General features: G+C 36.1%; 4 protein-coding genes and 2 long non-coding RNA genes across 17 annotated transcripts in view; 3 read left to right on the top strand and 3 right to left on the bottom strand.

The window, feature by feature from the left end:
- The first annotated feature begins 33,840 nt into the window (after nucleotides 1-33,840).
- FER (tyrosine-protein kinase Fer) lies at nucleotides 33,841-37,896 on the top strand. 2 transcript variants are annotated; one of them, XM_090163233.1, is made up of 13 exons: nucleotides 33,841-33,955; nucleotides 34,204-34,434; nucleotides 34,496-34,669; nucleotides 34,829-34,925; nucleotides 34,988-35,564; nucleotides 35,629-35,893; nucleotides 35,954-36,079; nucleotides 36,136-36,510; nucleotides 36,564-36,777; nucleotides 36,839-36,962; nucleotides 37,032-37,183; nucleotides 37,248-37,370; nucleotides 37,461-37,896. In XM_090163233.1, the coding sequence occupies exons 2-13, from the start codon at nucleotides 34,213-34,215 to the stop codon at nucleotides 37,619-37,621; spliced, it is 2,610 nt and encodes an 869-aa protein (XP_090019359.1). In that variant the 5' UTR covers nucleotides 33,841-33,955; nucleotides 34,204-34,212; the 3' UTR covers nucleotides 37,622-37,896. The 2 variants fall into 2 exon arrangements, with proteins under 2 accessions (XP_090019359.1, XP_090019360.1); XM_090163234.1 differs by lacking the exon at nucleotides 33,841-33,955 and adding an exon at nucleotides 33,998-34,031.
- Nucleotides 37,897-38,985: 1,089 nt separating this feature from the next.
- Oda (Ornithine decarboxylase antizyme) lies at nucleotides 38,986-41,237 on the top strand. Of its 3 annotated transcripts, none has more exons than XM_090163523.1 (4): nucleotides 39,108-39,260; nucleotides 40,083-40,234; nucleotides 40,304-40,547; nucleotides 40,618-41,237. In XM_090163523.1, exons 3-4 carry the CDS (start codon nucleotides 40,412-40,414, stop codon nucleotides 40,731-40,733), a joined length of 252 nt encoding a protein of 83 aa, XP_090019649.1. In that variant the 5' UTR covers nucleotides 39,108-39,260; nucleotides 40,083-40,234; nucleotides 40,304-40,411; the 3' UTR covers nucleotides 40,734-41,237. The 3 variants fall into 3 exon arrangements, with proteins under 3 accessions (XP_090019648.1, XP_090019649.1, XP_090019650.1); XM_090163524.1 differs by lacking the exon at nucleotides 39,108-39,260 and adding an exon at nucleotides 39,891-40,015; XM_090163522.1 differs by lacking the exons at nucleotides 40,304-40,547; nucleotides 40,618-41,237 and having other exon boundaries at nucleotides 38,986-39,260.
- Nucleotides 41,238-41,397: 160 nt separating this feature from the next.
- Nucleotides 41,398-60,120, top strand: LOC149921910 (uncharacterized). Its single transcript, XR_016477240.1, has 3 exons — nucleotides 41,398-41,474; nucleotides 41,594-41,665; nucleotides 59,948-60,120. It is a non-coding gene; the product is annotated as an uncharacterized LOC149921910 (long non-coding RNA).
- On the bottom strand, nucleotides 53,489-61,677 carry Rbcn-3B (WD repeat-containing protein Rbcn-3B). 9 transcript variants are annotated; one of them, XM_090163225.1, is made up of 29 exons: nucleotides 61,451-61,677; nucleotides 61,128-61,309; nucleotides 60,948-61,054; nucleotides 60,803-60,881; nucleotides 60,575-60,743; nucleotides 60,338-60,429; nucleotides 60,159-60,278; nucleotides 59,941-60,086; nucleotides 59,802-59,825; nucleotides 59,316-59,406; nucleotides 59,082-59,253; nucleotides 58,946-59,028; nucleotides 58,731-58,890; nucleotides 58,442-58,662; nucleotides 58,181-58,376; nucleotides 57,799-58,119; nucleotides 57,610-57,741; nucleotides 57,435-57,547; nucleotides 57,094-57,377; nucleotides 56,807-57,031; nucleotides 56,526-56,748; nucleotides 56,131-56,470; nucleotides 55,879-56,076; nucleotides 55,627-55,813; nucleotides 55,259-55,565; nucleotides 55,115-55,197; nucleotides 54,950-55,049; nucleotides 54,787-54,891; nucleotides 53,489-54,058 (listed from the first exon to the last, which is right to left on the bottom strand). In XM_090163225.1, exons 2-29 carry the CDS (start codon nucleotides 61,287-61,289, stop codon nucleotides 53,873-53,875), a joined length of 4,626 nt encoding a protein of 1,541 aa, XP_090019351.1. In that variant the 5' UTR covers nucleotides 61,290-61,309; nucleotides 61,451-61,677; the 3' UTR covers nucleotides 53,489-53,872. The 9 variants fall into 9 exon arrangements, with proteins under 9 accessions (XP_090019351.1, XP_090019350.1, XP_090019357.1 ...); XM_090163224.1 differs by having other exon boundaries at nucleotides 58,731-58,893; nucleotides 61,451-61,676; XM_090163231.1 differs by having other exon boundaries at nucleotides 55,259-55,529; nucleotides 58,731-58,893; nucleotides 60,338-60,408; nucleotides 61,451-61,676.
- A 168-nt stretch (nucleotides 61,678-61,845) lies between these two features.
- Vha14-1 (V-type proton ATPase subunit Vha14-1) lies at nucleotides 61,846-62,851 on the bottom strand. The gene is made up of 5 exons (XM_090163062.1): nucleotides 62,721-62,851; nucleotides 62,471-62,552; nucleotides 62,326-62,408; nucleotides 62,150-62,272; nucleotides 61,846-62,012 (listed from the first exon to the last, which is right to left on the bottom strand). The coding sequence occupies exons 1-5, from the start codon at nucleotides 62,769-62,771 to the stop codon at nucleotides 61,983-61,985; spliced, it is 369 nt and encodes a 122-aa protein (XP_090019188.1). The 5' UTR covers nucleotides 62,772-62,851; the 3' UTR covers nucleotides 61,846-61,982.
- A 4,174-nt stretch (nucleotides 62,852-67,025) lies between these two features.
- LOC149921907 (uncharacterized) overlaps nucleotides 67,026-71,202 on the bottom strand; it is a 19,464-nt gene continuing 15,287 nt past the window's right edge. Inside the window, exon 6 of the long non-coding RNA XR_016477238.1 lies at nucleotides 67,026-67,048. This is a non-coding gene — a long non-coding RNA (uncharacterized LOC149921907). The remainder of the gene's footprint in view (nucleotides 67,049-71,202) is intronic.

Below are 71,202 nucleotides of genomic sequence, written 5' to 3'. Positions count from 1 at the left end.
TAAATAAAAAACCTTTAAACCTTTGACAGTCGTTTTGGGGTACGACTAAAACAAGGAAAACGAGGAAAGCGCGGATAACGAGGAAAACGAGGAAAATGAAGGAAAGCTACCAAATAGTAGTATGACGGCTTTGTCACACTGCGCACAGCAAGTAAACCGCCGTAACCGCGGAAAATAATCAACGAGGAATTTTTGCCGTGCGATAACAATAGACGGAAAAATTAAATTACGATAATTTTCGTGTAATATATATATATATATATATATATATATGAAAATTTTACGTTCTCGTATCTACAATAATTTAAATATAAAATCAGAAATTTGTAATTATAACATTTGGTTGCTAAATCGAGGAATATGTTAAACGAGGATTTTTGCAAGCGAGTAAAACGAGGATTTTTTTAAATCATATACAATCGCCGTCACGTCGTGCGATAGATGCCGCTAGTTGTCCGGCGGCTGAATATTTCATTCGAAGTGTGTTCCTTCAAATGGACAAACCACGGAAAAATTAAATTACGATAATTTTCGTGTAATATATATATATATATATATATATATATATATATATATATATATATATATATATATATATATATATATATATATATATATATATATATATATATATATATATATATATATATATATATATATATATATATATATATATATATATATATATATATATATATATATATATATATATATATATATATATATATGAAAATTTTACGTTCTCGTATCTACAATAATTTAAATATAAAATCAGAAATTTGTAATTATAACATTTGGTTGCTAAATCGAGGAATATGTTAAAACGAGGATTTTTGCAAGCGAGTAAAACGAGGATTTTTTTAAATCATACACAATCGCCGTCACGTCATGCGATAGATGCCGCTAGTTGTCCGGCGGCTGAATATTTCATTCGAAGTGTGTTCCTTCAAATGGACAAACCACGGAAAAATTAAATTACGATAATTTTCGTGTAATTAAGGGTGTTTATGAAGCAGCTAAATGCTAATATTACGATACTTTAAATATAAAATCTGAAATTCGTAATTATAACATTTGGTTTCGAAATCGTGGAAAATATTAAAACTAGGAAAAATTAAATTATTCGAATTTAAGAGTAATTAAAGCTATTTATTAACCATTTAAATGTTAATTCTTTCTTTAAAATAAGCAACGCTTGATGAATTTGTTTTATGTAGCTCCTTCGCGACGAATTACGCAGAAGCTCAGCTCAGTTTATACTTAAAAACCAAATTGCTTGTCGAATTTACCCTTATGTCGAGTGATTTTCGTAGTGAAACGACACCCGTGACATATAGGCAACATCAAAATAAGTAGGATAATGTTTAATTTACTTTATATAAAGGTCTATTGACTTTATAACAATAAATAAAAATAAATTTTGTTTCGTTTGGTTAAGAAACCCCGTAGCTTGTCAACAGTGGAAATTTAACCCTGAAATTTGAAACCCGAAAGAGAAATATACTTTAGTGAAACGAAAGTTGCAAGCAAGAGCTAATCAAAGGAAGAAAACGGTGAACACCGCCCGTGCAGTATACGTCATACATTTGACCAGGGATAACTTAACACGAAAGTGATAATCAACGGCGGAAAAGGGAACGAAAGTAACGTTCGGTTGACGTATTATCGACTGCCAAGACTACGGAGAAGGAACAATCAGCGCTCGGAAGTTAGGTCGTTTCTATGGCTTAGAATTTTATTATAGAGAAAACTATAACCTTTAAAATACAGCGTGTTTCGCCGGGTGTTTTTTAAATAGAAACTCTTATAGGTACCTCAAAAGCGCTTAAATAGTTATTATGAAAAATGTAATGATTTAGAAAATTTAAACACCCTGTGTGCCATCCAACTAGTCTCCAAAAACCATTTTCAAGATAAGGAAAACCGAAGGCGATATGAGATCGAAGTTCAGGAAGTAATTATTTGGTGAAAAGAGGTGCGTTGTAGCCCAGTTCACACCAATTTGATGATAGAAAACTTTACCCTATACTCAACTCATCACTGGTTTTTAGCAGAATTTGTAAGCGAAAAACCTCCAACCATGTCTTTCAAGAAGGAATGGACAAAATTGTATTAGATACATTTTCTCTCGCGTCGAAAAGCCAGTTCACATTTAGCTTTTTGTATCTCCAAATTCTCTTTACTATCTTCCAAATTCCAAATCCCACCAGTTGGCGTCCATTGGGAGAGATTATTCATTTGTTCACTCAAACCTGGTCCGCGATTTCGTTCTTCAATTCTCTTTGAGTTTTGAAATAAGTAGGGTGTATTTGGATTTTGTTTTCCTAAAAATGTCAAAATCGCGAAAAGAGGCTAGCAGCTCGCGGTTTGAGCCCTACGCACAGCGAAATAAACATGGTAATTCTTTTCAATTTTATTTATATAACGTAGATGTTGAATAGGGTATTCAATTTTTATTGCTTATAATTAAACTGAACTACTTGCGATTACCATAGACATATTTTACTCCTATAATACTTTTGTAAATCATTACACGAAACTAAAAGTTATTGGAAATTTTACAGACATTCGTAAAATATATATAGATAAATAACAATAATTTTATTTAATAAAATTATATAACGAGTTTAAAATTGTGGGTGTTTAGAGAATAGGGGCACTCCGTACCTTTAGCCTTAGTTGCCATTTTTGACATAATTGTTTTATCTATAAATAGGAGTCACGTACACTGCCATTACTCTATAGAAAATTATATTAATAAAACCAAGGTTGTTCCACTATAAGGTTGGATTACCACCAAATACCCGCTTTTAATTAATTAATTAATTAATAGCGGGTATTTGGTATAAAAATATACCATGAAATGTTAAATTCCTAGCTAAATCGCCCAAAATACTTCACAAAGACAATATAGCTCTAAAATCGTGGAACGTCCGTTAGCACCTTGAAATTTTTAACTCACCCCCCCCTCCCCCCTCCCCCTGAAATGAAACCCTGGATACACCATCGTTGCAGGTTTGCCAGAGTAGTGGGATTACTTATCTGAACTTCCCTAGTTCGAGTTAAATCTGGCCAGACTCTCGTCTTTTTAAGATTTTATGCTTAAAACGGCTAGAGTACCCACAGCGGAATTTATACAAATTCAATTTATTTCCATTTTAATTATAGTTTTTAACCACGCAAAGAAATTGCAATATGGCATTTATATTTTTAAGGTCTTTGTTAGTAGCAAAATGATTTTCTTAGCTAGTTAGTATTTAGTTGAATCATAGGTTTATAATAAAATAAATAAAATCTGCGATTTAACTATTTAGCCGATATATTAAGATCAATAAATTTTTAATAAGAAATTTTTTTTTAGAATCCTACAAAAGAGCCAGGATTGACCCGAAATATGTTTCAGGTATTTTTTGAAATAAAAATTATTGATTGAGAAATGCAAAGAGTCGCGTAAGAACGTTTTTTATTCCTTTAAGATACCGAAGCTTTTGGCGCACTTTACGCTCAAATTTGGTGCCCTCAGGGTCGTATTTAGGCATGTGGGCCCCCGTCTTCGAAAAGAAATGTTTGTTCGAGTTTATTCGTAAAATTTGTCGCAGATTAAAAACAGCCATACAGCAACAAAGAGCAAAATATACGATATCAAAATTTAACATAGAACTCTATGGGGAGACTATATAGAGTAGGGGCATAGAATTGAAAAACATACGTATAGCCAGATAGCGTATAAGAATAATAGACGTGTTCAATTAATGGGAAATATGTAAAATGGATACCCTTTATTAGGCGTATCATATATCCCACACATTGGCGTTAATAGAGTCAAAAATTAAGGTGATAATTTTTTAGGGGCCCCAATTTCTACTTTGCACAAGTCCCCCAATAGTTTGTACCCCTGTACTACCCCGTTCCTACGCCTCTGAATTAAAAGCACGTGTCTTGAATGACAAAAAAAACATGCATTGTATTTGTAGCTTTATTTTCTCAACTGCGAAAGGAGGCCTACGAGATAGATTAAGACTAAGATTTAGATAATAATTAGCTTAGATTTTATACGCCGCACGAGACCGCCCGAGAAACACTGGCGCTGTCTCGTGGTTTATAAAGACAGGTTCAATGAGGTAGAATAAATAGAGATCCAAGTCCGCCTTCCAGGACCTACCGCTTCGCGGGACACTATTTGTTAAGTTCGAGAGTTAAGGCTAGTAAATGAACTTAAACAAATCGTGTGGGCGCCATCTATCGTGTTATTGGAAAACTACACCTTAATATATAATTATTTTTTTCTATTAGGCTCTTTCCATGAGCGCACCCAGAGCGACCTTTCGGTGTCTCGGCATCTGAACGGTCATGAAAATTACGCGACGCGATATCGCCGCCTGTTTCCATTGTCGAATCGAACCCCCACTGATGAGTAAATCGCTCCATTTGTAGTGCTACTAACTTTGAAGCATTTATCCTAATATCTTCTTTCTAGCCCAATGCGGTGGATTAAGTCAAACTCGACTTTCACCCAAACTAATTTGACTTACGCTTACGCCACAAATTTATACGTTCATATAAATGTAAATTTGACGGTGAAATTAGTGAAGCAGTTTGGATATATAATTCAGATTGTACCTGATCATGTGAGAAAAAGATAACGGATTGATATGTTCAGATAGAAATTAGAAGCACTAGATTTTCCAGTTGTTTTTCAATTCGGAAATTGACTAAGAGGCACTCCGTGTATAGAACGAATAAGGAGAGAAACACCCAAAATGTAGTGAGAACGATGCGATGACCGTTTCCAAGAAACAAAAAGGAGCGATATTTTCTCCCCGGAACACCTCTTTTGTCGTGCCAAGAAGGTCGACCACTTTTATCGCACTAACGCGTTTCCATGACCGTTCAGATGCCGAGACACCGAAAGGTCGCTCTGGGTGCGCTCATGGAAAGAGCCTCAATGTTCCGTAACGAAATTTTGTTAACGCACCCCAAAAAACATACAGAATCGAAGAAATCAAAACTACCCGAAAATGTTTCCCCTAGGGAGCCTTTTGAGCACAAATTGACTGGACTAAAATAAAATATTAGGCAAATAATATAAAACTTATCAATAATATTTTTTACTGGGTTTATCAATAAAATATTAGGCAAATAATACCTAGCGTCAATGGTGTATTTTTCTCGACGGACATTGCCCTAGCGTTGCGCGCGCCCTCTTTTATTTAAAAACATTTCAAGATCCTGATTAAAACAACAATACAGCTGTTAACTAAAGGTACACTTCTTTTAATAGGATCCTCTGAAACATCGATCGTGCCTAAATATATTCCAGGTAATTGGTTTTTAATATTTAAATAAGAAAATCTATTAGTTCCCAAACGTTATAAAATTAGGCTAGGCCTTTCTATAAATAATGTCTTTATTTATATCTTTACAAGTGTATTGCCCTTTTGTCGGGAGGAGTTTCGAATCTCATATCGAGCGTTTTTATTACGCTCGCTAGTGGAAACCAAGCTGTAGAATATTTCAACGTCTTACATGTACGTGCATTTGATACGAGGGGCTAACCACTTCAGAAAATTCTGTACACCGAGTACAGCCTTTGGTAGTACAGAGTATGCGTACTTTTTTACTACAGTTAAAGCTACAGGCTTGTACAGCGATCACGTGTAGTGATGAGCCCTTCGACTTGATATAATATATACTTTAATGAGCCTACAATTAAATTAGCAAAATTCACGTAACTTAATTTACGTGGTTTTTAGTTTAAAATAATTTGATATATTCCTTGTGCTATTGAAAATGTTACCATGGAAACAAATCTCGCAATTGCGACATACAAGTTTACTGTTAAAGTTAAAAACTCACGAGGAATTCTGCTCTATAAAGTTGGTGACGTGCTTTAAGTCACGCATTGAAAGTAAACTAATTTACGTCATATACCATGAAAAAAGTTTTGAAGAAAGTACCTTTACTTATGAGTGATAATGTTACATATGGTGATGTTTAACGTCGTACTAAAATTGTTTTCAGTAAAATGGTTAATTCACCATTTCATTGGCGATAATAATTTGATGGAAGTAGCCGGTCTGTACGAAAACTTCAAAATTCCTGGTAAGATACCTGAAACGTTTATAAAATATCTCTTAGTTTTTCAATTCGGTTTGTTAGTACTGATAAGCCACAAAAGGGGTGAAACCAGTCTAACTACTGTTGAAAATGCCAACATATTTCTTAATTTTTATATCCTTCATTGACTCGACTGCCTTTTTGGTTCAAGTTCCGTTTATTTAATTTATTCTCGAAGACCTATCGGTCCGAGATTCAGATTTTATTTATTTTTCAACTTTTACGTCTTGTATGGGTTAACCTCCCCCCCCCCCCCCTGTAATGGACTCCTTAAAATTAAAAAAATATTAATAACGTTAAAACCAAGTTACATGTTACGGCAGCCGTTTTCAAACTCAACAAAAAGTCATTAATCCTTGTAACGCTTTTGCTTAACATCTTATTATAAACTAGTATGGTATTGTCGTTACATCTTTTATTTTTTTTGCGTTTTTAATATAATCATTAGTAACATAAGTATGACACTGATCGATTTCTGTTAATGATAGTTTGTCGTAGAGCGGTTGCGTAATCGGAAGTTTCCGAACAGAAAACACGCCCTTACTTATTCTCTTCGTCGGCAAAATAACTGGGATAGTTTGATGGTTATCACTATGAGGGAAAATACGTTTTGTTTCAAATTCGAAAACCGCTACCTTGTGAAATTTAGAGTTGTTTATAATATTTATTTTTATCTTTACTTTCTCAAAATAGGCGTTATTTACACGTTTGAAAACATTTCCCACCGTGGTTGCTCCGTCAAAAAGAATAGTGCCGGTATTTTCTGGGCATTAATTGTTACCTGGCAGTTTCAATTGATTAAGATCAATTCGAGGTACAATTGTACTATTTGGTAGCCGCCACAATTTTGTCATTTATTTTAATTTTTGCTAAACAGTCACCGGATAATAGAATTTTATTGAAAATAAACCCCCGCTTTTCGAGAATATGTGATAATTTACGATATATTTCCAATTTCAAAAATTCCATTACATTCGCCAATTTAAGAAGAATATACAGTGATATTTGGTGGTATTAATACATTTTGACCTAACGTAGGGTACACAACGGTAGTAGTAATAGATTTAGACTAACCACAGAGTTTTCGTGGCAGATACTACAAAATTTGCCCCTTTTTTAAATATTGCTGTTTAAATAAAGTGCCTGCCAGCAAAATAACCCCTTTTCCAAAATAATTCGGTTTAAAATTAGATCCTGCCACTAAAAATTACCCCTTTTCCAAAATAATGCTGTTTAAAATTAGATCCTGCCACTAAAAATTACCCCTTTTCCAAAATAATTTTAAATAGCATTATTTTCGAAAAGTTAAATTTTCAGTGGCAGGCGCTTTATTTAAATAGAAATATTTCGAAAAGGTGTTATTTTTGGTGGTAGACAATTAATAACAGAATTTTAAAAAAGGGGCAATTTTGTAGTATCTGCCACGAAAACTCAAATTGTAGATACGTCTAAAACTATTACTACTACCGTCGTGTACCCTACGTTAGGTAAAATGTATTAATACCACCAAATATCACTTTATATTCTTCTTTAGAGTAGTATCGCTCCGTAGATTTGGGCTATGGCTGCCATTTTGAGGGCAATTTTTTATCTATAGGAAAAAGCATGGGTGACGTCGGCATACGTCACACCGATATTACTCTTATAGAGTAATGGAGAATGTAATGGAATTTTAGAAATTGGAAAAATATCGTAAATTCTCATATATTCTCGAAAAGTGGGGGTTAATTTTCAATAAAATTCTATTATCCGGTGACTGTTTAGCAAAAATTAAAATAAATAACAAATTTTTGGCGGATACCCAATAGTACAATTGTACCCAATTCGATGGAACTTGTTAGTCCTTAGCCACGTAATGATTGATGTTGCCATTGACAAAACAGTCTATCATTAAAGCTTTAGCATTGAATGAATAGGAAGTATCATACTTATGTTTCATTTGTTACTTGTGGTATAATACATCTTAGGAGAGAAAGATTAATCGAGCAGTTATCAGTTTTCGAAATAACCGCAAATGTGTATCAGTGTCGTAGCAAGGGGGGGGGGGCGCAGGGAGCACGTGCTCCCCGAAAGGCATATTTGTATGAATAAAGAACTGTGTGCTCCCTCCGAAAAAAACTAATGAGTACCTGAGTACTTTCACTCTGTAGCTTTGATAATGGCCGCCATTTTGTGCGGGATTTTATCTTTATGGGAAAAAGCGTGGGTGACGAAGTGTCACTGGATACGACGCACCACAGCTTAATATTAGCGGTATCTAAAATTATATACTTCTGGTTACATATATAAATTAAATACATGAGGTAATGATAATTTAATGTTTCATTTTCAACTATCAATTTTACAGTTATATTTAACGAACACTTAAACCTTAACACGGTGGCATAAATAGATTCCCCGTATGTGGGAGGCGTCATTAAATTTCTACCAAATAAGAGGATAGAAACCAGCTAAAAGATACAAAACGTTTCGAGGAGGAAGGGAGCCATGAGTTTCTTGAGGAGCACCATGATTCCGCGGTACATCCTTTGGTGACCACTGCTCTAGACTAACAGAAGTTTTAAAAGAACACTGTTATTTGGTCATTTGGCGGTTCGTGTTATCTTAATAACGGTCATTTTCGTCATTTCTACCCTAACAAACATACAATATTTTTGTCCCGTGCGTGACGTCATTTAGTCCATTATTTTTAAAATATAACTCTTATAATTCATTTATATTTCAAAGGAGCTCCCCTATGAGAAGGCAAGGTATTGTTAAGATAAAATGTTTCTATAAGATTTATATTCCTGTAACCAGATTCAAGAAAGGATAGGTTTTTCGGCCTTATGAAGTCATCGGGTACAATTCGAAGCACTACAAACTTTTTAAATTCAATGGTTGAAAAAGGGGACAAGAGGTTTGTCTTTTCGTATTTATGTTTTAATTAACTTTTCATAAATTTAAAAATATATCTTTAATTCCATTAATAGTTTCGATTGTAAAGGCCGAGAACATAGATTCCATTTTCTCGTGCGTTAATTTTGACCCCCACATATCTAAACTTGTTGATTTCTTCAGCGTGGACAGCTTGACTGACCTCTTTGACTGTTTTTGAATTGTTCAATATCCAGAAATGTCCAAGTGGTCACTCAAGCTCTCAGAGCTGTCAATCAATTTGCCATAGATGTCAGTTAAGCTGTCACTCGTCGAAACATCGAGTACAGGGGTAGAAATTCGCCCTATTCTCGGTCTTTAATGAGAGATTATATAATTATTGAATGACTCAAAGCTTTATTTATATAAAGATATTTATTTGAATGTATAGAATAAAAGAAGGCGATGACATAATAATATGGACGGGAACAAATGATATTTTCAAAATTGTAAGTAAAATCAATTGCTAAACCCATTAAATAGGGATAAAATATTAAAGTGTATACACTGAATTTAATGATAATATTAAAAATTTTGTTTGAAGTTTAACGATGGAAACGAAACCAAGAAAAGGGTAGTTGACAAGCTTTTGAGAGACATCAAGGAATTAAAAAACGCCATCAACAACCTACATATTAAAGGAAGAGTTCGCTCAGAGTAATTTTTATTTTATAAATTCTCATAAATAAAAAATAGACAATGAGGTTGATATAGATGTTTTTTTTCCTCAGAGACGAGCAAGAAGCGAGAATCATCGGCAAAATAATTGTCATCACACCTTTGCCAACGAAACAAGCGCAAAAGCATGAGCTGATCGCTACCGTAGAAGACTTTTTTGAAACGTTTTTCGAGAACTATGGTAACGTTCTATTTTAAACGGGTAAATATAATAAATTTAAAAATTGCGTTATTATTTGTAGATTTCGTGCAAATTATAAAAATATCAGAATTTATATATGAGGAAAACAACTACAAAGAACAATCTTTGAAATCGTAAGTATAACTTCGGTATTTCTATAGATTTTGTCTATTAACGTATTTTTATAATTTATTGCAGAATCCCCTTCATTCTCCCAAATTGTTCAACGAAAACAATAATGGAGAGTGTGTGGAATAGTATTAAAAAAAAAATTGTGCAAATCATAGCCAAAAGAATCGGTTCGTTTCGTGAAAAAAAGTTGTCAGATGAAGAAGAAATTGAATTGGAAATCCAAAATATGAAAATAAGTACAGAAGATGATGAGGTTGATGATGAAGAAAAGAAAGCATTGGAAGAAACATCGCGAAAGAAAAAATTAAAAAGGGAGAAGAAAGAAAAACTAAAGAAAAAGAGGAGTACGATTCTCTAGCTCGCAATATACAAACATGTTTGTACATTCATCGAATTGCTTCGAAGAGACACCCTGGAGTAAGTACTGAAATTGTCATAAGTGTATTCTTGTTATTAAACGCCATTTGCGTTAGTTGCTTAAAATCAACGTCTATAAAGTGCAAATAAAAATAAAAATGTACTAGCTACATATATATATAAGTGGATAATTACATCTAAGTAGACCAAACGCTATGCTACCTATGACTAAAGTCTTTGTCGGGGTCGGTTTTGCAGTCCTTTACAACCACCCTATACTGTGTATCACCTTAACTTCACTCTGTTATACAGCCGAATCTAACCCAAACTAAGATACCCGACCGAGACCCGGAATTTGTATACTTAGAATGATCCACTTTTGATATATGTTTATGAGAATGACTATTTTGATACGATCCGCGGACAGTGTTGTGAAGCAGCCAGTGGCGTAACTATACCATCTGAGGCCCGTGGCAAATTCTTTGGATGGGGCCCTCTCAGTAAAATTCGTCACAGGTACAATATTTTGTTAAAAAAGTAAGGCTATTTCTGAACTCGCGGCCGCTTGGGCCGGGGCCCTCTCGGGTCGGGGGCCCGTGGCATTTGGCCAGCCATGCCGCCCTATAGTTACGCCACTGGAAGCAGCTCAGATGGGGGTTTGAGGGGGAGAGCCATTTACTTTTTAGATTTTTTGCAAAGACGGCCCGGCGTGAAAAAAGGGGGTTAAATCTCTCTTTATTTTACAGTTATTTAAATCACTGAACGAGAGATTTTCAAAAGTCACCGTAGATGATATCCCATATATGATCTAGCATAGATGTAAGTATATTAGAGATCGAATTAGTTAAGAAAGATACAATTTTATTAAATAATTTTAATATTTTTACAGATAAAAGTTTTCAAAAGTTACACACCTATATTAGCACTGTCGATTTGACATAAAATAAAGCATAGTTTCAAACCATTTTATTTGCGTTCTTTCCTTGCTTTTTGGTAAGTTACTGAAATAAACAGGTCTTTATAAGCAGGGACGTCATTTCCTGATATTTCAGGACGGGGTAGAACCTAGAACCATAACCCCTGGACCCGGTACTCAATGTTATAACGCCGTTTTAGTTTTCTCCACGTGGCAGCACCACCCCCCCCCCCCCCTTTTCTTGGCTGCGAGCGTTTCGTGCTCCTCGCAAATCGTTGCCGCGCTCTCTCTTCGTCAAGTTCGTCGCTTTCGCGCCATGACCGCCGAATGCCGACGAGCTTAGCGGTAAAACGCCGCACGATAGGAGAGGGAAGTGAATACGTTTCGTCAGTTCTCGTTTTTACTGAGGACCAATATTTCCGCTTATTGCCAGTGGCGGCGTTGGAGTAGCGGCGGCTAAGTAAGAGCCGCGTCGCCTATCTAGTACCGGGTCCAGGGGATAATGGCTCTAGGTAGAACTTGAGTGTTCGGGGTCTGGGAGGCTATTCTATAAAAATCAAATTTGACAAAAACAATCCTGACCCGTCAAATATGGAAATGCGTATGCGCTAACGAAATATGAACCAATCAATAGATTAGTATTCGAGAGCACCCAAATGAGGTCCTTGTATATAATGAAATACAAGTAGATAAAGTGTATTACGATTTCTTACATTCGGTACATTCTGATAATTAAATGAAACAATATATACCTTATTCTCTGGTATTCAAAGGCATTTCGGCGGTATTTTATGGCATACTCGAAAAATACCAAATAAAGTGGCGGAGCTAGAGGTAAGTTACATAGGCTATAGCACACTTTTCATTTTAATTGGGGGGGGGGGGGGGCACAAAAATAGTTTTGAATGGACCTTCGAATGGGCGGAGTGGTTAGCACTTTCGCCTCTCAGCAAGAGGAGCCGGGTTCAATCCCAGCTTGTGGCACTGGGTGAAAACTCGGAACAACTCCTTCCGCGTTGAGTTTGCAAGTTCTCTCCCCACTGGTTTAAGGGGTTTTCCCATGAGATCTTCGGTTTCCCCTTCCATAAAAACTTGTTGAGGTTAACGGTAATAGTTAGTGTAGGGAGCTGTTGCTTGCAGGGCTTGCCACCACCCTCCATCGCATTGTAACCCGGCCACCTGAATTAAAAGGCTTTAAAAGTCGCTCGATGACTTAGGCCTAAGATGGTGCCTTCGTATTAGCCTAGCTGATTATTATTATTACCTCTTAAAGTTAATTTATGGGGTCCAAAACAGACCTTTACATTTTATAAAATTTCTGAAGGTTTAATACGGGGTCCACTTCTGAAAAAGAATTTTAGGCTTCACCTATTAGAAAATACAAATAGCCTTATGTATTCAAGTAGGCGAATTCGTAAAACACAAATAACAATCCTTTTGAAGATATTCCGTTAGATACCGATGAATTTCAAAGAATTTCAGCTGTATTTCATGGTGAAATCGCAAATTTTAGGGATTAGAAAACACAAAAATAACGCCAATTCCATGATCTGCATAGAAAGTATATATTTATAAAAAAGATAATTCTTATTTCTATATTATCGTATGTCAAAGATTTTCCCTGGTATTTTACGTAACACGCGAAATAATCGAGTTTATTAAAATCGCCCATACAGGGTGTTAACTCAAAAACGATACAAATCCAATTACTCAATATGTGTTTTAGGTAAGAATTTGAAATTTTCAGGTTACATAGAGCGTGTTGGGGGAAAACTGTCAATGAAAATGACCTTGAAACGGGTCTTCAAGGTCATTCAAAATTTATCTCTAGGACCATTAGGATTAGAAGAATGGTTCCAATTAGTAAAATGCGCACCAAGTTTTTATTATTTGTTTATTTACCTCGGGTAAAAGGTAATTAGACTTAAAAAACCTTGGCGCGCATATTTATATTTGGAACCATTCTTCTAATCTTAATGGTTCTCGAGATAAATTTTTAATTACCTTGAAGACCTGGTTCAAGGTCATTGACATTTTTCTCCCTGCACGCTCTATGTATCCTGAAAATTTCAAATTCTTACCTAAAACATATTTTGAGTAATTGGTTCTGTATCGTTTTTCAGTTTACACCCTGTATAGGGAAGTTGGCAATTTACCGATAAATCGTTGTTTACCGGCACTGCATATTTGGTATGTTCTGGTATGGTATAACCTTTCCCTGGTATTCCATGGTACACGTGAAATAGAGTTTTTGTAAAATATCAAAATCGCCTAATGTATTTATATTGAGAATATATCTTGGGAAGATGGTAATTTTCAAAACAATCACCCTGTGCATTTTATATCAGGAAATGCAAATTTAGTATAGGCATTTCATTTTGTATAATTATACTGTTGAATACTTATGGTAATACATACAGCAGAGGCCTAGAGGTCGGGGATGGTTAACTTTTATCCAATAGATAAAGCTCTCAAAATTATTCGTAAAACTTTTTGATCAAGTAATTTATATTTCTGTATTACCCGATTAATTTTTTGATAAATTTGTAAAATTAATCGGAAAAACGACGTTTTTTTTCGATAAAAAGCTCAAATTTTACGAATAATACATGTTTTTTAATTATTTTCCATAATATTAACCGGTAAATTTCTTTGTTTACATTTTCCCCCCGAAAAAATCTATTTAAATATGGATAATGATTAACCATCCCCGACCTCTAAGCAGAGCGAAAACATTGAAATTGTTAATATAATACTTCAATTTCGATATATTACTTATAATAATACACACAACAGAGCAAAAAAGGAATTGATAATACCATAAGTGGATTATTCTCTATAAGTATCAAATTCCGGGTATTTTAGTCTGGGTTTCGTGACGTCAGAGCTTGTATAGAGAGCAAACTCCAGAGAGAAAACTTTTGAAAATATTTCTGCGGAGGCGCCACCGAGTGGTCAAGACGGCAACTAAAGGGGCGTTTATTTAACAAAACTCTACCTTGAACAAATATGGTATAGGTTTTTGGGGGGGAGCCAACCCCCAAAATGTATCTCGAGACACGTTTCAGACGTGAAACGAACCATAAGAGATGTAAGAAACGTTAGATTCGGCAGTATCAATTCAAAGTGAAGTTGAGGTGATACACAGTATAGGGCGGTTTTAAAGGGCTGCCAGACCGACCCCGACAAAGACTCTAGTCATAGGTAGCATAGCGTTTTGTCTACTTAGAGAGAATGATCCACTTATGATAATACATATTGTAGAAAGAAAATTCGAGGTTGGTAGTAAAAATTGTTTATTTAATATTACTTACGATATTACATTCTGGAAAGTGCAAAAATTATTACATTAAATATAGCATACTGCTTAACGATTAAATTAAATTTCATAAAAATATTATATTACTTATGATAATACACACCTTAGCATTAGCAGTGCTTATTATGAAACTCAATTTTCAGAGCAGTTTGCATTTTAGGATATTATGGGGAGGGAAAGCATTTGAAGATTTGCCGTTATAGTCGATTGCGCGACGGCGAAACGCGAGTTGGTAAAGTATTTTTCTGTATGATCTTGCAAGTTAGGTTCGTCCAAGTGCTTATGTCATATTATGACACTAGCCGCCTCGTTCTCTTCGCTCGTTCTTTCATTCAGATAGACAGACAGACAAAACGATTCCGATGATGATTTTTGCATGACCCGCTTTGAATACCTCGTTTTGTATAACTCCATTTTAAAGGGAATATAACCTCTGGTATTTCTGTAGCCCTCCAAGAGTTCCAATATTGTCCGCTGCCTCCCATGGCTTTTCACACCTGTGGCGCTGATAATCGCTGATTGTGAAGGGAATAAAGGAAATTGATGGGGTCTTCCATAAAGAACGCGTTGGAGGTTCTATTCCCTTTAAAAGACTTTATGGGATGCGCATTCTGTAGAACTTTTGCCAATTCCGACGTCGTGATTCAAAAGTTGTAGCGAATTTAATGTTTTGATACGTACAATTTAAATGACCTAAGCCAAACCAAGAATTGATCTATTTATATATAGAGAGAATGTTTAAATTCCGCCAGTCGCGACTCGTCATGAACCAGGGGAATCAACTAAAGGGGGAAGGAAATGGAAAAGGGGGCGTTCCTATTTAACGCGTCTCTCACGCGAATGTCAATCGCGTCAAGAGGACGTCATATTTAGGGAGCCAATAATGCGCCGCCTGGAATTGATTGAATTTTAAGGGAAAGGGCCAGGTTCTTATCCTTTCTATATATAAATAGATCAATTCTTGGCCAAACTGAATAAAACGCGTAATTTTCTTACCATCACCCGGTGCGACGAATCAAAAATAAACATCTACTGTATAACTTTAAAAATCGAATTTTAGATAGTTCAGCCTTCGGTTACGTCACTCGATCAGGCTCCAAAACACGTGATACTATGTGACATTGGCCCAATGCCTGACCTTCAAAATTAAAACGTTAAAAGGAATATAACCTACAAAGCAATCTTTTTGTAAGACCCCTTCAATTCTTCAAATTTCCCTGTACAGTGGCGCCAAAAATTTCTAAAGCCAAATACTTGAGGTTATATTACATATAAAAGATTACCGTCATAATAATTATTCTATCACCTAGTTATATAGACTGAAATAGCGAAAACCACGTTGAAAAATAATAAGTGGTTAATTTTTAATGATTTTTATAAAAATGTTTTTTGAGCTCTTAAAACTAAGAAACTTCGATCGACTGTAAAGGAGCCTTACCGTTCTCGTCAGTTATTATGGCAATCGAGCGCGCCAGTAGCTTTAAATTATGTATTTGCCTTTAGCCTCTTCCGCGAGAGGTACGATGAATTATGCTGTTTTTAAAAACGTGAGATTTACACCTAAATCGATATTAATTTTTTGGCGCATTTAAACGTATTTGCTAGTTGTATGTGTTTTCCTTGTTAAAGGGAATATAACCTCAAGTCTTTTTTAAGTTTTTTTTATGTTTTTTATGTTAACAATTTTGGCGGGAAATCACTAACCAGCGTCCAAAATATCTGAAGCCATAGGAGGGCGCGGGAAATGGTCGAAGTGTTGGTGTTCCACACCAAAAAACCTGAGGTTATATTCCCATCAATTAAAATCTTTTAAAACACAAATAAGCCAAAAGTTGGTTTCACTTGACGGTGGTCCTTTAAACACTATAGAAATTGAGATAGCACTATTTTTGGACAACCAAAGGCAAATTCTCTCACAATCCCTTTCTTTTGATGTAAGAATAAACAGTTTATAAAACTCAGAAAGGCTAGGACCAACGGGTTTCTTATAAGTGGCGACTACTGTATATTAATTGGCAATTTAATTCCTTTGCAAACACTATTTGCATTTTTTGCAAATATAATACGTTTTTAGAAGTTTCTTTTCTTCTAAGCCTTCACATTTTAAGTGAAGCCACCGACGACAAGAAACGCAGAAAACTTGACGATTGTGCCTGCTACTAACACATGTCGCCTCCGATTCGCAGGTATTCCAAGCCTGTTGGTTTAAGCCCTTGATCCACTCGCTCATTTCGAGATCCGTATCACTTCTTTCTATCGGGCATAAACTCTTACATAATTCGATAATTGCCTGGGGATCGCGCAGGCACGCGTTTCTTGATAAGCTTTTTCTCCCGTAGTCTTTTTTTCGGTCGTATTCCTTGGCCAACAAATACAACCATTTGCGACCTCGCAAGCTACTTACTTCTAGTTTTTTAGTTCGTTTTCCCGTTACGATACTATAAAGGTAAAGTTGGCCGAATAAAGCGCAATCGTAATAATTTGGTTGCTTCTTGCAATCCGTGCTCTTAACGCACTTCCATTCTTCAGGCTTAAATGGTACGTTCGCAGTTTGATGGCACATGTGTACTATCGTACGAAGGGTTTTGAAATGTAAATCTGTTGGTGAGCAATCGCCCAACGGATCTAGTATGCAAATCTTCTTGGTCATGAAATGTACGATACCAAAGAGCATATGGACTTTCTCTTCGAATGGCTTATCTGGAATTACAGCAGCGATTATATCTTTGTTAAACGCTTCGTTAACGCGAAGGTAAGTGGCTACTCGCTGGAGGTTAGCCGAAGAATTCGTCGCTATGAAAAGATCGCTGTAAACGTATTCGTAATGGTACGAAAATAGCGGCATGATATTAATTTTTTTAATCAAGACAGCCATTGCTTCATTTATAACACTCGAGGAGATCCATTCGCCAGCTTTCAAAGTCTTGAAGTTTTCATCATCAAAATCGCTTCTTAAAACATTTCTAACGAGAATATTATCTAAACGACCATCGAAGGGCTCCCTTACGTCTAGTGTCTCATCGTTACATACGAGTGCTTCGGTTTTGTCATTTGACGTTATTAGAGGTCATTTTAGTTTCACCCTCGAACGACTTTTTTATTTGCGTCGACATTTTGTTGCTTTTATTTCCGACAGTTTCTACATGGGATGCTTTGAGAATAAGCTTTTCGTTTTTCTCCGTTGCTTCGATTGCTCCATTTTCGTCGAACGCCTTTTGAACTCCTGATCGGTCATAGATCGTTAATTTGGTATCTTCAGTTAAGGCATAGCCTTGATCGTTTACCGGGCTGGGCAATCTTTCACTTAATTCTTCTTCATATTCTAATCGTCTTCGACATGGCGAGAGACCCCTAACTTTAGGAACGTCTTCAACGGTAACCTCGTAAAGGGCTATGGCCCTTAGCATATTCTCCGGTATATCTAACAATGCATAAGCTTCTCTGCGTGATAATTGTGGGTTTTGTCTCTGTTCGCATTTAATCCAAACTTCTAAATGGTTTCTTAAGCGGATATGCTCTTTAAGAAAATGAAAGTCGGCTTTTAACCCGTGCCTTCCGTAAGCAACCCATCTTTCATCAGCAGTTTGAATTGGGCTTTTCAGTACCCGTAGGGCTAGACACTTCGGGCCATCGACTTCCAGTATTACACCAATCGTTGTATTGATCTTTGGCCCACCTGTAATTTGCGTATCGGTCTTCTTTGTCTTTGTCTTTGGGCCCCAAAACATTTGGGTCAGCAGGATTTCCCAATATGTCTAATAAATCTACGGGTAAATAGTGCTTTCCCAGAGAGTTGAAGGCGTCCCTAACGTCCGATTCGAAAAGTAGCACCTCATCTCTATCAGAGCAGTCATAATAGCTATCAATCTCCATCAATCGTTTTAATATTTCTTTCAAATCTAACCCAGCCGCACTAATCATTTTTAAAACAATATTTTTCCTTTCCTCGGTTTCGAGTGAATCGTTTGCAAATACAACCAGTTTTATTGGTTTACTGAAAACTTTTTTAAGATATTCCGGGTCAATGGGTTCTTTGGTTTCCTCAATGACATTGCCTGGATCTTTTTCGGCTTCAGATGGAAGCATTTTTGGCGTATTTACACTCGTCAATTTTATTATGTGATGTAGCCAATTGCGTCCCTTTTCGCTATCGATGTAGTCGTACCTCGGACATAACGTGTCTGCGTACACCAAATTATTCAAAACGCAATAAAGATTGGCGACGACGTACAGTCCACAATCGAAACCGTTTGTTTGGGTAGGGACGTTGTCGGGATAAACGTGTTTCCAATTACCCGTCTTATCGTTAAAAGCAGCTACGGCTATTTTCTCCAGAACGATGAAACAAGTCGACAATATTTCATGTTTCACGTCGTCCCCTTCCGATAATTTCACCGAAAGCGAGTCCAAAATAACTATTTCATTCCTGCCTTTAGAAATAAGTCCTAATAGCCAATGCGAGCCGCGATCAATGTTTGTTGTAACTAAAACAACGATGTTTTCTTTGCTACTTAAATTTTCTTTCAGAAAATTTTGTACTTGCTCAAAAGATTCCACTTCGAAATCTTTGGTCGCGGCTAACGCGTACAAATTTGAGCTGATAAACAGAGTCGTATCACTGCGTTCGCTGTTTCCTATTAAGTTTTCCATACACTGGTTAAGGATGACGTCTTCTATGTACTCTGTCGGTTTCAGACTAAAAAACTGTTTATTTTCAAGAAGATCTCGTTGACATTCTGGAGAACAATCCCAAGGATCGTGAAAGATCAACTCCCCAAAATCGTCGAGGCTTGGTCCAGCGGTTCCTCTTTTCGTAATCTTTGGGCTTAAGGTTGCACCATCATCGGCGGTCTTTCTCTTCGGAACGCGTACATTTAATCCTTCGGTCACCGTACTCCATTTGTCCGTTTCAATAGTTTTCACCACTTTAGTTTTCTTTGTCTTTTTAATCGGTGTCGACGTCTTTCTTTTAGCTGGCGTCTTAAAAGTTACCGTTTTCTTTGGGGTACTAGAAATGGAATTTGGCGTCGGTAAACCGTCGCTCTCATCGTTGAAATCCAGCCTTGACGTATTTAAAGGCGTCAATTCACTTTTCCTACTTACGATAGAATCATTCGACGGTATGTACGAATCTAATTTCTCGAACCTTTCTTTACCGTCCGGTTTGGGGTTTCTAAAATTCTTTTTCCCAGAACCTTTCCTTCTCATTATCGCTGTCAGTGTTGGAACATTCGGAATCTGATCGGAAATTTCCTTTCTCCGAATCATTTCTACCGCCAACACGTGAAAGCAGCGGCTGCTTCCAAATCTGCAGCTACAAGGCTTTTTCTTGTTATTAGGATTTACATTGTGCCACTCCTCTGTACACGGATTTCTCACAAGGTACAAAAGCGGATTAGTAACGAGTGTTACTAAATTATCTCTGACGCAAAGCTTCGCTAATATTTTCTGAGACCATCTACCCGTTTCTTTCTCTTTGTCGGCTTCGGAGTCAACTGGAATGATACCCTTCCGAGCTGCTTCTATTATGTCGAATTTAGTGGTCAGGGCTACGTTGAGTTGTAACGTCAAATTATCAAGGCCTTGGTATTCGGGTTTCAGTTCGTAATGACCTTCTCCGTGAAAACCGCGATTGGCTTCATTCAAAAGATTGTTTTGGTGCAAAGAAACGCACATAACTGCTGTGTCGAAAGCGGCCTGTTTTCCTTCGAAGGCCCGTTTGTAATCTCGGTTCAAACTCTCGGCGGCATTAGTGGTCGGGCCTTCGTTTACATTTTGAAACGCCGCGTATTTCAGGAATCGTTCCGCGATACTTCGCTCTTTCAAATCCTCGTCTAAGTTATCATTGAAGTAATCAACAAATTCGGATGGCCACGTAGGTCGATATAGACGCCAAAAGAAATTATTCGCTCCAAAATAAAAACCGTCAAAAGGAAGGGTTTTTAAATTAAAAACGCGTGAATCTCGATGATATCGCCCATTTTTTCGTCGCACGTGTAATTATTTATTCTGATAATAAAATAGAATCACGTGGGCTTAGCAATATTTATCTGCATTTGTCTTAGCCAATAAGATTATCCCTTCCGAGCAAGCACGCGCCAATTTACACAATGAACCGATGAAGATTTTCAAATCAATTTCTTTTAAGATCTATTCGGATAATTTAGCTCCGTATTCTTCTCTAGTTCGGCATTTAAGTAACACGCGAAAATGACTTTTCAAAATTATCATATTATCTTTCGTGGTTTTTGCTTTTTCGAGCCAGCGCTTAACGTTCTGTTTCAAATGGTTATGACAAAATAGTAGGTTTTGGCCACCCATTTCGCAACTTCCCTTTATAGCCTCGGAAATCGCCGTTTCTCGGTCGGTAATAATGGGGCAATTTTCACCCAGTTCGTCCAATTCTAGTTCTTTAGCGACGTAATCGCGCCAAAAACGAGCGTGAACCTCTTTCGATTTAGTTTGGTGAATGAGATGTAATATCGGAACAATGGGATTGTCAATGAAATAGGTATTTCGCATCAGGACCCTGGTCAAAAAGAAATTTCCCAGCTTGAAAGTAGTGTCGCAATGAATGGATTGTTTTAGATTCCAATCATCCTTTGAAGCTAGCAATAGCCGCTTAGCGAGTGAAATGGCTTCCGGTTGTCCAAACACTATACATAAACCATCAGTTAAGTCAATTTGACGAATAACATCTTTAAAAACCGTTTCCTTCAAAGCAAGTACGGACGAGACCGAATCGGTGCAAATCCTGTTCTTCAAGCCGATGAAATATTTCAAGTTTCGAGCTTGTTTGGGATTTCTCGGTAGAACCATTGGCTTTAACGAGTTTACATCTTCCGGGATTTCAGATTCCCTTATTTCGTCTAGCTCTTTATTTCCATCAATTTGGGCGTTAATATACGCCGATTGCGGAGTTTCCTTGTTAGTCCTTATCATATTCTTCATACTTCCCAATCTAGAGGGTATAGTACGGACAAATGGTCGTCGAGGTCTATCGGTCTTGCAATTTCCGTGTGCTCTAGGCACCCAAAGCGATAAGTCACCCTTGTAGAACTTGATTACTGGGAAAACTGTTCCGTCCGAATTTGTAAACGTTATGATTTCTCTTTGAATATTTTTGGCAATTTCAATATCACCGTCCTTTCCAAGGTTTATGTAGTAATATCGCTTGGTCAAATTGAAAGGCTTGACTTGTCTCGTACCATTTGATACCCACATCATTTTGTCACAAAACAAGTCGGTTATTTTCGACTTTTTGTTAGTGGAAAGCACGTATACATTGCCTCCTTTGATGTTGGAACACTGCAGAGACAACACATTTCCGTCAAATGATCCGTCCACCACAGCGGATAAAATATCGCGAGCTTGGGTGTTACTCAGCTTAGACACGTCAGTCATATATGGCAAACCGTCTTCAGATTACTATCGTTAGCGTTTATCAAAGAGGAAGATTCAACGATTGAATGGTTTTCACTAGCGGCCGACGAAGAAAGCTCGGATTGAAACTCCAAGCTGCCATAATGGGGTGACTCTCCATATTGACGGAAAATATCGGAATTATTATCAAAATTTGATGATTCTCTTCCGGATTCACCGTTTTCTCCGGATTCAGTCGACTCATTTAAATTAGAATTATTATCGGTTAATTCTTTATCCATGGTGCTCATATAGCCTATGTTAAGAGACTAATGGCAACGATCAACTTTAATTTAGATCTAGTTGTATGTTACGAAAGTTGTAACTCAACTTTGATTCAGATCTATATAATACAGTTTAAGTTATAAAACTAGTAATTGTAACGATCAACTTTAATTCATTTTGGAAATTGAAGGCCCTTTTTGTAAATGTTTACGTTCTTTTTGATATTTATACTTCCTTTGTCAGTGTTTTTACGTCCTTTTGAAATATTTTACTTCCTTTTTGGATATTTTTACTTCCTTTTGGAATGTGTTTACGTCCTTTTGGAATATTTTACTTCCTTTTTTGATATTTATACTTCCTTTTGGAATGTGTTTACGTCCTTTTGGAATATTTTACTTCCTTTTTTGATATTTATACTTCCTTTTTTGATATTTATACTTCCTTTTGGAATGTGTTTACGTCCTTTTGGAATATTTTTAATTCCTTTTGGAATATTTATACTTCCTTTTCGGATATTTAAAGTCCTTTTATTAGATTTTTACGTCCTTAGGCCCAAGGTGGTGCCTTGGGTATTAGCCTAGCTGATTATTATTATTATTATTATTATTATTATATTTGAGGTCCGCTTTTTGAATATTTTGAGGTCCCTTTAAGAGGAGTTTTAATACCCTTCAAAATCTCAACATAGGCTAAAGCCTATGTCAGCCTACCTGTATCGGCGCAATTGAGATCTAGTTGTATGTTACGAAACTTGTAACACAACTTTGATTCAGTTCTATATAATACAGCTTAGGTTAGGAAAATGGTAACGATAAAATTTAAATTAGTTCAAGAGTTTATATTACGTAACTTGTAACGCTCAATTTTATTCGTTTTGACCTAAGCCCTAAGTGAGTGCAAAATTTGCAAAATACGCGAAAGTAAAACTAGAGCGTTAATTGCTCCGTTTCTATTTCAAACCACAAATATAAATCTTAAAATCTGTAACAGTCAAAATCTGTGCAGAAACTTAATAACCTGTAAGATATCTTACCACAATGGCAAAGCACAGCAAATAATTAAAATCGATGTGATTATAATCTAACAATTGGATTAAAATCGGTCAACAAAGAACGTAGCACTGTACCAGAGAGTGTAAAGTCGCTTCGCTACAGAGAGGCGCCTCTTCCTATCCCCGTAATGTTAAAATTTCGTGGTACGTTTTTTCCCCATGAGAGCGTTGAAGAAACAGACGACGGTGTTTGCAATTCCCGGACACACGATGGCACTGTAAAATTGCTTATCAAAGAAAAATAAATTTTGCTCTCAATAGGTTAAAGTTGAATTCAGCTCAGTCAGCTGTGATGTTGAATTATTTTAACTATTTAAGTAAAACAGTTGATTTCGTAAGAAATATAAAAGTAAGTTTATTATCAACTGTACTTTTTTAATATATCAAAAGAAATTCGTGGAATCTAAAGTGGAATATTTTATGGGCTGGCCAAGTCTTAATTAAATATACCAAAACCATGGTAGAACATGTGTTTTGAATAGCAGCGGTGAATTAAATATTCTGAAATATAATTAAGAACATTTTCTTTTAGAAGGTTTGGACTTTCAATGGCTTTGCAAATTTCTAAATCTTCGTCAGTGAATTGTCCTTTACCTTGCAAAACCCAATGGTTATCATATTTGGACAATTCTTCATGGTCCAGGAGCTGGTACTTTAAACGAGTCTGTTTAAAATAAAGTCATCCAAATTGTCAATTCAATATGAATCTGATGGTTTTAAGAGGCTATTGACTGATGCAGCTCTGTACGCTGCCTGGTATTGTTGAGGATTTGGATGATCTCAATTGTCTCCTTATTGGCGAATGGAACCAAAGTAGTTTTCTAAAAATCTTTGACTAATTCTTCCAGTTACTAAGAACTTAAAACCAAAATTATCCTTTATATCATTCCATAGGAGTAGCAAAGACTGAATTGATAGTTTCCACCCTTCAATACAAGGTAAGGTTTTATACCTACAGTTCTGAAGCTACCATGTATTAAACCTTTCCAATTTTTCTTTCAGCATTGGTATGTGGATGGATTGATCAGTCATTGCTCTCTTACAGTGTGTTTCATTGTTTAATGTCCTGCTATTGCAGCAATCAAAAAGGCCATTCATGTGTAAGAGGAAATCTGCTGTGTATGTGCTTTCAATTGTTAACTCTCCTAATCCCAGTGAACAGGCCATTTGAATTAGAAACACTTTGACTGCAAATTTGGGCAGCTAAACTGACTTTCATGTTAGAAAATGCTGGTAACTTGATATGTTTACGTTTCAGCTTATGTGTGCTTTGAAACTTACCAATTTCTTGGTCTATTTTGAAAAAATGTTCTAGGACTGCCCAAGAAACTAGATTGCCTTCCACTATTATGGGATACCGTTTGAAATTGTTCCTCACACTTTTCAAGAGATGTGGAGGATCAATTTCAATGAATGGCTTTTCCACTGATATCCCCATACTTTTGAACAAATTTTGATTGCCTGTTCCTTGGTCACAGACTACAGCTTTGGCCAATACGTTTTAGGTGAGTTACGCAATCATGAAGCAATATCTTCAAAGTCTGTTCGTGACAAGCATCTTTTGTGAGGAAGTAACCAATTGGTAGTTTGAATTTCAGTTTTATGTCATTCACCATGAACACTAGGGCCTGATTTGCGTACTATTTTGACCTTCCATATGGACCGAAGTCTACGAAACCTTCAATGTTATCGTTTTCATTATTGTCAAAATGTTTAGTTGAATGGCTATAATTATGTTCAGTACAAATATATTTAAATGGAATAGAATTCAATAGATAGTTCTGGGTTTAAATTCATAGGAATTGACTTTATCCACTGTAAAAAAAAATTTCATTTAAAGCTAGTGTTCATCATTGTGAATATTTTATATAAATTATCATTTTCTTCGTTGAATTGATTTTGGAGGGCATAATTTGGCATTTGTAGTGCGGCGTTTACCTTACACCATGTTGTAGTTGTAACATGATCTTCAGGTGCATTTTCATTTGCTACTATTTGAATTAATTATAAATGAACATAAGGCAGTAAGAGACCATGGCGGGATATGTTTTTGCCTTCAGTTTACCTAGGGAAAACCGTGGTTTCATTGGAATTTTCCAAAAAAAATAGTAGGTGTAGCTAATGGTGTAAGCCTGTTTTTGGTTTTGATATTCATAAAACAATCGTCAGTGAAATGAAGCCCGCAAAATACGTGATTAAAGTGTAAGTAATCTGTAGTTTTATTTTGGAGCTTTTCACTGTTTACATTTTGCAGCCACTGCAGAACTATTAAGTTTTAAGAAATGTTAATGTATTAGAATAGGATTATTAAATTAAAACGCGTATTCACCGGTCTTTATCCCTTGGAAACTTGAAAGAAAAAGACAGACACGTGGTTACCTTTATATTCGATTTACAATTTTTAGCCGAACAAGACATTTCAAAATAAATTAAACTCGCAAAAATACCTAAAACACTTTCTTTTTTGCGTCTTCTCAAACTCTAATCTAACACGCGCCGGAGATACTACTAGCGCCATCAAACGCCCGGGAATTGTGGACATTCTCGGCGAATAAAATCGTACCACGGATTTTTTAAAGAGAGGCGCCTCTCTGTAGCGAAGCGACTTTACACTCTCTGACTGTACTCTATAGCAACTCTTAGCAGAAAGAAATGCAGTGATGCCAGAATCTCAAAGTGAAATTTCTCTTTTGACACCAAAATTTCCGTTTTTTTCCCAAAAACCCTAAATATCGATATTTACGTACAAATTTACATTCGTAACCCCGGAAAAAAAGTATTCATTGTTTTCAAAATAGTGTTATCTATTGGTCCTAGTATAGAAAATATATCGCTATCTACACGCTCAATATCGAACTATATATAATTATATTTAAACTATGCAATAAAGCAACAAACTAATATACATGTAACATATTTCCTGAAGAAATTACTCTTAATTTCGCAGGAATATAAAATATAGTGTATATATCTGAGTAGACATAGTCTTTGGGACCGGCGGGGTGGTTAAAATCTCATTTGAGATAAAACAATAGAGATATGAAACAGGATAGACCCACAATTCTACGAAAGGGTAGTATGGAGGTGACAGCTTGCAGACTACAGTATTTTGCCCTGGGGTGGAGATCAAGGCGCCATCGTCGGTAAGGTGAAAAACTAATATAGTAATCCAACTGCACCCGGTTCGCCTCAAAAAGCATTGTGGAAGCTGGTTTCAGAGGCCGGGAGTAGTGGCGTACTCCTGTAATACCTTGCGTCTGGGAGGCAGAGTTTGTGGATGGCCGTGTGAGGACGACCACCAATCCCCCCAACGGGTGGTCGGAATACTTCAAAAACTTGTTTCGCGGGGAGCAGATTCGATTGGATCTCTAGATTAATATTCCCAACTCAATGCCCGGAAGAGTCGGACCATCCAAAAGAAATTTAGAATTTTAATTTTAATTTGGAAATATATCTATACATAGTTTGCATCCCTACGTCATAGATGATATATGCACTAAGAATAAATACGTAATTTGAGCAAAAATGAACCGTAGAATTCCGCCATTTTGCTGGTGTAGATTTCTTAGTAAAACTAGTGGTTTAACAGTTTCAATCGTCGTTTTGCGGATTTTTATAATTTTAAAATGATTAAAAATTTAGTTACACGTTAAAATTGGTTGACTGCCTTGTTAAAAATTGTTCGAGTAGTTCAGTTAAAAAGGGAGACCGAAAATTGTAATTTTATTCGATACAGAAGGTAATTGTCAAAGGCCTATTGATAAACTTTGACAACTTCTTTTCGTAGATATTCCTGTCGTCATTTGCTATTTTATTTAAATAACCCGGGTTTAAAATCTTATCTTATTTTGTTTAGGGCCTTTCATGATATTAATTTTAAAATTTTAAAGCAAAAATCTAATTTTCGTACGTTTTGTCGTTTCGATGAGATGACCAACAAAATGTCTACCTATTTAGAAGCTACGCGCAAAAGGGTTCGAATTTTTTACTCCCCATCCCGGTTTCCATGGAGACCTTAGGTGCAAACTATGTATTCAATGATACGAAACCAGTAACAAAGGCAAGTGAATCTTTTAATTATGGATACATATATCTACATATAAATACAATTCATATATTAAATAATTGAGTCCAAGGGGTAGAATAATTTAGAACAGTGTTGTGATGGATTTATAGAAAGTCGCCATTTATTTAGTAGCTCAGGATTGGAAAGCGAAAACCTAGGGAAATTGAACGATTTAAAACCGTTATAGGCTTATATTTTAATATGCGAATTGGAATTGTAATACTTGTGAAATGATATATTTTTTGCAACTAACCGAGTAGTTCCGATAAGTAGTAATTGCGCAACTTCCAACCATTTTACGTACTTAAAAAGGTTATTCTAAGGTTTTAAATAAAAAAAACTCTTTTAGACCTAATTCAAATCGCCAGTTTCATTTTTTTAATTTTATTTTATATCCACTTATAGATGGCGTTTTGGTCACCACCCAAGGGCCAAATAATGTAGTTTTCTAGCTGTCACCTTCGTGTCCAACGCCGTGGGTCTATTATTTCATTTCCGTCTGCTACTTCTTCGATTACGGGAAAAATCATCAACAATGACTCGCGTTTTAAATACTTCCATTCGGTAATGAATATACGCAATTTTTGCTTTTACCCATCGTTTAAAACTTAATATTTTTACTTTCGGTATATAATCTTCTTTGAATAGACATAAAATTAGACATTCTAAAATAATATTATAAAGAATTGGGCCATTTTCAATACCAACATATTTGGCCTTGACTCCCTTGAGAGCGTCGTAACAGGTCAACCCATTTTCGATGCAGCCGGAATTTTTTTATACAGGGTTTGTGGCTAGTACCATATCCTATTTCATATATAAAATCCTTGGTTTTAGCACCGTTTAACCCCCCCCCCCCCCCACCCCCGCCTCGTGGGATAAAGGGTCTGCTTTTTACGCTTCATGCCGCTATCACGGGTCAGTGAATTATTTCGTCGTTCAAACCATTTTAAGAGACGCCAAAGTCTAAGTTCAACAACTATAATAAAGTTTGTAACTTTGAACACTCTTTATAAATTTGTTGTAACGGCCAAGAATCGGTTTTGTGCAGAATTTAACCTGTAGTTGAAGGGTAACTATTATTTGAACAGTTCTCAGTGGCTCCGCTAAAGGTAGGCTGGCATAAAACATTCAAAAAAGACAAAAAAAATATCAAAAAAGGAAGTAAAAATATCCAAAAAAAAACGTTAATATTTTCCAAAAAAAGGCCTTGAATTTGCCAAATTAGTAATGTTTAGAATATAATGAACCTATTTTTTAATACAAAATATAATATTTCTAAATTAAATTAACTGTTGTCCATTTGTCCAATAGTAATATGGAATACAATTATCCACCTCAAATTCCCAGTTGCTCGCGAGATCGGGGAAAATAACTTTAAGAGAAGAATTTTCCAAGTAATTCGAATCTGCAAGCATATATTTTTTCGACAACACAAAAACCTTTGTTGGTAGTCTAAAATTGAAAGTGTAAAATGGTTTTCAAAAAAAAACCAAAAGATTATTGCTTTATAAGAAATGAAGATATTGCATTACTTGTTTACAAAATTTTGGAAAGGGATTATAAAGATGAAGGTTTAAAAGTATGCGAAACCATGTGTTTCTGGAGAACGATCGCCACTGATTTAAATGTGCCTAAAAAAGACATCGAACAAGCTGGGCGAAGATTTTATGCCCGTTTTAAAGGAGATGAAACTTCCGTAGGACCTGAAACTGAAATTGGTTTGCGTTCTCAAATCGAAAAAATAGCAGCTTCAAGTAAATTAGAGACATCAAACAAAAACGAAAAAGCTTCTAGCACGGTTGAACTAATCAATGGCAATGAGATAATAAAATCTACTTTAGAGCCGAAATATGTTAAATATACTAAATTGAGTCGCAAATTTGAAAAGAATAAAACTTCTTGTGAGAAACCAAATCCGTTTAACTGTATTTGTTACTGTCCAACTAGAACTCGCCTTTGCGTCCGATGCGAATTATGCGAAAACGACTTTCACGAGGAATGCATGCGTTTTCCAAACACTGATGGTAAAATAACGCAATGTTTGTTTTGTCAAAATATAATACGAAGGGGTATAGTTAATAGATATCAAAATTGTTGGTTTTCGTCCACGATTCAAGCAGTTTTAGAAGTTAAATTATTATCACCCGAATCCGTGCTCGATGAAAACCTAAAAACATTCTTGTTGGAATTTTGTTCTAAACAGACTAAAGCGATTGAAGAAGCTAAAGTAAAGCATATTCTAGGTGTAATAGAGTGGAAAACAAACTCATTATCTGTAGGCGAACAACATGATCCATTTGAATTCATACAGTTATATCTACAAAATTCAATTCCAGATGAAAGTTTAACAAACACGGCCATTATAAGTAGTTGTCTCACTTGCGATTCTGAGATAGAAATTAACCAAGTATTTTCCCGTGGATTTATTGTTCAGCCAAATGATACCCAACCAACAGTAATTGATCACATAAATTATCATATTAAAGGTAAAACCGAGGACAAAATGTGTGGTACTTGTGATCAGCTGACAAAACACGTAGAAAAAATAAAACCCTCTTAAAAACGAGTTCTTTTATGTTTTTGCCAACGAAATGAGAACCGTGAATTTTTAAATGACTTATCGTGCCATTTAAGTGACGAAATTAGCGTAGTAGGTTCTAAATACGCTTTGAAAAGTTGTATTATACGAAAAGGTCATCGCGCTAAAATTGGCCATTATATAACATACGTAAAAAAGACTGAAGGTTGGATCTGTTATGACGACCATTCAATTACAGTAGAGAAAGAATTTGAATTCCATAATCAGTGGACTTTAGCATTTTACGAAATGGTTAACTATACCTGTAATAAAATGAAAGAAAAAGAGGCTGGCAGCTTTCTCTGAGTAGATTAAATTTCGTATACCAGAGAACTGCACCCGGAAGTAAATACCACAATGCTCAAACTTTGTGCCAAGTCGCTTTACAAGAGCTTATACTAAGCTCATGTAAGACTAACTTGTAAGTTGTTTCATAATGCTATCTTTTTAAATCTCCCACGTATGTTTAAATTTCCCGCTTCTATAGACTATATTATATACCTAAAGATTAAATCCATTGTTTCTACGAAATATATAACTCCTTGCAGTCGCGAGGTACTGAAGGAAAAGCCCATGTAAAAACAGTTGCTAGAGGTTGTCAATAAACGCAGTTAGTTATGTCATACGTTTATAATATTCTTCAATATGGTATGACTCTTTGGGAAATATTTAACTGATAGCTATTAATGTAGTGACGTCATCACTGTAAGATAATCGCTGTTTGTAAAGGCTACGCGAGACACGAGAGCAAGCGAACGCAAAGCGGTGCCGAAGCCCGTTATATAGGGATTTAATATAAATTGGCCGCCATTAAAAAGAAATTGCTACAATTAAAAACGATTTTTTAGTTCCAATTGCTCAAAAGCGAGTAATAGGACGTGCCTTAGTCATAGATTAATGTTTAATCATTATTGTGATTTAAAAAAATTATTATCAAAATGGGTTTATCAACGTATTTCTGATTTACATTAATGTACCGTAAGAATGAGAAACTCGAATTAACATTTAAATGGTTAATAAATAGCTTTAATTATTCTGAAATTCGTATAATTCATTTTTCCTCGTTTTATTATTAATTTCATTTATTCTCGTTTTACTCTTTCCGCGATACTTTTGATACAACTTTTGATCTAGGACGTCGATGTTGACCAAACTTGTCGAGGCTACGGAAGTATTAATAGGCTACGTGGTAGCGTTAAGAAAACTCAGGTTTTCGAAAGGAATCATGGGTAAAAGCGTCGATTAATACCGAAATATTGGTTGGTCGCGGATTCCGAAGCGCCATAACTTTTGATCTAAGACGTCGAAGTTGACCAAACTTGTCGAGGCTACAGAAGTATTAATAGGCTACGTGGTAGCGTTAAGAAAACTCAGGTTTTCGAAAGGAATCATGGGTAAAAGCGTCGATTAATACCGAAATATTGGTTGGTCGCGGATTCCGAAGCGCCATAACTTTTGATCTAAGACGTCGAAGTTGACCAAACTTGTCGAGGCTACGGAAGTATTAATAGGCTACGTGGTAGCGTTAAGAAAACCCAGGTTTTCGAAAGGAATCATGGGTAAAAGCGTCGATTAATACCGAAATATTGGTTGGTCGCGGATTCCGAAGCGCCATAACTTTTGATCTAAGACGTCGAAGTTGACCAAACTTGTCGAGGCTACGGAAGTATTAATAGGCTACGTGGTAGCGTTAAGAAAACTCAGGTTTTCGAAAGGAATCATGGGTAAAAGCGTCGATTAATACCGAAATATTGGTTGGTCGCGGATTCCGAAGCGCCATAACTTTTGATCTAAGACGTCGAAGTTGACCAAACTTGTCGAGGCTACGGAAGTATTAATAGGCTACGTGGTAGCGTTAAGAAAACTCAGGTTTTCGAAAGGAATCATGGGTAAAAGCGTCGATTAATACCGAAATATTGGTTGGTCGCGGATTCCGAAGCGCCATAACTTTTGATCTAAGACGTCGAAGTTGACCAAACTTGTCGAGGCTACGGAAGTATTAATAGGCTACGTGGTAGCGTTAAGAAAACCCAGGTTTTCGAAAGGAATCATGGGTAAAAGCGTCGATTAATACCGAAATATTGGTTGGTCGCGGATTCCGAAGCGCCATAACTTTTGATCTAAGACGTCGAAGTTGACCAAACTTGTCGAGGCTACGGAAGTATTAATAGGCTACGTGGTAGCGTTAAGAAAACTCAGGTTTTCGAAAGGAATCATGGGTAAAAGCGTCGATTAATACCGAAATATTGGTTGGTCGCGGATTCCGAAGCGCCATAACTTTTGATCTAAGACGTCGAAGCTGACCAAACTTGTCGAGGCTACGGAAGTATTAATAGGCTACGTGGTAGCGTTAAGAAAACCCAGGTTTTCGATTGTATAAAACGGAAAAGTCCGGGTTTTAGTCAATTCCTCGTAATGAAGGCTTGAGAGAGACAATTTAAAATTAAAATGTTCAATAAATAAATAAATAAATAATTTCGTATACTTTTTTTCTCTATTAACGATGTAACGGCTGACGAAGGACCACGGTCTGAAAGCTCCCGAAAATTCTAATAAATACATTTTATATCGATGAAGTACCAGCTCCTTTGATATTTATTTATTTTTAAAGTTTTTTCTCTTCGTTTTACCATATTCCTCGATTTAGCGTCCAAATGTTATAATTACGAATTTCAGATTTTATATTTAAAGTATCGTTAAATTAGCATTTAGCTGCTTCATAAACACCCTTAATTACTCGAAAATTATCGTAATTTAATTTTTTCGTGGTTTCTCCATTTGAAGGAACACATTTTGAATGAAATATTCAGCCGCCGGACAACTAGCGGCATTTATCGCACGACGTGACGGCGATTGTATATGATTAAAAAATCCGGGATTTAGTCGCTCGCAAAAATTCCTTGTTTTACTATATTCCTCGATTTAGCAACCAAATGTTATAATTACAAATTTCTAATTTTATATTTAAATTGTCTAAGGCACTAGAACGTACAATTATCATTTATCTGGTTCATAAACACTCTTAAATACTGAAATATTATCGTAATTTAATTTTTCCGTGGTTTGTACATTTGAAGGAAAACGCTTAGAATGAAATATTCAGCCGCCGGACGACTAGCGGCATCTATCGCACGACGTGATGGTGATTGTATATGATTTAATAAAATCCTCGTTTTACTCGCTTTAGATTTTCCGGGTTTTCAAAGAAAATGGTTTTAGCAACGTATTTCTGATTTATATTAATACATCGTAAGTACGAGAAACTCGAATTAACATTTAAATGGTTAATAAATAGCTTTTATTACTCTCAAATTCGAAAAATTTCATTTTTCCTCGTTTTAATATTTGCCGTGATTTAGCAACCAAATGTTATAATTACAAATTTCTGATTTAAATTTAAAGTATCGTAGGGACGAGAACGCAAAAATTAGCATTTAGAATCTTAAAAAGCAAACTTAATTACTCGTATACACTCGTAATTTAATTTTTCCGTGGTTTCTCCATTTGCAGGACTAGCGGCATCTATCGCCCGATGCGACGGAGATTGTAGATGATTTAAAAATTCCTCGGTTTACTATATTCCTCGATTTAGCAACCAAATGTTATAATTACGAATTTCAAATTTTATATTTAAAGTATCGTAAAATTAGCATTTAGCTGCTTCATAAACACCCTTAATTACACAAAAATTATAGTAATTTAATTTTTCCGTCGTTTGTTTATCGCACGGCAAAAATTCCTCGTGTATTATTATCCGCGGTTTACTTGCTGGGCGCGGTGTGACCAAGCCCTCATACTACTATTTGGTAGCTTTCCTTCAATTTTCTCGATTTCCTCGTTTTCCGGGTTTTCCTTGTTTTCCTTGTTTTAGTCGTACCCGTCGTTTTGTGATTTTTTTTAATTGTGTATATACTACCCAGTTCATGGTGTCGCTCTCTTTATTGTCTGTTAAAAAAATAATTTGAATTAAAATAATATAATTTTTTAAAGAAAAGTAATGATTATTTATCTTTCCTATTTCTGTTTCAAATATATTGAACAAATTGTCAATCTTCACTGTTACGCATAGTGTAATTTGTGAAAACAATTTAGCCTTTGCAACAGAATTTTAATATTTTATACAAATTTTAATGGCAACGCCTAACCCCTACTCAAACCAAAAGTGGAATTAATATCTACTTTTGCTCAAACTTACTATAAAAGTGTAATTTTAAAATGAGTGAATCATTTGTTCAATTACAGCTGTGATCAATGGGCTTTGCCGAATTTGCCAAAAACTTACAGAGCAAAACATCACATGAGGCTTTAGTTTCATTGCAAGATGCGGAACTACGTCTGTTGGAAAATATGCGGAAATGTATTGGGCTACGGGTGAAATGTGATAAGGAATATGCAATTGCTTTAAATTCTATACATACCCAAGCACTAAAGGTTGAACAAGCTGACGAACTCAAAAGTAGCGTAGTGGCCAAGGTATAACTTTTTATTAATACTTGAAGCCTTAAAATATTCTTAATGAAATGCTATTATGTAGGCTTGGAGCTCTATCGTTGAAGAAACCAATAGCCTTAGCGTTCTAGTCAAACAAAATGCAGATTTTTTAGCTTCCCGTACATTAGACACTCTAAACAATCTAATATCAGAAAAACGTGCCTTAAGGAAACATTATGTGGAGGAACATTGTAGAATTCATGGAAATCTCATTAAGGTATTATTCCCTTATTTATTGTTTTAAAATCAATTTCTTATTTAAGTCTATTTATCAAATGCTTATTATTGGGGTTATGTAATTATTTGTGAGTATCACAAATGAAGGTGTAAGGTGATATGATACATTTGATTGATTTTAAATTTTTTTTACGAATAGATACAAGAAAATACTTACAAAACTAAAATAGAATATGAAAAATGCATGGAATTATGGAAAATAGCCAAAGCCAAATACGAAGACCAATATATAAAAGGTTATATATTAATTCTTAGTACAAAAAATTTCAGATTAATCTTACTTTTTATGTATGTTTAGGGAAAAGTAATAAAAAATTAGAGGAACTTAAAGAGAAATACCTGAAAACTTCGCGAAAACTTCACCGATTTCATAATGATTATATTATATTACTTTGTGAAGCTTCAGAGTACGAGAAAATACTGCGAACTTCTTTAATACCAGATTTGTTAGAATATCAACAAATAGTTCTTCAAGAATCTGTTGACACTTCAAAATTAATATTGAAAGAATACTCTCATTACACGGATGTTACAAGTGAAGGCTTTCAAACCATTCAAAAGAAAATGAGGGAAACGGTTGAGAAAGTAACAGGTGAAGACGAATACAAAGAGTTTACTACAAAAAATAAATCTGTGCCTTTAGAACCAGTTGTTTTTAAATTTGAGGATAAAATATTGGAAGATTATACTGGAAAATTAAAACCAAGTGAGATAACAGTTGATGATTTCACATTTGAAGGGCTGAAGTCTAAAATGGAAGAAGTATGGAATAAATTAACTCAAATTAAAGGTGACATTAAAAGTCGTGAAAACCAAATGGTCCAATATGAAACCGAAATATCAGCTCTCCAGAGAACTGCCGAAACAGCATTAACGTAAGATATTTTAAAATTGACCTACATTGAAGAAGTTTGTTGATGTTTCATTTGGAATTTTCAGTCTTAGTGTCAAAAAAAGAGCTGTGGATATATTAAGAAAACAACTCGGAGAATTAAAGTGTCAAGAACAAATATTGAAGAAACTTTGGGAAATTCTAGACGCTCCATTGAGCTCCGTTGGGCCCGAAGGCCCTCTTCCTGGCTTGGAACTTGAAGATACAAGGTGTAGAGAAGATGAAACGATGAGTATATCCAGTCACAAAGTTGGGAGATCTGCTAAAGTAGTACTAAACCGTATACGTAGTACGCTTCACATTAATCGCAGTGTATGTTAAATTCTTCTATATTTAATCCAACACTCTCTTGAATGTATTATTTCTTATTAGTGTGAATCACCTAAACTTCCCCCTCGTGGAATTGTGCCAAATAATACTTCGAATCAAGCCAGTAAAATTGTTCACAATGATTCCGCTCCTGATTTACTCAGTATTGGAAATGACGATAGTACAAAGGTTAATTCGGTTCTCGCTCCCGATTTTATTTTTATTGATTTTATGAATAATTTTAGGTCACTGTTAGTGAAATGAGGGACCTGCGTGAAGAGGAGTGGTTCCATGGTGTTCTCCCTCGAGAAGAAGTCGTACGGTTATTAGTGGCTGATGGTGACTATTTGGTTCGTGAAACGCTACGTAACGAAGAATCTCAGATTGTACTGTCAGTTAATTGGCAGGGATATAAACATTTCATAGTACAAACGACAGTTGATGGGAAATTTAGGTTTGAAGGACCGGCTTTTAATACCATACAGGAATTAATTAATTATCAACATAATTGCGAACTTCCTGTTACATTTCGCTCTGGAGCCATGCTTAGAAAACCAATATTGAAGGAACGCTGGGAACTAAACAACGACGACGTTCAACTCGTTGACAAAATTGGAAGGGTAATTTATCAGTATTTTAGTAAAAATTCCAGTAAATAATTATAATTTTTTAGGGAAACTTTGGAGATGTATACAAGGCAGTATTAAAATCTACCGGAGAAGAGGTTGCGGTCAAAACATGTCGTATTAATCTACCGGATGAACAGAAGAAGAAATTTTTACAAGAAGGACGTATTTTGAAGCAATATGACCATGCAAACATAGTTAAATTAATCGGAATATGTGTTCAGAAACAACCAATAATGATTGTTATGGAATTAGTACCAGGTACTTACAGGAGTTTTACTTGATTTGTAGTTCAGCATAACAGAATCAATTAAATTTTTAGGTGGTTCATTGCTTTTATACCTGCGAAATAACAACCGAACATTGACCATGAACCAATTATTAACACTAAGTATTCAGGCAGCTTCTGGAATGGAATATCTAGAAAGTAAAGGCTGCATTCACAGGTTCTTTGTCCTTTATATAGCAGCATGTATTTGAATAAAGGAATAAAATTTAATTGATTAAATTTTTAGAGATTTGGCTGCCAGAAACTGTCTAGTTGGTGCTGGAAATGTTGTGAAAATCTCTGATTTTGGAATGTCCCGAGAAGAAGAGGAATATATCGTATCTGATGGAATGAAACAAATACCCATTAAATGGACGGCTCCTGAAGCTCTCAATTTTGGTACATTTTCATAGCTTGACATATCTTAATTGTTCTTGAATTATTGGTGTATAATATATTTCAGGAAAATATACATCATTGTGTGATGTCTGGAGTTTTGGAGTATTAGTTTGGGAGATTATGTCGCTGGGAAGCACTCCCTACTGCGGTCTTTCGAACAATCAGACGAGAGAATTAATTGATACTGGTCAGTATTACCAAAATTTAATTTAATCACAATGACTTGAGTTTTGCAATTGATCACTTGAGTTTCACTCTTTTTTATCAATAATTCTAGGCTATCGCCTTCCTGCTCCAGAACACACGCCAGATGCTGTTTATGAGTTGCTACTTCATTGTTGGGAGTATGCTCCTGAAAGGCGGCCTCATTTTCAAGAGATACGAACCATATTAGAAACTATCTCTGCTGATTACAGAATAGCTGATAATGATAAGTAGTTCCTTTAAGCTTCGCACACTATGTGCGCAAGATATAGTGATTTAGCAAAATAATTTTAATATCTATTACAAATGTTCAATAACTTTATTGTTTATCTTCATTTTTAAGTCACAATGCTTTGTTTTTTATCTCTAAATATCACCCTTTTTGGGAGATAATTTCACGTCAATATGTTTTTAAGTTCTGAGAATGCATTTTAAATGGTTTTATTTATTCATAAAACAGAACTTGTTTTATGTTTCATTTATGACTGTGCCTTTAAGTATTTGAAATTTCGTTAATATATTTAAAACAATTTAATTTTACTCATTTTAGGCCTCTTAGAAAATAAAATTAATGCAATGCCAGATTGATACAATCTTGGATTAATAAAAAAATTCCTTGATATAGCTCTACCAATTTCGTTAAGGTATTATTATCATATAAAAAATAGGAGAGCCTTTTAAAGCCTTGTCAAATCTAGAGTTACTATTTCTCTTATACAGGCATGTCCAGTAAACATAATATTAATCCAAGATATAATACCTTACATTGACATTTAAGACAAAGGGCTACGAAAGATTTCTAGGCCCTAATGTAGTTTGCTAACATTATAGACATTTTTTATTAAAAGTTAACAAATTATATGTTAATATATATATTTAAGTTTGACTGTAGAAATTAAAATACATCAATAACTGTTTTGTGCGAAACCTCTAGTTAACTCCCTGTTGGATTGACCATTTAAAATATATAATTGTTTAAAACTAGGGACATTCTCTAAAGGACAAAGACCATATATTTTTCTAAGTTGCTGAACTGTAAGCCGGCATTAATAAAACAGTTGATTTTTTTTTTGGGTAGGAATATCAAATAACTTTGATAAGTTGATTCTTATTCTGCAACTAGGAACTTATACAGTTTACTCAATCTGGTAAACAATATCCTCTACACCCCTTCCTTGAAATATTTGACCTCACTTTAAAGAAACCTTGTAAAATTCTAGCAATATGCAACTTAAGTATTGTTCTTGTCCTTTATAATAAGTCCCTGTAGTCCCTCTAGTCTAAGAAATGGCTTTAAATAGGCACCCGTTGCTGGACAACTCCAAAATAAAGTGCCTTAAAAAATTTGGAATGTTAAAACTGCTTTGATTGACAGTGGTCAGTATTACATTTTGTAAAGAACATTGATTGTTAGGAGATGTTTTTATTTACAAGTGGTGCTATAAACTATCTCATTTTTATATTTGAAAATGGTGCCATGTTTTTCTCATAATAAAATTTTAAATTTCACCATGGGCTATATAGAGCCCATGATTTCACTTAAAAATATGCCAAAAATTAATTAACTTAACGAGACTCCCGCGCAGTCTCTCGCAACACGATGACATGTCAGGATGTCACCACTCACCAAGATCGTTGTTATAGCGATTGTTCTGACCAATAGAATTACTGGAAAACTGCGTTTGCGTGAGAATGCATTGACGTCACAACTAAAAATAAAACTGCATCGATTTTTTTCTCAAGGTTTATTTCGTTTCGTGTCCCCAGCGGGCAGCGTTATGAGTCTTAAAGTTAGTATCGAAAATTTGCTTTTAAGTTGTCCAAATAATATTCAAGCCATGCCTGCCATAACTAGTAGTAGTGATAATCTGAAGTAAGTTTACGTGATTCATTTAAATTCACTAATACTTTTGAAATAATTTAACTTCATAGTTGTTCTTGTTTTGCTAACCCTTGGTTAGCAATCTAGAACAACAAGCACGTTTTATGTTCTGTATCTATATTAATTCTTTGTTACTCATTAGAAATATTTTTGTTATACGTTTAGTTAGTTGTTGATCAAATTGAAAAACTTTTTATTTATAAAAATAATAATTTTTGTTTAGAACCTAGAAAAATGCTGACGTCATATATCTCCTTTTTCGTCCTCCCCTCTAACACTACAGATAATTTTATGTACCCATAGTTGCCTAGGTTTATCAGTCTATCAGCTGTATCTAATTAAAACCAAAAGTGGATTTTGTACTTCTATGTTTAAATATTGGCGATATCAAATTGTGTGGTCTTTTAGGTTTTAAGTAATTCTTAAACCTTATATCGGGCATAGTTAGCCAAAATTTCATCATTTTGGCAAAGGAGCATTGATTCAGGGCCAAAAATTTATATTCTATGATAGTAGCTCCCAGGGTAGATATTATTTTTAGACTTTTTCCTCCGAATGGTAAAAACAAAGTTACCAAAGCTTGTAATAGCATTTACTTGACAACAAACTAGTTTATATCGGAGTTCACCTGTGTTGTCTCATTTGAGAGTTTAACCTTGTCTAGTCAATTAACAAATTTTAGTGCTCCTGCGCATTAGTATTATTGGGTTGATACAGTTATTGCAAATCCTTACTATGTGGGAAGTGTAAGGGATCTGGCTGGTTTGGTCTTAAAAATTGACATTTTACGACTGGTTCTTTAAAATTTTGTAGTTCTTTGTTACGACACTACTCTGTATCTCTGGGTGCAGGGCCTCTGTATTGTTCCTGATGTCCCCCACTCCGAGGTCGTATCACTACATGTTACAGAGGGCATCGGCGTGGGGTTTTTAAAAGAGCCCCCTGTGTGTTTGGAAAACATCAAGGCAAGATTTTCTCCTTGGATAGTAAATTGGGTATATGATTTAAATGATTCGTTCAATTTATTTTTGCAGAAAGAGTTAAGGCAACAATCGAGCCAAAATGCCATTGTATTGACATTAGATTTTCAAGTGACTGATACTACTAGAGTCAAATGGGAGACTGTTGTATTCAAGAACAAAATGTATGCTCAGGTACCAACAGGTATCCTTCCAGAGGGCTCTAAGGAAGCCTTTGTCTCGCTCCTTGAATTTGCTGAAGATGAACTAGATTGCGAATGTATTGTGGTTTGCTTTAGCAAAAGCAGAGTGGATAGAGGTAAATTTCACAATAAATTAATTAATTTTTATCATTTTCCATTTTTCCATTCTAATTTATTGGTTTTTAGCACACTTAATTAGAACGTTCATGTTCTTGGGATTCTCAATGCTTCCACCTGGACATGATCTAATACCATCGGGATCATCAGATGACACCTTATTCATGGCATATGCTACTGGCTAAAAAATCTCGATTATTACCTTAATACAAAAACACACGTATAAGGACTAAATGCAACACAGCTTGGGCTAGTTTTTAAACTCCATACTGCTATACCCATGTAACTTTAATTTAAAACATTGACCCAAATAAAAATACCTGTAATGTAAAGACATTTTTAACGTAAATAATTTCACTAAATATCAATAAAGGGGGTTTTATAAATTTAAAAATGATAAATGGGACCAAATGTTTTTGTCTAACTTTTGGGCCAGTGTTTTAAAAAATGTAGTTTTACTTGTTTACTTCTCTCTTATGTACATTCCTGTCGCTGAATTTTTGCTTTAAAATTTGAATATATTTAAACCATATTATTGTGACTTAAAAAAGTTAAAACAAAAGCTTTGTGTTATAATCTTTAAAAGCCCAGTGAATATTTTTAAATTGTATAATCTCCACTGTATATCAAAAATGTCTTTTCACTTTGTGTAGAAATTTTTTGTTTTGCATAAAATGTACTTTTTCAAATGTTTTGAAATTCCGAGTTGTTTATTGGTTAAGTGTTCTAATTTGGGCCAATTTGGCATTCTTAACCTCCTGCTGAGATTTAAGTAAAACCTGGTTGAATGCCAAAAATTTCTTTCAACATTGGGTTTAAAAAATAAGGTTTCTAAATTCCTAGGTCTAAGAAAGCTGTCCTCAAATTTTAAATTAACGTGACTATGTTTGTGCTCTTCCCCAAACATAAGACGCACACAGCAGTTGGTAAATTAAAATTTTAAATCTTAATTTCAAGCTTCCTCTATGCAAATTTGGTTATTACATTGAAATAACGCCTTAAACTCCTCTATTGTGTAACTGTTAGATTAATATTTTTTCCCCAGGTAAAATCAGACTGTATTCCTTCAAAGCAAAGCCTCCGAGTAGGGTGATGCAAATCAGGATGGCCCCCAAAGGTCTGTCTTAACTCCCCTACTTTTCATGATTCTTATTAATTCCCTGCCTGCTGTTGTGCGTGTGGCCCTTGTTTTATTGTTCGCTTAAGACACACAAAGTTCCCACCAATAACCATGTGCTTCAAGCTGACATTGACGGCTTTTGACGCAGTAGTTAATTAGGCAGATTCTCATGGGCTGTCCTTCACTATTGCCAAGTGCTCGGTTCTGTACCTAGTTCGCAAAAACCATAACACCATCAAAGGCTGCCCTATTCTGTCGTCTCTTTCCAAACGTGACCTTGGGGGGCCCCACATCTCATTAAACAGTCATATATATCCCTCGCTAACCCAGTGTTGCCAATGTGTGGGATAAATCCCACATTGTGGGATTTTTGGCCTGAATTTTTGAAAAAGCACTATTTCCAGAAATTCATAAACCGAAAATATCAGACTTCTATAATCACAATAACCATAATATTAAATCTCTTGCAATTTTAAAAATACTGCTCATTTAAGCGTACGTTTCAATCAAAGAAGATGGTAAAATGACTAAACAAAACATTTCCTATAGATTTTTTTTATAAAAATTATTAGTAATTTTTATTTAATTTTTTTCCCGCGCTGGCCTACGAAACTTGAAAATCATAGAAATCGGATAACAAACTAGAACGATTTTTGAAATTTTGTCGCGGGTTCCGATTAGAACTTTTAAAAAACCCTGCCTTTGGCCCATGCTTTTCGTTTGGCTGGCAACGAAAGTTGCGCCATCGGTGCCAAACTGGTGAACTAACACTCTATTTCGCCTAAAATTAAATGGCCGACTTTAGCTCGACGCTAACGCGGTATTATTTAAATCTTTAAAGTAACTGATGTTTAATTAAAGTTGAAGAATGGCTCAAAACTGCGTAATCAAATCGTGTAAGAGTACATACTCAAAAGAAAACATATCTTTTCACAGGTTAGTGTTAGAAATAGTTTTCTTTTTACCATAATTTCCAATCGCTAAGAACGCACTAGAAAACGCGTTTCTTTCAAATCATAGAAAGCTAGTTTTTTTTTAATAAAAAATGAAGAATGGTTCAAAATTCCATAATTAAATATTTTAGGAGTAATTACTCAAACAAAACCATATCTTTTCACAGGTTATTGTTAGAAATAGTTGTTTTACGAGCAATAGTTATGGGGGAAACCGGTGCACAGTAATGGTTTATCGCGAATAGCTACGTTAGTATTGTATGTACGGCTATAAACCCAAATAAGAACATTAGGGTCCGGCTATTTCCCACAAAAAAATGTTCTATGAACATTTTGCATACGAGCAATCGTTGTGTCGTATTCGCGGTTTTAACGTTGTACCAGAAATGCGTCTTACAATTTTGCGCCTTCGTTGACTTAAAACGCATCCGCCGCTCTTCATGTAACCATGTTTAAAATTTACCACCCAGCTAACTCTTGTTATTTTTGCAATAAATCGCTTCAAAATGAAGCTATTGTGACGGTTGTGTGAGACAAAATGATAGGAAAGTCGGAATAATGGGTCACTTCAATTTAAGTTCATATTGACTGCCGTAAGGAATAAATCCAAAAGACCAGTATCAATGCTTTGAAAAGAAAACACGACACCGATGAGACTGTTCGACATGTAGAACGCGAGCGAATCAACCTACCAAATGATATAAGAAATATTCAACATACAAATTTTCCCGTTCATATGAACTTAAATGTAATATAAAATCGTCTTGAAAAATCGTTTATTGCTTTATAACATTCAAAAATAATATTTTTAATGCGCCATGTAGATAATCAAACATCTGCTCGTCTAGGTAAAGTTTGCGTTTTCAACGCGCGTATTAGAAAGCAAAATGAGATTTTAGAAAGTAGGTTGTAATTCGGAACGATATTAATAGTTTTCGCGAATTTGGTCATCAGTAAATTATAAATATAACTTTAAATAAGTTTCAAGGTTTATTTAAAAGCTAGTTTCATAACTTTTCATCCATTGGGTCGTTCAGAATTATTCTTTAAAGTAGACGAAAATTTTAAGGCGGTGAATCTTAAAGGGCAACGCAAGTGGTCATGCAGGGGGGGAACTATGTTTTCTTCAACAAGCCGTAAGTAGGATTTCCAAGGATTATTTTATACAGCGCGAAAGCCTTATTCTCCTTGGTATAGTTGATTCGTCCATGGTATAGCCACGTGGAGCAATTTCGCTCTCATTCGCGAATTTTTCGATTTTCTTCGCTGAGTTAGCTCGCAATCAACGAACCCAGGAATTTAGGCCTAGCTTAATTTATTTATTATGGAGAAAAGAACTGGGTTAGTTTCCGAGAGTTGGACTTTGATATTTTCGATTTAACAATGTTTTGGAATAAAATTATTTGTGAATTGAATATTTTTAATAATGGAAGTTGAAACATTAGGCCTTGGACGCGGTAAATCTTTGCCGCTAGCCTCACATTGGGTTAAGAAAATTCAACACCACACACACTCCTATATCCCGTCTCCCTTAACACTTTCCCTATCATTATACCCCGACAGAATATTTATCTTTTTTTATTACATTTATTTTGTAGAAGTTTAGGATCCGATTTGTCGGTAAGCACGGAGACTTCACTTTCCTCGGCCATTTTCGCGACTAAAGAATGCATTATGCATGGATTTTGCGTAAAAACCGCGAGAGGCGCATTTATACAAAATAAATTCGGCAAATATGGTTCTGCTTTTTTTACAGAGGGAAAGGCTAGGGCAGATAGCGCATGCTCAGTCGTTCTTTTTATCTATAAGATAATTTACCCCCTGCATGGTCACTTGCGTTGCCCTTTAATAATACGATATTTTTAATACGAAACAAATAACGAAATACGTGGAATTTTTGGCATTAAATAAGCTTAGAACGTATTTCGTTATTTGTTTCTTATTACAAGGAGCGTTCGCCATCATTTAACCAAGATTTAACGATAGTAATCGGGTTTTTCCGTTTCAAAATACGCAGTAGATTAGACTGGGCAAGATTCGGCGCCTTAAAATTTTCGTCTACTTTAAAGATACATTCTGAACGAACCAATGGATGAAAAGTTATGAAACAAAATTCGTGAAAAGTATTAATATCGTTCCGAATTACAACCTACTTTCTAAAATCTCATTTGGCCAAATGAGATTTTAGAAAGTAGGTTGTAATTCGGAAGAAAGCCGGCTTTCTAATACGCGTGTTGACAACACAAACTTTACCTAGACGAGCAGATGTTCGGTTATCTACATGGTGCGGGGAAAATGTTATTTTTGAATGTTGTAAAGCGATAAACGATTTTTCAAGACGATTTTATATTACATTTAAGTTCATATAAACGGGAAAAATTGTCAGTGGAATATTTCTTATATCATTTGGTAGGTTAATTAACATTAAATTATCACCAACTTTACATTAATTTCAATGGGGTGGGGGAAACCTTTTAACCAAGTTACGCGCGAGCGCGCCTCTAGATGCAGCGCAGATGGCGTTACTGTCGTCTTAGCCAAGAATCTAATCGGTACCTTGTCAGCCATTCGATTAAGCGTTCTAGTTTGTTATCCGATTTCTATGTTGAAAATATTTGGCATGTTTTCCACTGAGTTTTGGGAAGGGCCGTGGCTAAAAACGTGTAGGGGGTTTGGCTGGAAATTTTGGAACTGGACTGTGGGATTTTCGCTCGTCAAACATTGGCAACACTGCGCTAACCCACTTATTGATTATTGTTCCCCGATTTGGACCCCACACCTAACTACGGACCTCTGCTTTACAGAAAGCTCAACACAAATTCTGGAAGCTAGTTACTCGTCATTTCTATGTTACTCGTTTAGAAAATCCAAGGATCCAGCCCCCTCGCGGTTGGGTTTGGGTCCACTTGCGCAGTTTTCATTTGCGCAGTTTCCATTTGCGCACTTCCCACTTCCGCAGTTTTCGTTTGCGCACGTTCCCAATCGCGCGTTTCCCATTTACGGAATTGCTATTTGCGCAGTTTGTCATTTGCGCGCTTTTTCCCGATTGCGCAGTTTCCCGTTTGCGCGATTTTCCTGTTGCGCAGATTTGTTATTTGAACGGTTTTCCCATTTGCGGGGATTTTTATGACTTAAATATTCACTATTAATCCTTTTTCCTAGAAAAAGGGTTATTTCTGGCAGGTAAATTTTAACATTACCTTGTTTACCACCCAGCTGCGCTACTAGTGTTTGTTTAATGTCCGGTTTGGCTGTAAATACCAAAAAAATTAGGTTTTTCTTAATTAAAATAGCATTCGTTGAATTAGTCTCTTGGGAAAACATATATAGTCCAACAGCGACTCGATGCTTTTCGGCCTTTAGGCTAAGATCATAGTGTAGTAACTGTTTACTGACAGTTCCAGCTTTAAGGACGATTTTAATGATGGCCATACCTCTTAAACAATTGTAGGCGGCACAATAAAAAATCATAAAAAATAAAAACGATGTTAAAATCTAAAATAAACAGGAATTAAAAAATGTTTCAATTTCAGATAAAAATGCTGCTAATAACTTAGCACCACTTTTAAAATGGCTTCTGTCATAGGACAATATACGTCCTCTGTAGTAGAACACCTATATGAAAACGGTGCTCACCTAATCGTTGCGCGCTAGCTTTGATATACCTACCTCTATATTAAAACTATTTCTTTGAAATGGCCTCCAATATAGGACAGTAAGCGTCCTATATTTCGTAGGAATGGCCTCTGTCGTAGAACACCTCTTATATGAAAACGGTGCCTACGCGCCTACGGCGCGCCCGGCTAACCTAACCGTTAATAAATATTCTTTCTGACCCCTAGGAAATATGCAGTGCAATTAAAAAGGTGCATTTTTGGTGGAAGGCACTACATTTAAATAGAAGCCATTATACTGTCCTCAGTGTTACAGATACTACATCTTCTTTTAGCCTAAAGGCTGAGAAGCTATGATTGTCGACCGAAGATTTATTCCCAACAAAATAATTCAACAACCGATATGTCAACTTCAAACCACTTTAAATTATTGGTATGGACAGCGCGACCGGTAATTAAAAATACACCAGCAGCACAGTTGGATGGTAAACAAGGTTACGTTAAAAATAAACGACCTGAAAAAATCTTATTTCAAGGAAAATTGCTTAATATAGAATATTCAGGTCGTGAGAAGCCGCGGAATAGAAAAACCTGCGCAAATGGAAAACAGCCCCATTGGGAAACCGCGCAAAGGGAAAATCTGCGCAAGTGGAAAACCTGCACAAATGAAAAACCGCGCAAATGAAAAACCTGCGCAAATGATAAACCGCGCAAATGATAAACCGCGCAAATGGAAAATATCTGCGCAAGTGGAAAACTGCGCTTACGGAAAAAGCGCAAATGAAAAACGCGCTAATGGAAAACTGCGGAAATGGGATACTGCGCAAATGAAAACTGCGCAAATGGAAAACCGCGAAATTGCATTTGCGGAAATGGGAACTGCGCTAATGGGAATTGCGCAATTGGCCCATTATCCCCGGTTGAAATCCCTTGCGAAGCTATTATATAGTCTTTGGTATTCAACCAAGTGATACAAATTGAAATCAAAAGTTATAAATAGACGCTTAAATAAAACCATAGCTACTCACTGTGATATCCTACATAAAATATATTCGAATTTTAAAAAGAGCCAAATTAAAAGTCGCGAGCAGGATTACGTTGGTCCGCGCGGGAGAGCGCGCTTGGTTTTGAAAGTGAAAAAGGGTTTTAAATTTATTATTTTTAAGTTTTGGATTTGTAACGGAAAGGACAATTAAATAAAGAATATTATCTAACAACCTTCAATTACGCTTCGTGTTCCTTTCAATATTTACCTATCCTGGGACATGACAATGGCGACGGAGAGGGCCTAGAACCCAGCGCAATCCTTCCAAACCATCTCTCCAAATAATTCTTTCAACAATTCAAGATAAGTTATTATGGCTTCATTACCTTCTTTCCCACCGTTTCTTATTTCGGAATCCCGTGAGAACATCGGTCCTCGATGGGAGAAATGGCTACGGAAATTCGAAATCCTTCTAGATGCTCTTGATGTTATTAATCCCCATCGGAAAAGATCACTTCTCTTACATTATGGTGGTGACGAAATTCAAGATCTTTACACCACTTTGACTGTTCCAGCTCCTCAACCGGCTGGACAGGGTGTTGCGGCCCAAGATGAATATGATGCGCTTCTCCAAGCTTTAAACAATCATTTACTTCCTCGCCGAAACCCAAATTTTGAAGTTATAAATTTTCAAGACGCGACTCAATTCGAGTCCGAAACCATAGAAGAGTATCAAACCCGACTTCGTGCCCTATCTATTACGTGTGACTTTGTGAATCCAAACCAGGAGATTTTGCGACACCTAATACATACTTGCCTCTCCAATGCTCTTCGTCGAAAAGGGTTACGTAACCCTGCAATAACTCTGGACGAGTTTCTAACAATTGCGAAATCATATGAGGAGTCGGAAAGGCAAGCCAAGTTGATCGAGTCTAAAATGAAACATACTACAATCCCCGGGCTTAACGCCGTCACAAAAAACCACTATCAGGACACTTCTACCTCACTCGCTAACCGAAGAATTCAGTCACTTCCCACAAAACAGTTTCAACAATTTCCAGCTCACCCGAACCATCGATTATCTCAACGACCTCCACCAGCTCTACAATACGGAAACCAAAAGATTTACCCTAGAAATCCAGCAAATCGTTGGGTTCGCTATCCAAATGATCAGCAAACAATTCAGAGCTATCAATCGGCGTTTCAACAACTCTCGTGTTTTAATTGCGGAGGATCATTTCCGCATCAAAGAGGTAGATCTGAATGCCCCGCCAGAAACACGGTTTGTACATATTGCGGAAAACTGGGTCATTATCAAAAAGTTTGTAATTCCATGATTCAACAACAAACCTCAACATTCAATAATGCACACATCCATATTCCACCGCACATTGCAACACTAGCACCATCGAATAACTCTGACACTAGCAATCAGGACTATGGTGAACCGTACACTGTTGAAGAACCTGAACCACCGACATACATAGGAGTAATATCAAATAAATCATACCAATCACCACACCTACTACTAACTAGAACGTTCCATATAAACGGGGTCCATTTCTCGGCATTACTTGACTCTGGTGCAAGCGTCAACATTCTGGACTATACAACATACTCCTCCCTACAGCCCCAACCTGAACTGCAGCACACTTCCATCCAAGTTTATCCCTTTGCTTCCGTCACTCCTTTGTCCTTCTCAGGAAAATTCCAAGCAAAACTATCATACAGCGATGTCGATTTGCACACTACTTTCCATGTGCTGAACAAAAACGTACAAGCCTTTAACATTATTGGAGTACAAGCTCTACATAACCTCGGATTCTTAAAAGGAATTTCTACACTTTTCACTAAATCCGATGAAACCTCTGAAACGAGTGTCTACCGAACTATTTTAAAAAAATTACCAACTATCTTCGAAGGCATTGGTAAATTGAAAACCTCTCAAGTACATCTTTACTTAGATCAAACAACTCCTCCGGTAATAATAAAACACCACCGTATTCCCTTTCATCTTCGAGACAAAGTCTCAAACGAAATCAATTACCTAGTTGAAAACGATATCATCGAGCCTGCTCATGGTCCAACATCGTGGCTCTCCCCACCAGTCATAATTCCAAAACCCAACGGACAAATTCGTATCTGTGTCGATATGCGTGAGCCCAACAAAGCTATACAACGTGTGCGCCACCCAGGCCCAACGACCGCGGATATCATCAACGCCATGACCGGAATGACCATATTCACTAAATTAGACCTCAACAAAGGATACCATCAATTAGAACTTGACGAAGCATCAAGAGACATCACAACTTTTAGCACACACCTTGGACTCTACCGTTACAAACGCCTAATCTTCGGTGTTAACTCTGCGTCTGAAATCTTTCAGAAGGCAATAGAGAACGTTATTGGAAACACAAAGAACACAATCAATACATCGGACGACATACTGATAGGAGGAAAAGACATCAATGACCATGATAAAAAACTAGAAATTGTGATGCAACGTATCGCAAACTCCGGGTTGACCCTTAACGAAGCAAAATGTGAATTTGCCCAATCGGAAATCACATTCTTTGGTCTCGTCTTCTCAACGAAGGGCATCAAACCCGATCCAAAAAAAGTTGAAGCTATCAACATCCTTCCGGCACCTAAAAATGTGCAAGAACTTAGAAGTTTCCTAGGATTATCAAATTATTGCGCGCGCTTCATTCCAAATTATGCAACAATAACGGAACCCCTTCGTAATCTCACTAAGAAAGATATCGAGTGGATCTGGACAGACACCCATCAAAAATCAATGGATACCATTAAAGAACACTTAACTCAATGCACCAACCTTCAATTCTTTGATAAGGACAAATTGTCAACTATAGTAGTTGACGGCTCACCGGTTGGCTTAGGTGCTATGTTACAGCAAACTGATAATAATGGAAACGAAAATATCGTTGAATTTGCCAGTCGCGCGCTAACCCCGACGGAGCAACGATATTCTCAAATTGAACGAGAAGCTCTGGCCATAACTTTCGCTTGCGAAAAATTCCACCTATATATCGCCGGATCACAGTTCAAAGTCATAACGGATCACAAACCTCTCGTCCCAATTTTCAATAATCCTCGTTCTCCTGCCTCAAGCCGCATTCAGCGCTGGCTTTTACGTCTCCAGCAATATAATTTCACACTAGCCTACCACCCAGGGAAAACAAATCCTATGGATTATATGTCGAGACATCCTATCGAGAATACTGGTGACCCAGTAGAAAGCCTGATAACTGCTACCTTATCATGTCTCGGTGCTATTACTCTTGCGGAAGTTCAAATAGAAACTGCCAAAGACCCCCTATTAAACACTCTCCGCGAAGCATTAACCAATAACGAGATATGGAACACCTATCAGCCAGATGAATCAGACTTGAAAAGATGGAATGCGTACAAATTCCAAAGAAATGTAATTTCCGAAGACGAAAACATACTACTACGTTCAAATCAAATCATTCTTCCAGAATCTCTCATTGATCGTGCCATCGCAATTGCTCACGAGGGTCATCCAGGTATCGTCCGCACTAAACAAACTCTCAGGGACAAAGTATGGTTTCCAAACTTAAACGACCGAGTCAAGACGCTTATTGACAACTGCATACCCTGCAAATCCAACACCCCGAACAACCAATACGAGCCGCTATCTATGACTTGTCTTCCTAAACATCCGTGGCACTCGGTATCGATGGATTTCTTTGGCCCTACGCCTACTGGAGAACATGTGCTAGTAATCGCCGACGAATATAGTCGGTACCCGATTACAATAACTCAAAAATCTACAACTGCCACTTCAACCATCAACAGCTTGAAGAATCTATTCTCTATGTTTGGAATTCCGATCAAAGTAAAGAGTGACAATGGCCCTCCCTTCAACAGTAACCAATTTGCCGATTTCGCGAAACAATTTGGGTTTGAACACCAGAGAATCACTCCTCGCTGGCCACAAGCGAATGGATTAATAGAGCGCCAAATGCCGATACTTGGAAAAGTTATAAGAACGGCTCTTCTGGACAACCGACCTTGGACTACGGCACTTTCTCATCACCTTCTCAATTATCGAGCTACGACTCATCCTACAACCGGACAGTCACCGGCAGCTTTATTTTTTAATCGACCAATGAACACTCGCCTGCCAACTATAATTCCAGTTTCCCAATTTGATGAAAAAGCCAGACAACGAGATACTGAAAATAAAACTAGCATGAAAACACAAGCAGACATCACACGTCACTCAAAACCGCACTCTATTAAAGTCGGCGAAATTGTCCTCTCTCAAAACATCCAGCGCACAAAATTTCAACCCCATTTCGATCCTAAGCCATGGACGGTTGTACAAGTAAACGGCTCAAATATCACAATTCAGGATCAAAATGGAAAGCGGCTAAATCGTAACTGTTCAATGCTGAAACCCATCAAAACCAACACAACGCGATACTCCCCAACTCACCAAGATATTTACCAAAATATCTATGATCAAGAATGGGAAAACCAAACCATATTTCTTCCAGCTCAACAGCTCGACGTGCCACCCCAACCACACATACCATCTTTCGACATGACCCCATTGAAAACTCGCGAAAGACCACCTCAACATACATTTCCCCTTAGAAGACCGTGTCCTCAAAGACCGAACGCGACAACAGCCCAGGGTCAACGACGCTCACAACGCAAAAAAGTACCACCCAAGAGATATCAACCAAATTAATTTGTATTTTCATATTCTTCTATATGTTTAATTATTTTCTTTTCGTAATTAAAAAAAAAATATCTTAAATAGGGGAGATGTGATATCCTACATAAAATATATTCGAATTTTAAAAAGAGCCAAATTAAAAGTCGCGAGCAGGATTACGTTGGTCCGCGCGGGAGAGCGCGCTTGGTTTTGAAAGTGAAAAAGGGTTTTAAATTTATTATTTTTAAGTTTTGGATTTGTAACGGAAAGGACAATTAAATAAAGAATATTATCTAACAACCTTCAATTACGCTTCGTGTTCCTTTCAATATTTACCTATCCTGGGACATGATAGGTCTTTGGTATTCAACCAAGTGATACAAATTGAAATCAAAAGTTATAAATAGACGCTTAAATAAAACCATAGCTACTCACCACAAACTGACCAACTTGTGTCTTTTATATAATAATAATAATTATAATATCTTTATTTGCCTTTCACAATGAGGTCCCGTATACATTTAAATTACAAGAATAAATTAACATAAAAATAGACTATTGGGTGTTTTTTACATATTCTGTTATTTCAATTTTACAACTATTGAGATTATTGATAGTTTTAAGATAAGTTGGTAGTTTGTTCCATATCTGTTTTCCTAAGTATTGCACGTTTTTTGATATTTTACCTTTCATGGTAAAACGGTATACAACGGTTCTTGTCATGTGGTCGTGTGGACATTTGTCGTAAAAATAGTTAAGATATAGTTGGGAAATATATTATTAAATTATGCACCATGTACATAAATATAAGTAAATTGAGGTGAAACCTTTGTTTTAGAGATAACCAGCCTAATTCAATAATTGATTCTGTTGCTGAGTCATATTTGCTTTTGTGTAGGGTTATTTTAGCATACAGATTTTGAATAATCTGAATTTCTTTTAGATAGGTGTCCGTACACATATTATAGAAAATTGATCCATAGTCGAAAACTGGTTGGATAAGTGTATTATATAGTTGAACCGCTGATTCAAGTTTAAGGTTATGTAAAAGTTGATATAAAGTCCAAATTATTTTATTTAATGGTGTATTCAACGTGACGTTTCCAGGTCATGTTTTTATCTAGGTATATAAATGTTTGCATAATGGCCTCGGCCTTAACTTTTCAGATTTTTTCTCCTTCAATTTGGGCTCCACTACTCCTGGGCATACTCTTAAGTTATATAAACCCAGAGGCAATACCTCTGCACAACCACAATCATATTCCACATTCAAAAGCATACTTACATGACGCAAACTTAAGTTATTCTTTGTGGAATATACTGTTTTTTCTCTTTCTTTTTATTGATATTACTGTTCCTAATATGGCGAAAACCTTGGTTCCTATATCAGTTGCAGGATCATTTTTCCTATTTTGTGTATTATTCTGTCTGTTTTAATTCAATTCAGCAGTTTTGTTGTATGTTTGTACATCATACCTCCTTGTAACAAAGTCCGTGCGGCTTTTCAAGCCTTCCTTTCTTAAATAAATAAACATGGTAGACAGACTGTAGCCAGGTTAACAATAACCATTTATTTGTTTTGGAGAAGTGTGGAAATCACACAGTACATGCTTTGTTTACATTCCACATACTATATTATTTATGCACAAGGAATTTGTTCCTTTTTATCGCTAATAGTAACAGACCTTTTTCTTTAATAGGTATTTAAGACATTTCGGTTATTTTCTTAAACACTCACATTTATACACTTAAATACATATGATACAGAACTATAATACATAAATTGAATTAACTACGAATTTGTTTCTTGGAAAATACAAATCACTGTACATGAATACTAATTAGCCAAGGAATGTAATATATTCGTTACACATTTCAGTTTCTTTAATTTAAAGGAAAAAGGATAAAGGGAGAGAAAAATTTGTTTAATATTTAGTTATTTCAGGTAACATTGTATCTATATTCCGTCCCATCGCACAAAAGTAGAATGACTAATTTACTAGCAACCCAAACTAATTTTGCCATTTTTAGCTGATTACTTCTCACTGCATCTGATAATGGAGGTGTTGTGTACGTCCTTACACAACGAGTTTGGGCATTGCCAAGTCCAAACAACCCTGTGGCCGTCTATTTAAAAAAGTAATTGTCCAAATATATCATTTGGAATATTAACATAAAAAAGAACAGGGCTAATAACTTGAAAACTTTATGCTGTGTAATTGGAAATTTATGACACATTATTTTTTTCAAAAACTGATTTTGTTCAATGAACCTGTTTTCGGAAATAAGGTATAAAAAGGTGAACCAACTTGTAAACCATTGTCAGTACCCAGAAATTGGTATAGTGATTTGTATTCAAAAGTAAAATGCAATTAGACATGGCAACACCACTGTTTTGAGATATAGGTATGCACCCAAAACCATAACCAGAAAAAAAGCTAATTTAATTAAACTATTTTTAAAGTGAATTCCGCAGAGTCATTTACACAAAAAAAATGCTGCGACCTAAACCGTTTGACTTTACTTGCAACTACCAGCGAAGAGGGAAATTTGTACAGAGATTTACCTTTTACCGGTGCTGAAATTATTTGTAACGCCGTGCAATTTGTTTGTAGTGTACTGCCATCTAAAAAATCGTTGAAAAATATATATGGGATATGGAAAAATATGGGACTTAAAATGTATAAACCAAATGGTCTATAAGCTGAGGCCATAAAAAGTGTTTACTTTTATACATCTCCCAGAATGATAAAAGTGTCATAAAAATTTCAATTATTTTGCATAAATAGTGGTTATTAGCCGTGATTTTTGTGGACGCCCTGTAAAAGTGTTTTTAAGAATAGGAGGTATCTGACCTGCCAAAAACATAGTTTATTCTCTCCAGTGGAGTACGAAGCAAGATATTTCCCATCGGGAGAGAAGGCACAGGCTGTGATGGACGCTGCGTGAGCAGCAATGCTCTGAAAATATAAATCAACATTTAACAAAATTTTTGAGAAAACAGGATTTAATATGAACCTGTGACTTGGAGGCCCTTAATTCGTAAAGTGCGAGATTTCCATTTTTCGCACCGACTGCTATCCGTCTCGTTGACGGACAGTAACTTATACTGTGGAACCTTTTCGAATAATGAAATGTTTCATTTCAGAAGTTCAAAATGTATTATCTATACTGCGTGCTTACCTACAAATTGCGGGGAATGTTTCAGAAAGTCCTTTAGACTTTAGTTGAGTGTGATCCAAACAGTGCAACACAATATCCATCACCTAAAAAAATAAACAGTGCAAATGAACTACAAAATTAATGGGAAAAACATATTTGGCCTACCTCAACGAGAAGATCAGCCACATCAGCTTGCATTTTTTCAATAAGCAGCTCCACAATTCTTAGAATTTCGGGTCGTGCTCTACTCAATACTGTATTTTGCAAGGCTATATTCAAGGACTGGGCATTTTGAGCCAAAGTATTGTAACGGGCCACTTCTCTGGCAAGCGTTGTGATGAAGGCTGGAGGGCGAGCCGTAGCGATAAGAGAAAGGGCGTGTCTAGCTGTGCGACACGAATCTGCTTTTGGAGTCAGAGGGAGACCGTACGACATACTGGGAAGAAAAGAACTTCGAGGCATTATAGAACATCTTAACAATAAAAATATCATTGGAATGTTAACAAGAGATGAGTAAAGAAATAAATATATACCTGGGGACCAACTTTTCAGATTCGCAGCACAATTCCAATAAACCTAACAAAATCTTTGATACTTCCAAGTAAGGCTCCCAAACAGTGAAACCTCTACCAATCAGATCTATCGCAGCTCTGCGTAAAGACGTATGGGCAGGAAGGTCATTTGAAGGTTGGGCCAATAAGAGGTAAGCTAAGGCTTGACCTGAAAATGTTATTCCTATAAAATGGTGGTTTTGAAATTTGTAGAATTTTAAATTGGACACGTACTAGTATGCCTTGCTAAGGAATAATTTGAAAGCCCAAAGCCTTCAACAACACTTTTCTTTTTTTGTTCTTCGGCCGAACGCCTCCTACTTTGCTCAATTTCATGACCATACTCCGCACCAATAACACCAAGTAGAACAATAGCAGTCGCCTGACGTCTTTTACTGTCAGTTGTACTTGAAATTTTTCTCATCGTTTGTTCTAAGTAGTTTAAATATTAATCACTAGTCTACAACATTCTCTTCATGGTTGTACCTTCGGAAGGTTCATCATCATCTTCATCCGATGAGTGTGTTTCATTTTTTGATTCTAGTTGTAGCTGATCACTCCTGCCATTATTACTTATCGTATTTTCAGACAAATTATTAGAGACTGAGCTAGATAAATGATTTGACGAATTGTTAATTTGATATTGTTGTATTTGTTGTTGAATCTGTTGTTGGGTTGGAACTCCTGCCCCTTGTTGAGAATTACCAGGGTAACTTTCCCCATAATTTGGTAAATAAATAGCCCACTCATCTACCACATTTTTACGACCTTTCGGCCCTATCCTTCGGAGTTCGGCCAAAAGCAACGCTTGAGCGGCTTCACGAACCTAAAATTTTAAGCATTTGTAAATGTCACAATAGAAGAAAGCCATATGAGTATACCTCCAAACATCGATCTTGCCACCTTCTCGCTAGCATTTCAACTTGAGGTCTCTTAAAAGTGGCACTTTTTACTAAATCGGGAAGCAATACACAGTGAAGTGCTGCCAGAAGACTCCAACCTTGTTTGATTTGAGCTTGATGACCTGTCATGGTTTCATTCTCAGCTTCCTCGTTATTGCGAAGCATCTCTATCGTTATTCTACTATCAGCTCGACTTAGCTTTCTAAACCACAGAATCAAAATTATTGTCATGTTCCCACTAAAAAGCAAACTATTCTTACCTTTGAAGTCTTCTACGTCGTTCCTGCTCGGGAATAAAAGTGGCACTGTTCATGGACATGAGGGTGTTGGCCAAAGAGATTATTGACAACAAATGATGAGTAGTCATTGCTGTGGATATTTGCCAGTGGCCTATGGAAGAGAACTGTCGAGCCCGATCTTCTTCAGCTACTAACTCTGCGGGAATGACTGGACTTAGCCTAACATGTTTTCCTTCCAACGTGGGTCTTTATAATATTTGAAAGTAAATTTCCATTTGAAAACAAACTGTTTAAGAGTTGACACCTACTTGTTTTCAATAATAAGTGGAGGGAACATTTTGTAGGTGTAAGTGGGTAAGAGCAAGGCCATACGACCACCTCTTGAGAGCAGCCCATAGCTGACTGGTCTCATGGGTCTTAACAAACCAAGTTTGCTTTCACAGACTCTGTCTAGATCTGCATCTAACCCCCAAGCATGTAAAAACGAGAGCAAAAGTTGAGCTATATCCATGGTCAAATTCGCTTCAGCCAAGTTTAAACCCTTCGGTTTCTTTCCACCTGAGTTGGAACCTTCGGAATTGCTACCAGAACCCTTTAGATAAAGTCAATTCGTTAGATTCTGATTAAAATTTTCACGTTGGAGAATTACCTTCCGTCCTAAATTTATTTCCCCTGTTCCACTCTTGAAGCCAACACTCTCAGCTTTGGCTTGTATTTTTTGTGCTGCATTCTCAGCTCTATCTTTAACCTTGGCTAGGAACCCTGTCAAGTATCTGAACTTAAATGTGGTTTTCTCATATAAAACAAATTTTGTAAAGACATACCAGGTAATTTTCTATGGGAATCAGGGGAATTGACTAGATTTTGGTATTTTTGGTGTTCAGTTTGATTTATCAACCCCTGAGCCTCTAGAGATCCAGGTGACATTGTGGAGTATTCCTCAGATAAAAGTTGCACTATTCAAATTGAACCAAGTTAATAAATAAATAACATAAAATACACTAGCTCCGTACCAATCAGAGCTTCAATGTCGAAAAACAGGACATGGCATTCTTGATCTTTAGGATTAGTGTGCATTCCTTGAAGCATCAAGGGATGTGCGTGTGATTTTTGGGCAACCTCTGTGTTTTGTTGAGGTGCATTTTGAGGTTGTTGTAGCTGATGTAACCCTCTTTGAGCAGCATGCCTAATAGCTGATAAGTTTCTATGCCTCAGTCCTCTGAAGAAATGTATGGCTGGGTTGGTTAGCCTGTCACCAGTTGTAACAACATGTTCGTCACATGCATTCAAAACTTCCTCGGCCAATATTCCAACCAAGACCCGATCCAAATGACCTAAAAGGCCAATTATATTTAATCCGCCTTTAAAAATCCTATTAGACTTTTCTTGTCATACCAGTTTCCATTTGCCAAATATAAACAGACCCATCAGCACACCCAACGACCATAAAATCATCCAAGGGCCTCCATTTTATAGCTTGCACTGGGAACAAATGACGACTAGCTAACAAAACACATTTTCTTTCTTTCAAACTGAGCAAAGCTACTGAATGATCGCTAGCGACGGAACATACACAGTTCAATATTCTAGGCTATATAAAAAATATGAAGTATTTTCTACTAAGCAACAAGAAAATTTAAACAGTTCTAAACATACATTGCAATTATTCGGAGGTACAAGTAATTGGCCAATTTCTCCTGCATGAACGCAAAAACGATGGAGTAGGGTTCCTGCGTATATGTCCCAAAGGCAAACGGAGAAATCAACTCCTCCAGACAGCAAATGAGCCAGATCATAACGATTGTGAATGTGATGTGGGTATAGTAAGCATGTAACTCTTCCATTATGGCCATGAAGTAATTGGTGGGGTGGCCAATCTGACAATGAACAATTTTCTCCTTTTGATTACCGAATAATTTCTAGATGTATGTGGAGGTTTTGGTACCTTCAAGGTTTTGATGCCTCCCATAGAGCAGGTGAAGCATAACTGTTTGAGATGCTGAAACTATTATTATGCTGCCGTCTTCCCGTCCACAAACAAAACGTCCTTGTAGTGGCAAATACACACTTGAAGTTAACTTTAAATTTTGACCTTCTTGGCCCCTCTGCTACAGTAAGAAAATTTCATTCGAAGCTTATAGTGAAGTGAGGAATAAATACCAATTGATCAAGTACTCCAGGCGGTGAGGGTTTCATGTCTTCCCATGCTTCTTGTAAACTGATACTAACATGTGGACTTAGCTCTGACAGAACAAAATTAATTATATGCTTCTATATCTTCAAAGTCCCTATAAACTACCTGGTGGTTTATCAAATTTTTCCTGTTGAAGAATACCTAAATCCCTGTTAGTAACATCTGGAATGCTCCAAGTAATAATACGCCCACTGGAATCTCCCCGAAGTAATATTTTATTGAAATTTCCCCTTGTAGTTAAAAAGTAACTCATAGCAGGAGGACACAGTAGCCTCTGAAACACATTGCTACTGTCACAGATTGTTCAACGGAATTGTGACAGTCTAAATAACTTACTTCATCTTTTGGAACATTTAACAGACAGTAAAGCAGTGGGCGATCATCAGAATTTGTTGGAGCATGGAATTCTTTGTTTTCAACAACAGAGCTTCGGAAGATATTGAAATATTAATTGCCAGTTTAGAACTAATTACATTTTATCAGTTGATAAACTTTTTGAAAGTAACATGACTATAAAGCAAACACTGAAAAAGCTTAACACAAGACTGTTGTAGTCAATGGATAGGTTTTAGTGAGTTTATGATAGAATGCTTTCTAAAAGTGAATTGAAAATATTAGAAGAGAAGAATAGTGAGAAAGTTGTTTTACATGCTAAAACTTATAAAAATCAAAATTGCTACTGAAACTCTGAATTAAAATGAAGCAACAACTTTTCAATAGCTAAATAGCAAGGGTTTCACGCATGATTGTAAGAGGCTTTTACAAAAAAAAAAGTAAAATACACGAAAAACGGTTCATAACTACCGATATCTCTTCACTGACCTAACATTTTTTCCCCGAAGTTTGCTGCCATTCAAAAAATGAAAATTATATAAAAACTACTAATAAATACTAATGATGCAATTTAAAAATAATCTTTCTCAATTATTCTCAAACAATTTTAAATAAAATGAAATGTTACTTTGCAGGAAGTTTGTAGAGGTAACCTTTTCCACCATCACTCCAAATCAACACTCGATCGATCGCAATGAAGTCTCCACCAGTCCATCGCTCACCACGTCGATTATCAGCCGAACACAACAAGGAGAAATCAGTTGCGTCATATATCTAAAATCATATAAATTAAGTTTAATTAACTTTATCACACTCCAAAGCATAATTTTTGTAAATCATCCATACCTGCCAATACTTAGTACATACAATCAAAACAGTTCGTTGATTATAGGCACAACAACTTAGTTTTAAAGCGTTTAGGCAACGTATGGGCTTTGATTCGTCCTCGTATATAGGCTCGGTGCTCTATATATACAATATTAGCTGTGAGATGAGCAAAAATGATAATTTAATATTTTACATACTTTTGCTTCCGATCCATTTAAAGTCCAGATCTTAACTGTACCAGAGGCTGATAATGCCATGACTACATCATCTGTTAGAAAATTTCCCCAATCTGCAATCCCATTTTACAAAAGCACCACAAAAAAGGCAAAGCAAAAAATAAAAACTACAACGAAAATAATCTACCAACGTAAAAAAAATTTACTGCTATGAAGCATGCAAATTAAAGCTTACAGTTCATAAAAAAACTTTCATACCCTGCCTTTTAACTGGTCGTAGAATTTGCATAGCACTTATCCAATCTGGATTTGCGCGAGCCGACAAGGTAAAAAGAATATCTAAAGTAGAAACTTCCATGACTAGAATCTCTGCGTAATACCCGTTGCAAAATAAACGGACATCATTCGCTCCAACCATATGATAGGCCTTTAAAAAAAACCTTGCATTAATAGTTCAACATTGGTCCAGTAAAAAAACCATTATACTTGAATGTTCGTATGAATATAAGGCAATTTAGTATGTTCCAAACAGCGACCGTCTGTCAGGTCCCAAAGAGACATTTCTCTGTAATATTGATAATGAAATGTATTTTTTTTTTTTGTTAAAACCGTTTAATGACATTAGGCATACCCTGTTTCAGAGGAGCTCACTAGTAATGAACTGTCAGATGCATTGCTACCCTGGGAAAGACATAATACTGGGGCAGTGTGACCGAACAATAAAGACCGTGGAGTTATCTGATAAATTAAATTTGAGAGATGATTAGACAAAACTAACATTTATCATGCAATAAGCTGATTTATACTATACATTGAGATTTTCACCGACATCCCATATACAAATTTGTCCATCATTACATCCTGTTACTATAGTTTTTTGATCACGGGTAAAAAAGATAGAGGAAATACAATGGGTAGGTGCTTCGCTACCCCAAAGAACAACGGGCACCACCAGCTGATTTGATACAGTCATTATCTCTGTTCTTTACAGACCTAAGAAATTAGATTCACATCTAACATTAAAAATGAGGCTCAAAGCTAAAAACGTACAATCCATAAAGTTAACCTTCTATTTAGTAGTCTAGTAGATCATAATCAAACCGAAATGATTCGGCTCGGCAATGGCATACATACCTTACTCAAGGCCTAGGGCAGAAGGACAAAAATTCATTTGGCCTCTTCCATCAATTTTCCAGAAAATAGTGCTCTTTAAAATTCGTCCGGATTTAGAGCGTTAAACAGAGCATTTTCTTAATTTATAAATACTTGAACTTAATTTTTCATACTTGTACGTTATAATTTATCTTGAAGTTAGGGGAGTCGTCAAAACTGATGTTTTGCCTAAATACCGCCGGAAGTAGGCTAAAATCTATAGACTAGCAAATCACCTTACCTTCCAGATAAATTTTTTATTATTCTTTGGAATAAGTTCAGTTCAGTTCACTGCGCGTTTTGTAAATTCTTGGTGGGCGGCACTGTCTGTCTATTTCTAAATTTGAATACTTTAAATTAAAAATTTCACATACATGTGGGGTTTCATATTTATTACGCACAGTAAACTAGGTACATATTATTTAACATATATAAATTAATCTGTATACATAAACATCCAGTTAAAATTATTATTCTTGTGTAATTGGAATCTTTAAAATAATGATAAAAAGATTTATCGGTGATCTTCAGCGGAAAACAAGCCCTGAAAAGAATAGATATAACATTAGTATGGGTGAACAAAAAGTATTTAAAAAAAATTTGTTATGAAAAGTTTTTTTCAAATGACTACTGTGCAAAAATTTAAATTGAACCATTTCGTCTTTAAAACACAAAACTTACCTTAGCACGGCGTAGTATAGAATCTTTCGTTGGATCGTATGGATGATCTTTTGAGGGTATTTCTAAAACAGCTGGGATCGGTTCTGTATGACTATCAATAGCATGGCGAATCATCTCAGCTATCTAATAAAAAGAATTACCAATTGCAGTTTAATTTGGAACATATATATACATACATTTTGGTTGATTAGGATAACATCTACATCATCTCTTCGTAGGAATGTTTTGAAACATTCTTCTATATCACTTATACTGGTATCTGAAGTAGAAAAAGTTGCGTTGAAAACAAATTCATCTGAACTCTAAAATACTAATACATACTTTTATCAACAACCATGAAATTGGGTTGCCTGGATTTATTTATTTCTCCAATTCCACCCAAGAGAAATCCTACACAAGTATCCTAAATACAATAAAAATAATTAGCAAAAATTGAATAGGCCCTAATGTTAAGATCTCATTGAATGGGCTCAGGAATCCTTTCGCATAGGAAATTTGAGTAAAAATATTAAGTTTCATTCATCCCTTTTTTCGCGAAAATAAATTTTTATATTCCAAATAAATACTTTACTTCATCTCCAATAACCGAAATAAGCTTTCCTTTCGCAGCGGAATGAGCCATTTTTTTCTAGAAATGCACGTGATTTCGTGATAGTAGACTTATTAAATAACAATACGTGCAAAGCTATGGCGGAGGCAAAGACTATATTAGAGCAGTGTTGCCAATGTTTGAAAGTTGAAATTCCCATTGTTGGGTAGTAAATTTCCCACAAATTCCTACACCCCTATTTAGCCCCGTCCCCAACGAAAACTCAACGGAAAACATGCCATAATTTAAAAAAAAATTTTAAATTTACTTTTTAAAATTAAATTTTATTGAAATTAAAATGTTTACACATTTTGGTTGTTAGGCCTATGCATTGATTGATTGTAGTATTAGGAGGCACCTCCTTTATATTATTTATAAAAACCAAGATTCACGAAAATACACTGCTCTAGATAATTTCGGGCTTTCCATTGATAGCCAAATTAAAAAAACATAGGATAAATACCCGCAGGCATGAAAATTCCCACAAAATCAACGTTTTTGAAAAAAAATTACCTTTATCCCACAGAGCCAAAATGGACACCCAAAAATTCCCACAATATGGAAAATTTCCCACGATATGGCAACACTGCCTAAGAATATTGCACTGCGTTTTTAGGCGGCTCTCAAAAGGCGGGAAATAAGTATTTCCCCAACTACTCATTTCCCCAACTAACAAGGGTGGGGTTCTTTTCCCCAACCAAAAAGGGTGGGGTTCATTTCCCCAAATTTTCATATCTCCAACAGTTCATACATCCAACTTTTCATTTGACCAACTGCTCATTTCCCCAACTGTTCATAACTCCAACCGTTCATTTCGCCAACTAGTTTTTTTTACGGAGTTGGTGAAATGAACAGCTGGGGAAATGAATAGGTCATTTCATAGAGATAGAAAAGAAATAGAGGCACTATTGTATCTAGCGATGTTGACCGCGAGTGCCGACCCCTTGGTGAGAGCAAAGATAATCTAGACTGTGAGGGGTTGGGGGATTGAATAGCATGCTCATTTTTAGTTCCACATCGAGATATATATATATATATATCGAAGTGGGACTATTGCTATGGACGGATTGTCGTTAAGTGTTGTGTGTTTGTTTGTTTGGTGTGGAAAGCAACGACACGGCAGATGGCGCTGCGAAAATAATTTGCAGTTTCGGCGAAACCGGGATTCGAACTCACAGTCAAAAACTCCGACTAATGACGCCTTTACGCTCTCGGCCACTGGAAGCTTCCCAAAACATGTTCGGAACTTCTACTGTATTCTCGTCAATTTTAGCGGCCCGGGGGGAGTTGGCTAGTTAAGTTGTCGAAATTCTTGTCCGTTTTTGCGCCTTATTTTACGTATATTTTCAGAATTTAAGGTCAAGTGAACCTCAAACTTCGCGTCGGGTGGTGGGTGGTGGGCACACTCGCTTAAGATGCCTCGCTCGAAAGTGAGAACTCGAATAAACGAGCTCGAAAATTTTAAATGTTCGGGTGGTGAGCAGTCGTAGGTGGGCACACTCGCTTAAGATGCCTCGCTCGAGAGTGAGTACTCGAATAAACGAGCTCGAAAATTTTAAATGTTCGGGTGGTGAGCAGTCGTAGGTGGGCACACTCGCTTAAGATGCCTCGCTCGAGAGTGAGTACTCGAATAAACGAGCTCGCAAATTTTAAATGTTCGGGTGGTGAGCAGTGGTAGGTGGGCACACTCGCTTAAGATGCCTCGCTCGAAAGTGAGTACTCCAATAAACGAGCTCGAAAATTTTAAATGCCCTCTTCCCCATATGTACTTATAAATGCTCTAAAAGCCCCACAATGAGATACTTATTTTCTTATTTAAATAAATCAACAAGATACATTAAAAAACTTCATCACTCGTTACACCAAACAAAAGGTTCAAGATAAACTACGAGTTGGACAAACTACGAGTTCAATCCACACTGACGAACTTCCTTTTGGGTAATAAAAGCAATAGAACCATAGAGAAACAATTATAAATCGAAGTCACTATCGGGAGAAGGTATTATATTATTAAGAACACGCGTACGCTTAAAAAGATAAAGCATTGAAGACTCTATTTCCCTTCACACACTTACGTACCGCCATTATTAATTATTGAACTCCCATACTCATCCAAAAACTAGGGGCATTCGGGCATATGTAGTTTTATATCTATGAAGGTAAATTTTTATTACGATAATCTTTGCCGTATACCATTCGCAAAAACTTAGGTATATAAACTTAAAAGTTCACGTAAAGACTACCCGTTTATAGCTCTACCACAAATAGATCGAAATTTAAAATATAGCTTTTTGTCAAATTACCTTGCAAGTTAAGTCAATAAATGACCTCAACAGCTTATGAATTGGTTTGCCCACCCATGTATCCTGAGGGTGGGCGGTGGCCTCTCTTTAACATAGGATGGTAAATAGTATATCTAACTATAGGAAATCACATGGGCTCAACAGTTTTTATAATAGTTTGCCCACCCGGGTCTCCAGATGGTGGGCGGCATCCACCCTTTCACTTAGGGTGGCAATTTATATATCCAACGATAAGAAATCACAAAGCCTCAAAAGCTTTGTATTAGTTTGCCTACCTGTGTCTACTAAGGGTGTATGGCTTTGCCCATTCGAATACACTGGTGTGGAACTAATATTACGGCCTGGGCCGACTTGTTTTTTTTGCCACCGGTCTTTGGAGCCCCTTTAATTTCCGGAAGCATGGCTGGAAAAATGAGCTCTATTTATATCAAAACAATGAGTGCGTGTGAGAAAAATGCTAGGAGGTAGTCATTCGTAAATATTTTGTACACCTGATTACTGATTTTCGTAAAATAATCGGTGATTACCAGTATTTTTCAGTGATTTCCAGTGATTCCTCCCAATTTTTCGGTGATTTCTGGTGATTATTATAAGTGAATTCCCGTTATTAAATATGATTTGTACGCCTGATTACTTAAGAGACTACCCCCTTGAAAAAATGTGACTATCTCTTAACCAGCCATGACTTTTAAAATAAAAAATAATAGGACACTGGTTCACATCAGACCATTTTCAAACGCTCAATTATCTTTTCGCGATAAACATTGCGCGTGAAAATCCTTTATTTACATATGATTCGCGTTGCTTTAAAAGAAAAACGATGAAGTGTTAAAAACTTAAAAGTGTAAGAAAGTCACCCTGAGAGGAGGTAAGTTTTCATTATCAGTATTTCGCTTATGTCTTAATTTATAATTTCATCACGTGTTAAAGTTATTTGTCGAGAGCACTTGCACAAAAACACGTGCTGGTATTTTGACGTTTGGCACTCACCTAAGCCGGGCCCAAGGAGCCTAACCTACCTTTGGTTTTGGCAAGCTATATGTCGTCTCTTCTCAACAATCGGGAAAACGCGAGCGGCCAGGAGATTAGAGTGATAACAAGTGCGTCAAGTTGCCAAGATATTTTCCTCATGGACCTTTTCGAAGTAAAGACGCGTGTTAAATTGAAGAAACGCGTGTTGCCTTTGGTTGTATAAAAATTTGATATAATGCACCTGCGCATTTCAAACAATGTTTCGCATTTTTAGAAAAAGATCTTTTTAAGAAAAATCTTACAACAAGACAAAATAAAGTCAAATTGGCAAGCGAGGGGGTAACAGCTAGCTTCGTGTAGTAGGTGTACACTTTGGTTTGCAGTTCGAAATAATATGCGTGTAATACGATGTAGTACGATATACTGTGTAGTATCGTTTAATAAGGTGTAGTTAAGGCTGTGCGAGTACTCGAACATCTTCGAGAACTCGGAATTTTTGGACTCGAACTTGACCTCGAATAAGTAATTGGAGAATACTCGTCGAGTATTTGTATTTTATACTCCTTTTAAATTTTATTTCCTAATTACTTTAATAAAACCAAGTACTCGATAATTATCGCAGAGGATGTCAGTCATGGTCAGTTTCTTAGAAATATTCGTAATCTTCTACCCGGCCACCGTGAGGAGAGCTTGATATTGAGTGACAGTGTGAGAAATAAGGCACTATCACAGGCCAATCGCCAGTTTAAAAATTAGCTGGTCCAGTTTAAAAATGAAATGCTTGGGGTGTTAGTGGCCCTGGTGACCACTTAATTAATTCAAAGTTTTTTCCCTTCAAGATTTTAGTTCATTAAAAAAATACTATATTAATCCCTAAAATTGTTTGGCCTTTGCTTCTATGCTGTGTGCTTGGCCTTGTGTCAATAGGCCTTTCAATGAAACCTGATCATCACTCGCCAAGGAGTATTAACATTCCGCGCCTGGACTAACAGTATCCTTTTTGTATAGTCTTTGTCACTTGTGGTCGTTTGGTGCCTGAAATAAGGAAATATTTTTAACGCTGTAAACGTTAGGCCTAAGTTGGAATTCGGGATCATAGATATAGATAATAAGTCGGGATTTCATTATTCTAAAATGCCTAAAAAAGCTACGTGGGTTAAAGGAAACACTTGTTGCATTCCGGATTGTGAAAGTAATACGTTGAGTTCTAGGGACCTATTCTGTAAATATTCGAAATCCAATTTTCGATCGAAAACTAGATTTCGAACTTCGAGATCTCGACGAATGGTATTCGGTAAAGATTTCTAATAAGCATAAATCAATGCAAATTGTCGAAGTCGATTTCGACATGGTATAGGGTATCGAGATCGAATTCCCATTCGATTTTTTACAGAATCGCCCCCCTAATGGGATAAGTATTTCTCATTTTGAATTTTCCTTCAATATATTCGGAGATTTGAGCTGGTTTTGGGGTTTTTTTACCGTCTAGTGGCTCCATTTCATCTCTATTTAACTGAAAACTAGAAATTATTAAGTTACATTAGATTTATTTCACTTAATTAAAATTTTAACTTACCCAACGTTAAATATCTTAACGAAGGACTACGGAGAACGGTAACGCCGCTAACGCGTGTGCCGAGGCTTACAGTTGAAAGCGAAATCTTGGATTGAGGTTGGCTGTTTCAAAGAGGGTTGGCTGTATAACTACCCGATAAAATCTGGTAGCCGTGTAACAGAAATTAAATCACCTATTTCCGGTTTTACGCGGTGGGCGGGACGTAACTTTTATTGAAAGACCTATTGTGTATGGGTGGGTGACTGGGTGTCGTGAGTCTGTCTACTCTACACTCTACACACAGTGTAGAAGAAGCGAATTTAGCAGTTAGCAAAAATAAATATAAACAGTCTCTCTCAGTAGGCTTGTTCGGGTTGGGTCTATAGGGAAACGGCAGCTTGCTCCCTTTGACTGTATTAGCGTCTATGGGAAGATAACATGGAGTGCCAACTCCCTATGGGTAGTGAAAGCCTGATTTTGAAGGTTAAAAATGGTAAGTGGCCAGTGGCCAGTTATCTAATTAAACTACCTAGGCTCTACTGGCCACAAATCCAGTTTAAAAAAATTCCTTATTTCTCAGCCTGTTGAGTGAGCCACTTTATTCAAGATAGAGTCGTTTGGATCTTTGTTTACTTTTCGACATGGTTCTACCGCGATTAACCTCTTTTTATTGTACATCTTCTGTGAATTGTATGCTTTTTTATTATGTGTAACACTATGTAAATATTTTAAAAATTGAGTCTTTAATGAAAAGGTCTCATGGATAATAAAAACTTTTTATTAAAAAAAAATTATTATCCATTAGACCTTTTCATTAAAGACTCAATTTTTAAATATTTCTATACCATGGACTTATTAGGTTTTAAAATTAGTGAATATGTAAATATTTGGATTTACCAGATAAAACTTGGTATATCTTCTAATTTTTTAATAAAGTGAATTTTCTTTATCTTGTAATACCTTGTACAGAGTGTAGTACCGTTTAATACTATGTAATATTATGCGTAATATTTCATAGATGTATTTTTTAATAAAAATTGAAATTCAGATTCAGATTTTTAAGTTTATCGTATTATCATGAGTATGCCACTAGCTCTATTTCTTCATTAACGGTTTGTTTCACAGATATTGCGTCATCCGTACCCTACGTAATATTTTACGTCATTATTTGATGTCATCGAATCTCAAATGCCGATAATGCCGTCGTATGCTCTACGTCTGATAAACCGACGGCCATTATTTTAGTAAAAACCGGTTTGAACAACCAAGGCTTAGGAGCTAAAATGAACTACAATATAGTGTCAAGTTCTGTTAATGTAATTAATTTTAAAATTAATGAAATTATCGGAGGCTCACGTTCTAAAATAAATTTGCATTGTCAAATAAAATAAGCAAGTTTATTGGAAAAAATAGTTGAAATTCAGGTTGAGCTTTTCTGGCGCATCTACAAGGTTGGAGTCTTTGCAGATTCTTTTGAGCCTAGGCTTGATATGGGTTTTAACAACGCTGGTGGAATATCCCACTTCGACGACTTGTTCCATTTTTGGAAAGCGATTATGGAACGCCAAAAGTGTCACAAGCAACACTTTTCGACATGTCAAAGGTTTTTGACTAGTGATTTTCCTTCACCATTCATTGGCTTTTAATTCACCGAATACCATCGAAGTTGCAATGTTTCCACCAATAAAACCATGACGATTTAAGCTCATTAAAAATTCAACCATTAGAAATTGGCTGCTTCATTTGGGCGTAGCTGGGGAGGAGTTACGTTTTTACTTGACTCGACACAATTTATACATGTCAAAATCAATTTTAGACATGTCAAAATTCATTTCGACTAGACAACTTCTTCACGCATCGTGATTGGACTAGACGTTTTTAACGGTAATTGGACAGAAATATTATTAACATAATTATTGAAAAACGCCATTCTATTGGTTTATCAAAATTTATACAAAGCCTTTATTGGCGTTTACGTGTCACGTGAAATAATTTAGTTACCTCCTTAAAAAATGTCACGCCTTTATCCCCTCCTCCGACAAATTGAACATGTCAAAAACTTTCTGACTAGTTAAAAACTGTAGTCGAGTACGCCAAAGGTGTCTCAATTCCCGTTTAGAAATCTAACGCGAGCCGAAAGTGTCACAATACAACAGTTTTCGACTAGTCGAAACTTTTATACACGTCCAAAATACGAGTCACGTCAAGAATTCGGCACTTGTTCGGAAATGTGTCGCTTAAAAACGTTTTTGACTAGTCTCGAAATGTCGCAACTAAATCTGCGATGCCCTTCGACCAATCACAATAGTTGAAATTCAAACTACCCAATCGCGAGTTATGTAAATTTCTGTCGCTTAGCTCGCCAAAAGTGTCTCAATACAACAGTTTTCGACTAGTCGAAACTTTTATACACGTCCAAAATACGAGTAACGTCAAGAATTCGGCACTAGTTCGGAAATGTGTCGCTTAAAAACGTTTTTGACTAGTCTCGAAATGTCTCGATCAAATCTGCGATGCCTTTTAACCAATCACAATGGTGGAAATTCAAACTATCCAATCGCGAGTGATGTAAATTTCTGTCGCTTAGCTCGCCAAAAGTGTGTCAATACAGCGGAACGAGACATGTCAAAAACGTTTTCACTAGGCTCGATCTCAACGATTAAATCTGCGATGGATGTATTATTTCCGTTTATTATCCGATAAATCTGCGACTACGTCTTCTGCTGTTACGTCAGTGTATCGTTTTTGGTAGCAGACGATTCCTTTAATTTATAGAAAGAATAACATAAATAATAGTGACAGGATTGGCAACTTCATAGACAAAATGGATTTAAGACGTAGCCTTCGAATGATATTGCAAAATAAACTTGGCAGTACGAGAAGGCTGCGTCGGAATTGAGATCCATTAATTTTTTTATGAGATGGTTTCGAAACTCAAAATAGAAAGGGTGCGTCAAATCTCAATGCGTTGTTATTAATAACTAACGATATTTTAGCAAAGGATCCTTTCAACGTGTTATATTTTAGAAAGCGAGCTTTATAAACAACAAGTTAAAAAAAAAAGTCAGAATTGCTAGCAGACGAATTGTACATTGAAATTTCTGAAAATTATTTTTATTAAATTACGAGAAACACATTTGATGGGAATGGTAGTGGTGTGGCTTTGGTTTTGAAAATCTGATATTTATCGCCACTCTACAACATGCTCTCTAAGGAGGAATGTCAGGCGAAAAAAACTTCCAGTATTTATAGTGGCTGGAGCAAAGATGGAAATAATTATGTATTCTTACTTAAAGGAGCATATATCGGGGAAGTTTTAGTTGTTTGCTAGTATTTTTAGTTCATTTCAACACGAGCGGATAAATCTGCGATGCAAACTCCTCTATGTTTGGCACGCAGAGTACAGTTGGAAACGAGATGCGTCGGAAAACTTGTTATGTGTTAGTGGTCGAAACTAAACCGTTGTTTACGTCATGGAGGAAGGATAATGAGAGACGACTCAGCCGTTTATATGTAAAGTGCCTGGTTGCCTGCTGACTGTAGTGCCTCTGGCTGTCATACGTTACTAAAATAAATATCGTGGCGCGCGGGCCCGGCTACATTTCTCGTAATGGCCGATAATAGTCAAAAATCA

The sequence above is a fragment of the Leiobunum rupestre genome, chromosome 11 (assembly GCF_980474605.1).
Source record: "Leiobunum rupestre chromosome 11, qqLeiRupe1.1.hap1, whole genome shotgun sequence".
Classification (NCBI taxonomy): domain Eukaryota; kingdom Metazoa; phylum Arthropoda; class Arachnida; order Opiliones; family Sclerosomatidae; genus Leiobunum; species Leiobunum rupestre.
This window is presented reverse-complemented; position numbering and strand designations above follow the sequence as displayed.

Excerpts from the sequence above, each read along its gene's own strand:
- FER (XM_090163233.1), top strand. The coding sequence starts at position 34,213 with ATGGGCTTTGCCGAATTTGCCAAAAACTTACAGAGCAAAACATCACAT. Across the intron at positions 36,080-36,135 it reads GAAATGACGATAGTACAAAG|GTCACTGTTAGTGAAATGAG; the intron begins GTTAATTCGGTT and ends GAATAATTTTAG. Across the intron at positions 37,184-37,247 it reads TCCTGAAGCTCTCAATTTTG|GAAAATATACATCATTGTGT; the intron begins GTACATTTTCAT and ends AATATATTTCAG.
- Oda (XM_090163522.1), top strand. The coding sequence starts at position 39,001 with ATGTCACCACTCACCAAGATCGTTGTTATAGCGATTGTTCTGACCAAT. Across the intron at positions 39,261-40,082 it reads AGTAGTAGTGATAATCTGAA|TTCTTTGTTACGACACTACT; the intron begins GTAAGTTTACGT and ends AAAATTTTGTAG.
- Rbcn-3B (XM_090163224.1), bottom strand. The coding sequence starts at position 61,289 with ATGACTGTATCAAATCAGCTGGTGGTGCCCGTTGTTCTTTGGGGTAGC. Across the intron at positions 57,378-57,434 it reads AAATAAATTTAGGACGGAAG|GGTTCTGGTAGCAATTCCGA; the intron begins GTAATTCTCCAA and ends CTTTATCTAAAG. Across the intron at positions 54,059-54,786 it reads ATAAACTATGTTTTTGGCAG|ACGGCCACAGGGTTGTTTGG; the intron begins GTCAGATACCTC and ends TTTTTTAAATAG.
- Vha14-1 (XM_090163062.1), bottom strand. The coding sequence starts at position 62,771 with ATGGCTCATTCCGCTGCGAAAGGAAAGCTTATTTCGGTTATTGGAGAT. Across the intron at positions 62,273-62,325 it reads TTATCCTAATCAACCAAAAT|ATAGCTGAGATGATTCGCCA; the intron begins GTATGTATATAT and ends TCTTTTTATTAG. Across the intron at positions 62,013-62,149 it reads CTATACTACGCCGTGCTAAG|GGCTTGTTTTCCGCTGAAGA; the intron begins GTAAGTTTTGTG and ends TATTCTTTTCAG.